Source organism: Marasmius oreades, chromosome 3 (genome assembly GCF_018924745.1).
Source record: "Marasmius oreades isolate 03SP1 chromosome 3, whole genome shotgun sequence".
In the NCBI taxonomy this organism is placed as follows: Eukaryota; Fungi; Basidiomycota; class Agaricomycetes; order Agaricales; family Marasmiaceae; genus Marasmius; species Marasmius oreades.
This window is the reverse complement of record NC_057325.1, coordinates 1,857,116-1,922,527: the sequence shown is the minus strand read 5'-3', so window position 1 is coordinate 1,922,527 and position 65,412 is coordinate 1,857,116. Positions and strand designations below refer to the sequence as shown.

General features: G+C 44.1%; 3 protein-coding genes across 3 annotated transcripts; all 3 read left to right on the top strand.

Annotated features, from left to right (window-relative positions):
* Positions 1–43,956: 43,956 nt before the first annotated feature.
* Positions 43,957–45,045, top strand: E1B28_005932 (uncharacterized protein; the record flags this gene model as incomplete). Its single annotated transcript, XM_043150535.1, has 1 exon — positions 43,957–45,045. The coding sequence occupies one exon, from the start codon at positions 43,957–43,959 to the stop codon at positions 45,043–45,045; it is 1,089 nt and encodes a 362-aa protein (XP_043011623.1).
* Positions 45,046–45,142: 97 nt separating this feature from the next.
* E1B28_005931 (uncharacterized protein) lies at positions 45,143–46,771 on the top strand (the record flags this gene model as incomplete). Its single annotated transcript, XM_043150534.1, has 2 exons — positions 45,143–45,308; positions 45,762–46,771. The coding sequence occupies 2 exons, from the start codon at positions 45,143–45,145 to the stop codon at positions 46,769–46,771; spliced, it is 1,176 nt and encodes a 391-aa protein (XP_043011622.1).
* A 3,469-nt stretch (positions 46,772–50,240) lies between these two features.
* On the top strand, positions 50,241–50,757 carry E1B28_005930 (uncharacterized protein; the record flags this gene model as incomplete). Its single annotated transcript, XM_043150533.1, has 2 exons — positions 50,241–50,409; positions 50,495–50,757. The coding sequence occupies 2 exons, from the start codon at positions 50,241–50,243 to the stop codon at positions 50,755–50,757; spliced, it is 432 nt and encodes a 143-aa protein (XP_043011621.1).
* Positions 50,758–65,412: the final 14,655 nt, after the last annotated feature.

The window sequence follows — 65,412 nt, the reverse complement described above, 5'->3', positions numbered from 1 at the left end:
GCAATTTTTGTCCGTAGGCGCCCTATATGGCTGCCCCGTGGCCGTAGAGTTGGATGCGATCTGGTTCGAAGGCCTAGATCCACCGCTACTCTGCCCTTGGCTTCCATTATGATACGCCATAGCTTGCATGTTTTTGTAGAAGTTAGGCTGACTGAAGTCAGGCATCTTCTTCGAAAGCTCAGAAACTGCACGCGCGAAGTCGTTCATTCGAGTATTCTGTGCGTCTACGGAGGCCAAAAGTTTCATTGTCAACTCATCAGAAGCTATTTCCTTCTTGTACGAAGACAATGGAGCTATCGTAGGCTCGATTTTTGCACGAGTGATCAAAGGGGTTCCTACGGGAGCCGCCGCTTTCACTCCTAGAGTATAGCTAACAGGATCTAAGCCCTGAGGTGCGTAGCAATCGCCTACTAACTCATTACTTATGGTCAAAGCCATATCCCTAACTTGGGAGAAAGCAAAAGGGTCTAGCTGGGAAGCCACCCACCCACTATCTACTTCTACGGGCTTTTCTGCCTGCAGGTTTCGAACGTAGTGAGGGTCCCGTAGCCTCTTTCTGATCTCTCGCCAGAATGTCGGGTCTAGACATTCCGCAAACTTCTGTACTTTCTCTCGATTTGACAAACTTCCTGCAAGTTTGTCTGCTTCAAACTCAAACTCCATATTAAACGAAGTAAGCTTTTGTAGCTGTTCTTCTCCTATACCAGAGAACCTAGCCTTCAACAGATCTAAATTCTCCAGTGCTCCTATTTCTAAATCCCTAATCGACGGGAACAAATCAAACATCTCTTTCTCAAAAGCGGCCCAACTATAGCCTCTCGTAGATGGCAAATGATGTGCCAGGAGTCGAGAGGTCTCGAACTCCATTTGAATCATTGCTAGAATGATAAAAGATTCATCTAACTTCCAGCCCTTGACTTTCCCATATTGTAGGATAGCCGCCATCCATTCCCGTAGATTTCCAGGATCTAGACGGTTGAATGTGGGGAGCCTTTGTTTCGACGTATCCTTGTCTAATTCTTTCAAAGCACCTTTAGAGAACTCCGTCCAGGACTTCTTTATCGGTCTTTCTTCATCTGGCACACCTGCCGCTACTGGGTCATTCGATATATGGGACATACTTGTTAACGGTCTTTCCAGAAATAAACTCGGGTTTAGTTCAAAAGAATAAAACTCTTCTTCCCGTAGGTCGAAGTCTGAATTGTATTCGGAGGGTAGAGATGATAACGGTGAAGAAAACGGTTCAATGTCTTCAGTTAAAATCTCTGGGGTTTCGTATGGGGTTTCTAACGCTTGGTTTCTAGGACCTTGCGTAGATCTCGTATCTCGGAAAGCTTCTCTCGGACTTCTGTCAAAAGAGAAACCGGGGTTTCTTAAATCGTTTGGGATAACTTGGGTAGCTTCTCTTCCTTGCGTAGAATTGCGCGTAGATCGAGAAGACTGACCAGCTCTCGGTACTTGAGCTGGGGTACTAGATGCTAAAGCCGTAAGACTATGTGTCTGTAAGACTTGTTTGCCAGCCGCTAGTGAAGTGCGAGTATTACGTCGCTGTGAACTAATCTTTCTGAGAGAAGTTCTTTTGGTTTTTGTTGTTTTTGTAGTTCTCGCCGTAGGGCTAAAACTACCGGAATTTCACAATATTTCGTTTGATACTGAATGTAATCTTATTTCCACCCCCTGCGGTGGTCACCAGATAATGGGCGAAGAATACCACTCAAGAGTCAACCTAATATCAGAGCTACGGGAGTAGCACCAACACCAAATCAACCCAAAAACTAGTAAACCTCCGTGTAAAGTCTATCAATAACTCTACACACCAGGAAAGATTGCAAGGGTGGACTGCTTGGCAAAGGTTACGCACAAGATCACAGTCCCAGTATCGTATGAAGTTCTTATGAAATCAATGTGTAACTGCAAGTGTAAAAACACCACAGCTACGGGATTCTAAGGTTTGTAGGGGCTCTGTTTATTGTCCAGTGGACTAAGTGGGACTATGAATTTCGTCTACGGTAAGACTAATTCGAACGATTGGAGACTATTGCCCTCGACGGACACGAAAACTAAGTCCTCGGCGGACACGAACGCTAAGACCCTCGACGGATCACGAAACAGTAATCAAGACCTCGGCGGCCTACGGACGGATAGTTCTCTAGTTTTGACCTCGACGGTCTCGTATAGTTCAAATCAAATCTTATCTTATCACTGCACAATGACAGGGCAAATCTCTCTCTATTGGTGTCAAGAGCAGTTACTCACGGGCAACCCACTCAGGACTTTCCTACGCACGGTAATGCGACTTAGTTGACTATGCTACAAGGTTCTTTTTGCACTTTAAAACAGTGCTACGGAGCGATATTTATCGTATTAAGAACTAGAGTGAGCCCGAATTGCTAGTTAAAGCTAGTGCCGCTAGTAGGATGTGCCGTCGGCGCAGCTAGACCAGTTAGAGAGAGCCGTAGATCGTGTCAGAAAACTGTACGACCGTTCGAAACCTGTAGAACACTATGAGCAGAGGACTTAAGCGGTAATTCACCGAGTTCTACTCTCTACATTCTACTATGCACTGGCATATCAAGGGATTGTACTATTAGAAGACTTGTAGTCTTCACAGAACCGTTCGTAGCAGAACTTAACAAAGTCAAAAGACCTTCATACTAGGAGTACCTACTTCTACGGGGGATTTAGTTGACAAGAAATCGGACATTGGACCACACAGACTAGGAGAAATTTGATATGACCGTAGATCGAGTCCCGATCTGAGGAAAAGACAAAAAGACATGATACAGATCCCAGATCACAGATAGAGTACCCAGGAACCAGGCAGGAATGAACAACGGATCTTGGAGTCCACACTGTTCATGTGCTATGGCGATTCGGAACTCTGGATCCATATGCTGGAACTACTTGGACACACAAAGTCCATATGATTTGATAACGTCGAAATGCAGGATAAGGTCCGTAGGCAGGAAATACCATATGGTACGCTATGTAGGTCCATTCTACATGCTGAAACAAGAATGAAGAACGGTCCAGATTGGTCCAAAACATATGATTCGAATACGGAAAAGCTCCGTAGACAAGATTCTGCACATGTAGCAGTCCCTAGCGATAAGACTCCGCATGGATTCGTAGCTACGGTGCATTATTTTTAGAGATGAAACAAGTAGAGATAGGATTACAAAGCTAGCGTAGAAGTAGTATAAAAGCAGCTCATGTATCCGTAGATAAAAAAGTACTACCCGTGCGTAGGAAAGTCCTGAGTGGGTTGCCCGTGAGTAACTGCTCTTGACACCAATAGAGAGATTTGCCCTGTCTTTGTGCAGTGATAAGATAAGATTTGATTTGAACTATACGAGACCGTCGAGGTCAAAACTAGAGAACTATCCGTCCGTAGGCCGCCGAGGTCTTGATTACTGTTTCGTGATCCGTCGAGGGTCTTAGCGTTCGTGTCCGCCGAGGACTTAGTTTTCGTGTCCGTCGAGGGCAATAGTCTCCAATCGTTCGAATTAGTCTTACCGTAGACGAAATTCATAGTCCCACTTAGTCCACTGGACAATAAACAGAGCCCCTACAAACCTTAGAATCCCGTAGCTGTGGTGTTTTTACACTTGCAGTTACACATTGATTTCATAAGAACTTCATACGATACTGAGACTGTGATCTTGTGCGTAACCTTTGCCAAGCAGTCCACCCTTGCAATCTTTCCTGGTGTGTAGAGTTATTGATAGACTTTACACGGAGGTTTACTAGTTTTTGGGTTGATTTGGTGTTGGTGCTACTCCCGTAGCTCTGATATTAGGTTGACTCTTGAGTGGTATTCTTCGCCCATTATCTGGTGACCACCGCAGGGGGTGGAAATAAGATTACATTCAGTATCAAACGAAATATTGTGAAATTCCGGTAGTTTTAGCCCTACGGCGAGAACTACAAAAACAACAAAAACCAAAAGAACTTCTCTCAGAAAGATTAGTTCACAGCGACGTAATACTCGCACTTCACTAGCGGCTGGCAAACAAGTCTTACAGACACATAGTCTTACGGCTTTAGCATCTAGTACCCCAGCTCAAGTACCGAGAGCTGGTCAGTCTTCTCGATCTACGCGCAATTCTACGCAAGGAAGAGAAGCTACCCAAGTTATCCCAAACGATTTAAGAAACCCCGGTTTCTCTTTGACAGAAGTCCGAGAGAAGCTTTCCGAGATACGAGATCTACGCAAGGTCCTAGAAACCAAGCGTTAGAAACCCCATACGAAACCCCAGAGATTTTAACTGAAGACATTGAACCGTTTTCTTCACCGTTATCATCTCTACCCTCCGAATACAATTCAGACTTCGACCTACGGGAAGAAGAGTTTTATTCTTTTGAACTAAACCCGAGTTTATTTCTTGAGAGACCGTTAACAAGTATGTCCCATATATCGAATGACCCAGTAGCGGCAGGTGTGCCAGATGAAGAAAGACCGATAAAGAAGTCCTGGACGGAGTTCTCTAAAGGTGCTTTGAAAGAATTAGACAAGGATACGTCGAAACGAAGGCTCCCCACATTCAACCGTCTAGATCCTGGAAATCTACGGGAATGGATGGCGGCTATCCTACAATATGGGAAAGTCAAGGGCTGGAAGTTAGATGAATCTTTTATCATTCTAGCAATGATTCAAATGGAGTTCGAGACCTCTCGACTCCTGGCACATCATTTGCCATCTACGAGAGGCTATAGTTGGGCCGCTTTTGAGAAAGAGATGTTTGATTCGTTCCCGTCGATTAGGGATTTAGAAATAGGAGCACTGGAGAATTTAGATCTGTTGAAGGCTAGGTTCTCTGGTATAGGAGAAGAACAGCTACAAAAGCTTACTTCGTTTAATATGGAGTTTGAGTTTGAAGCAGACAAACTTGCAGGAAGTTTGTCAAATCGAGAGAAAGTACAGAAGTTTGCGGAATGTCTAGACCCGACATTCTGGCGAGAGATCAGAAAGAGGCTACGGGACCCTCACTACGTTCGAAACCTGCAGGCAGAAAAGCCCGTAGAAGTAGATAGTGGGTGGGTGGCTTCCCAGCTAGACCCTTTTGCTTTCTCCCAAGTTAGGGATATGGCTTTGACCATAAGTAATGAGTTAGTAGGCGATTGCTACGCACCTCAGGGCTTAGATCCTGTTAGCTATACTCTAGGAGTGAAAGCGGCGGCTCCCGTAGGAACCCCTTTGATCACTCGTGCAAAAATCGAGCCTACGATAGCTCCATTGTCTTCGTACAAGAAGGAAATAGCTTCTGATGAGTTGACAATGAAACTTTTGGCCTCCGTAGACGCACAGAATACTCGAATGAACGACTTCGCGCGTGCAGTTTCTGAGCTTTCGAAGAAGATGCCTGACTTCAGTCAGCCTAACTTCTACAAAAACATGCAAGCTATGGCGTATCATAATGGAAGCCAAGGGCAGAGTAGCGGTGGATCTAGGCCTTCGAACCAGATCGCATCCAACTCTGCGGCGCGGGGCAGCCATATAGGGCGCCTACGGACAAAAATTGCATTATTTGTGATGAACCCGGGCATTTCTGGAGAGAATGCAGGCAAGCACAAGAGCTATCCCAGAAGAAGTGGATAGTTAAGAATGAACATACGAATAGATTGGAGATGTACGATGGGAATAACCTCCCACCGCCTGATCCAGTAAAGAAAGAGTCGCGAGCAGACAGAATTAGAGCTATCGCTAGAGAGAAGGGATGGCCAGGTGCTGAAAAGACCAGTTTCTTCTTACAAGGAGACTTGGATCTTGATGATGATCTCCCAGACCGTCAATCTGTGCCTACGATAGAAGTTTTGCTACAGAGAATTGCTGCTTTGGAGGTAGAGACTCGTCGCCAGTCGGGCGACAGCTCAAAAAACTAAAAGGTCCAATGATGGACTCCTCAGATAAGAGAGATAGATCTCGAGATACCCAGAGGAGACCGGAGGACCCCAAAAAAATAAAATTACCACCAAAACCCCAAGTAGTAATATCTACGCCGTCATTCTTAAGGAAACAACCGTATGTGATACCCCAGAGAAAGCCTTTCGAGGAAGAGGTCTCTGAAGAAGAAGATGAAGCAGAATCAGATGAAGAAGAACCTCCGTCGCAGGTCGATAGACGTCCTTCTACTCCGCCGCCTAGGGTATTCGATAAAATTCAACCCGTAGAACGTGTCCCACAACCAAGGGATTCTGTATTGCCCCGAAGCGTAATTCCTGAAGACAAGGGTGCTTCAAAATCTAAGAAGGTTCATTCCGAAAACGTGAAGAAAGCGTCTACGGAAAATCTTCAAAATGTTGAAACAAAAAGATATAAGCAACGGGTGATACAAGACCTAATTGACCAAATGATGGCCAATCCGGCTAGTGTCTGCTTGAACAAGCTCACGGCTTCAGAAGAGTTCCGAAAGGCATTGCTACGGCGAGTTAGGAATAAGCACGTTCGAACGAAGAACTATAAAGCGTTCCTTCAAACGTTAGACTATCCGATAAAAGACTCTACGGCGGCTGAGGAACCTTTTGATGAAGAAGCGGAGTTTGTGAAAGTAGATAATATTGAGACCGTAGATTCGTTCGAAACCTTAGAAGAGGAAGAAGACGGATTGGAAGCGGGATCAGTAGTTCACCGAGATGTTGTGGAAGTTTATTGCACCGAGTTAGATTCTGAAGAAAAACAGAAGGTCGTGATAGTAGCTGGATTGTCCGAGGGACTCAGATGTGTTTTTCCTGAGGTTAACGGTTCTACGGAAAGAGTAGAAGCGGTGATCGATGGTGGATCGCAAATAATCGCGATTGACGCATGGGTTGCTCAAGGATTAGGCTTGCAATGGGATCCGAATTCAGTGATTCACATGCAGTCTGCCAATGGACAGCTGAAACCAACACTGGGAGTGTGCAGAAATGTACCTTTCAAGTTTGGTGAAGTAACAGTATACTTGCAACTTCATGTGGTGGAGAAAGCTCCCTTTCAGATTCTCTTGGGTAGACCTTTCGATGTCCTAACGGAATCGAAAGTGCAAAACTTCAAGGATGGAGATCAGTGGGTTACGGTTTCATGCCCAAACAAAGGAATTCAAAGTGTCATCCCTACATACATGAGAGGGGAAGGCATTAAGATAAAACCTAAGCGGGAACCAACCCTACGGATGCAGAGTTCAGAGGAAGCACAGAAAGAAAGAGAACAACGAGGGACTGAATCTTCAAATTTTCAGTCCACCTTGATGAATTGATAGAGGATCAAGGAGAGGTGGCTCTACAAATATCCGTAGATGCTCACGGTGTTCCACGAATTGAAAAATATAAAAATTTGATAAATACAAAATTCTCTCCTACGGAGCTGGCTGGAGCCTTCATAGAAGCTTCAAATAGTGAAAGGACTACTAGTCAGTCTGATTCGAGAGTGATGAAAAATATTGATATAAACGAAAAAGACCAAAAACACACAGAAGATACAAAACACAAAAACAGTGCTTCTATTTCTCCTTGTGCTACGGACAGTTTTCTTTCTTTATATTCATCAGCACTAGTTTCGAATTCCCTAGATTCCATACACGGTGAATCTACGGAACGAGAACGGTTGCTTTGTACTACTAGAAGAGGTTCAACCCTCGAAGGCTTCAACAGCCAAAAATTGGCACATCGATCGGACTCTTCTCAACAAGATAAGATAGATGAGCTTAGTGAGGTCGCCGTAGACGGCAGAGCTTTACTTTTGAAGGCTCAAGATACCCATAGTCTATGTGAACTTGTTGATTCGCTTAGTACGAATTTCAAGGATCTCGCTGATGCGTCGAGAATTGAAGAAAATCCAGATAGATTGATACCCCCGTTGCTCCGACTACGAAGTTTTGTAGGGGGTGCGGTTGAAAATGAAAGTGCATTTGATACAATGCTATATGAAGCATCTGCGCTAGTAGATTATCACCAAAGGATGTACGAAAATCACTACCAAACCGACGAATGTATAGCCTTGGATTTGGATAGGTTAGCTAAGGATCCTGAGAAACGTGGAAAGACTTTGTTCAATGAACTAGCTTTTCATAAGGAAAGATGGTTGCAAGTCTACGGGACTATAGACAACTTTCCTAAGGACCTTTATACGGGCGAAACCCCGATAGATGAGATTCTATCGTCTACAGACTCTCTGAATGCCTACGTTATCGAACTTGATGCGTGTGTACAAGAGATGGGGCTTGCTCTACGCAACTTAGAAGGAAAGCTTTCGAGAGAAAGTCTTCCTACGAATTCATATAGCACATTCTTGAGTAGCTCGCAGTCTATAGAGCGTGAGAACTATGTCTCCCAGGGTGCTACGGCGCTTGGAAAACATACAGTTCAGTCGGTCTACGGAAAATATAAGCCAGTAGCACTTAAAGTCCGACCACAATTGGCTAAGATGCCAGAAGAATTCCGAGTTCTTAGGAATATTACTGGGGATCCGCTTGAAGGGATGCCAGTACTATCGCCGCACCCTCCTGAGTTCAGTCCAGGAGAACGGTATACAGAAGAACGTAAGGAAATCATAGAAAAGAATCATAATGAAGGCTTTCTATGGCCCGAAGAAATGAAGTTGGTACACCACCTGATGAAAATCCAAGAGAAAGGATTCGCTTGGAGTGCAGATGAAGGTGGAACATTTCGTACAGATTTCTTCCCGCCGATTAAGTTTCCAGTGTTGCCTCACAAGCCCTGGGTTGAGCGTAATATCCCTATTCCACCTGGGATTTACGAAGAAGTCTGCCAGATTTTGAAGGACAAAATCGCAGCAGGAGTGTACGAACCTACTACGTCGTCGTATCGATCGAAGTGGTTCATGGTACTAAAGAAAGATGGAAAGAGTCTACGGCTGGTTCATTCATTAGAACCATTGAATGCAGTCACGATTCAGCATTCTGGGATTCCACCTGGAACAGCTGAGATTGCTAGTAGCTTTTCCGGAAGAGCATGTATAGGAATGTTAGATATTTGGGTTGGATACGATGAAAGACTTATCGACGAGGAATCGAGAGACTTTACTACGTTCCAAACGCCCTTTGGTCCTTATAGATTAGTAAAACTACCTATGGGATGGACTAATTCAGTCCCTTTGTTTCATGAGGATGTAACGTACATTCTACGGGAAGAAATTCCTCATGTTACTAGACCATACATTGACGACGTACCTATACGAGGACCCAGTACTAGATATGAGTTGCCCGACGGAGGCTACGAGGTGATTCCTGAGAATCCAGGCATCCGTAGATTCGTTTGGGAGCATTTACAGAACGTGAATCGAATAGTTCAGCGGATGAAGTATGCAGGAGGTACCTTTTCAGGTCCGAAGGCTTTCATTTGTTGCGCTGAAGGAATGGTAGTAGGCCATAGAGTGTCCTACGACGGTGAAAAACCTGTAGAGAAGTTTGCAGAGATCATTCTCTCTTGGGATCCGAAAAACTTCAGAAACAAAACTGATATTTGATCATTTCTGGGGATTGCAGGACAGATGCGCATGTTCATTAAGGACTACGCTAAGAAGACAAGACCATTGAATAAGCTCACTGGAGCTTTTGTACCATTTGAAATGAACGAGGAAGCTTGTGAAGCTGTCCGAGAGGTTCAAGATGGAATCCGTGATGCACCCGCGCTACGGCCCATTGACTATAAGAATCCGACGGGTATCACTTTGGCCGTAGATTCGTCTTGGCACGGTGTAGGCTATTACTTGTACCAAGTAGACCCCGAAAATCCAAAAATGAAGTTCTACAATTACTTTGGGTCTATAACGTTCAATGAGAGAGAAGCTCGCTTCTCACAACCGAAAAGAGAACTCTACGGGTTACTTATGGCGCTACGAGCGTCGAAGTATCAAACTTTTGGATGTAGACCGTTGACCGTAGAAACGGACGCCAGCTATATCAAAGGAATGTTGAACAATCCGGATAGTGCTCCGAATGCTAGCATTAACCGATGGATTGAAGAGATCAGACTCTATCATTTTGAACTAGTTCATATTAAAGGACTTGTACATGGTCCAGATGGACTTTCGAGACCTCCTCCTGGTGGGATATCTACACCTAGACCAGAAGGATGGGAAGAATTCCTGGTCGACGACGATGGTCAGCCAGTAAAGTTTCGAATGGGAGATGGAATCGAGGATGAACCTTTTGACATTGATACGTTCAAGGATGATATAGATCCGCGGTCAGGTTATTTGGTTTCATTAGCTGAGAAAGAACCAAAGTTGGCTACATCTGTCTTTTGCTATTTAGAAGACTTACGGTCTGCCGTAGATGAAGCAAACTTTGTAGATAAGATAAGAAATTGGGCGCTACGGAAACCTCCAGACTATGTTTCAGCATTTTTGAAGCAAGTACCAGTGGTTCCGCCCGCCGTAGATGACAGTTGGAATGATTCTCATCCATATAAGCCTATACATGAATATACGAATGAGATTAAAAGGTTCGATGAGAAAGTTCCACAAATTGAAGAGTGGCTTCTAGATCCCGAAGCAGATTTTGTAAGCGAGTTATCTAAAAACAAAATGAACAGTTTCATTACATTGGGATCGAAATTCTTTCTAGACCCCGATGGGAGACTTTACAAATGGTCTACGGATGGTTCTACACAACATAGGTTGTATGTAGTTCCTGATAAGAGGATGTGGATGCTCGTAGCAAGTCACGATCATCTAGGACATAAAGGAATGTTTGCGACTAAGTCGATCATGGAGAAACGATTTTGGTGGCCGCATATGGATAAGGACATAGATTGGTTCGTCCGTAGCTGTCAAGAATGCCAGGATCGAAGGCTTGATCTTTTGAGAATACCACCAGTGGTTACTCACACACCGTCGCTGTTCCAAGTGATCCATGTAGATGTTTTAAGTATAACTCCCGCTAGCAACAGTTGTAAACTGATTGTTCACGGACGATGCGCACTATCGAGATGGTCCGAAGCAAGGGCTATTCAAAGTGATACAGCCAGAATACTCGCAGAGTGGTTCTTTGACGATATCATTAGTAGATGGGGTTGTCCCGAGGAGGTTGTTACGGATAATGCACCACAAATGATTGCTATGGCAAGGTGGCTTACGGACAAATACGGCGTCCGTAGCATTAAGATTTCACCGTACAATTCTCAAGCAAACGGAAAGATTGAGAGAGCACATTTCGATCTACGGAGTGCGCTTTCGAAGGCCGTAGCTGGAGACCTTGCGAAATGGTACTGGTTTTTGAAGCATATTTTGTGGGCGGATAGAGTAACAACTAGGAAAGACCTAGGTTGCTCCCCCTACTTCTTTGTTACCGGTGCAGAACCTATACTACCGCTTGATATTGTGGAATCTACGTGGCTAGTAAAGTTACCCAACAGGTTTCTATCACGAGAAGAGTTGATTGGATTTCGAGCGCAAGCTCTAGCTAAACATAGAACGCATGTAACAGCTATGCGAGATAGAATTACAGAAGAAAAGCGTAGATGCTTGATCAAGTACGAACGGGAATATATACATACTATAAAACCCTTAAACTTTGAACCCGGAGACTTGGTTCAAGTACGGAATACCACTATTGAGAAGAACTTGGATAGGAAAATGTTTCCTAGATACTTTGGGCCTTGCGTAGTCATTCGACGTACTAAAGGTGGCTCTTATATCTTAGCGGAAATGGATGGAACATTGCTACGGGGAAAATATGGAGCCTTTCGCATCCTACCTCATGCGGCGCGATACCACATTGACCTTCCTACGGAAATACAAGATTTAATTCAGCTATCTAAAGATGAGTTAGAAGCGATGGCTAACGAAGATGAACCAACTGAGTATGAACTTGGAGTGGACTACATCTTTGACAGGGCTCAAAACTTGAGGCTGAATGGTAATGCCTCAGCTACGGCAGAAAGTGATAATGAAATTGAGCTACCTAGCGAATCTGAGGATCCAATGGAAGATCCAGTAAGAGTTACTAGGTCTGCTAAGAAGAAAGTTAGATTTTCTCAGATCTGACTGAACATATGAAACCGAAAAATCCAGTTAGATTCTAATAAAATCTAACTAGTGCACAAGTATACGAAATGACAGTAATATGAAAAGAGCGGACACCGTTTATCGCTACAGCCAGCCATTGTTAAAAGAGTGATCTACGGAAAGATACACTACTGAATAGACTCCATAGGAGCACCTGCATCCGCCTCAGTAGGCTGGTTTGTAGACCTCTCCTGTACTGAAGTCGACGTAGCTGACTGTTCGACGGAAAGGGCGAGGCGGGAAAGGACTAGCTGATTTGCCTCGACGAGTTTTTCGTAGGCTGCCCGGTACGCTGCTCCTTGGTGAAGGATCGAAAAGGCCGATGCATTGACCTCCGTACGGAGGAGGGTCTGAATGGCGGCGAGGTCGGACGCAGATAGAGAGTCCATACCAAAATGGGCCGGCATGCTGGCTATGACCTTGAGTACAGAGAGATGCGTAGACTCTCTGCATTTCTTCTCCTCTGTCCAACAAGTTGTCATAAGTGATGCTACGGCCGCGAATAAAGAGAGGACGGTCCCAAGGAGGACACTCACCCTCGGACTCGGGTGTAAGGTCTACGCCTGCCTTATCGATGCGAGCCTTCTTAGCAGGCTTTGCTTCGATCTGCGGAAAGATTAGAAATGATTATATGATGCGAATAATGCGATCTACGGACCTCTTTCTTCTTGGAAATGCGAATTTTCATAGGGTCTTTACCTTTGGTGGCGTCCTTCATCTTGAAGTCGTCATTCTGGTAAAAGGATTGAGCCGTAGATAGGTTTAGATCGAACTGAAGGGCTTACTTTAGTGTTTGCTTCTTCAGTATCAGAGATTTCGATAGTAGCTTCGTTGCGAGAAGAGCTAGCTCCCTACGGCGAAGTCAATATCAAAAATTAGAAAGACTAATAAAATAAGAGCTTACATTCTTGCGCTTGATAGCAGATGCCTTGTTGCGCACAGCGCACATTTCGACGTAGAAGGATTTGGCCTTCGCGAAGTCGACGCTTTTATCGAGGGAGAATTGTTCGATGTCGGCGGTGACCATCTCGACGACGTTGCGATAAAGATCGAACGCAACATCGTCTTTGGCAGACTGGTAGCTTTGGAGCTTGGTCTGAACCTACGGCAGAAGCATTACAATGAAACGGAGATGAAAGAGCGGTGCTGAACGTACCACAACGTCGAGAAGCTGTTTGGTGAACAGCTCGGCGGACAGCTTGTTAGCGTAGGGACGCAACTGGCTGACTTGTTCAACAATCGGAGCAGCGCGTTCAACCCAGATTTTGGTGGGAACAAATTCGCTACGAGTGGACATGTTTAAATTGAGATGAGAATGTAAGAGTTGAGAATTGGTTACTACGAATGCTGGTAGAGCTGGGTAGTGAAGAACTGACTATCTACGGTCAACCTTTTATACCTTTTACGCTCTACTATCCAGCCGTAGATGACTTTCTCTACCTTATGGTCCTAAAGGACTCCCGGATCCAACATCTAGTCAACAGGAGTTGACTGCTCATTTGTTTGGGGGAGAGGTACCTTAGGTTCCTGAAAATTGGACCGTAGATTCAAGTTTTGTGATTTGGACACCTACATGAACATACGGTTGTACCTACGGATCCTGAAAAGATAATCATCGCTTAGAAAAACTTATAAGCGAGAACCTACATGAGAGATGCATAGCGATTAGAATGATAAAACAATGTGCTACGGATAGATTCATCTAACTCCGAGCATAGAGATAAGTGAGCTACGGCCGATGAGACTTTGACTTAACAATTAGAGTTTCAAGTTTGAGCTTATTTGATCTTAGTCCACACTGTTTTCAATTCAAACAAATTTTGATTGAAACTACAAGATATGAAATAAAAAATACAATAAGAGGAATTTAGGCGCCATAGCGCGTGCCAAAATACAAGATATGAGGGCTAGATGCCCAATACAAGAAAGTTCAAGAAGAGCTACAATAAAAGTAGACTATTGATACAAGACAAGAAAACAAGAAATGACTACCAAAACAGATGAAGTTCGAGAGATACACCAAGTCCAAATAGAAGAAAGATTACTTTCTAATAAATGAGTTAGTAACAAGTCTAGAAATACCTAAGAAATATTTCGACTTACCGTTTACGATACAATGGACGGCCGAATGCCTTTTCGTAGGCCAGTCGTTCCCGTGCCAGCTTTTCCATAACGGCCCGAGCTACGGGAGAAAGACCTTCAAGGTCAGAAGTGGAAATTTTCCAATCCTCTGCTTTTTCCTCGTTAGTCTCTTCCCCGTCGCTTGAATCCTCGGTACTCTAGAAAGAAATGATTAGAAGTGATCTACGAAGACGGTGGAGGACTTACAGCTTCCTCAGCCTCATCATCGATTAGGTCCTTAACAGTGACCTCCACGTCCTAGAAACGATATGAATAAACAATATGTTGTAAGATTGAGAGAGATTGACTTACGGATCTCAGAGCTGGAGGAACCTCAGCCTCCTCCTGGACTGTAGCAGACTCTGCTACGGCAGATGCAGCATTAGCAGAAGGAGATGAAGGGCCCGATGAAGACTCATCAGACTCTTCATCATCCCCCTCCTCTTCAGCCTCGCTAACCTTCTTGGAAATTCCAGAGGAAGCTACAGGGACTGGGGGATCAATAGAAGTAGAGGGCTAGAACAATGAGATCAGATACGAATTGGAAAGTCCCGTAGATAAGAGAAAGTGAAGCTTACAGCTGGAACATCCTCCTCGGCTTCACCAGCAACAAGAGCCGAGATGGGCCAACCAAGGGCTTCGGCGAGAGCGGTAACTTGAGAAGGAGACATGTGAAAGTCTTCATCGGTCTGAAGACCTTTGAAAACTTCCACAGGGTCCCTCCCAGCTATCCGTAGCATCCGCTGGCTTTCTTGAATGTTAGTCCACACAGAAAGGGCAGACTTGTATGCGGCCAGCTGCGCGATACGAAGGTCCTCGAACGCTTGTAGCTCATGGAGGAGCCGTAGAACGATCTTGGCCAACACTTAGAGACGGAGAATTAGAAAAGATTGACAGTTAAAAAGGACGAAACACGTACATTGGTTGTTGCTAGAAGCAACCTCGAGCTTTTTCAACCCCATCGTAGTATCGTCGGGATCGAAAAAGGTACATTTTTGCTTCCCAGCGAAGCAGCGAGCACATGAAGGGCGGTGACCAGTCCTTCCGCTAGGCACCCAAGTTGGCGTACAATCTTTGTAACCAAAGTGAGAGCAGCGACCGCACGGGGTAAAACGATTGAACTAAGTGGTTCAGTGTTGAATGACATGATAAACAAAAGAAGATGGACTTACAAAGGCTACGGAGCGGCCGGCTTTCAAAATAGACTCGAGGCTTAGCTTGGCCTCACCTAAATTGAATTGGAGATCCATGTCTAAGCTACGGTTTTAGCCAGAGAACGATGAGGATAAAGGACAAAGAACTCACTACGGGCCTCCCCGATCCAGGATTCGGGAAAGCGGTGAGCCGGAGCGGAGGAAGTCCACAGATCCTCTACAGACGCGGCAGGGAGCTTAGGAGTCACCTTTTCTCTGCCCTTTCCTTTCGAAACCTTTGAAGGGGATGGAGCAGAAGGAGGGTCCACCTCCATAGCTTCAGACTCGGAAGCTACGGGGACGGCACTCTTCTTTGCGCGAGATCGAGTTTTATAACGCTAGAACAGAATTCAGAAATTAGAAGATATAGACGATAAGAAACTTAGACTTACAGTTGGCAAAGAAGAGTCTTCGTCACCCGAAGACTCGACAAAAGCGACTCGGTGGACAAAAGCCTTGACTGGCTTTGACCTTTTGGAATGCGACGGCCCTGCCGTAGGCGATTCAGGAGCCTAAAATTTGTGAACAACATGACAAGATGATCCGAAAACAGTAGCTTACCTTGCGCTTCGACTGAATTCTCGATGGTCCAGCCCCTGCAGAAGAAGTCTCTACTTCCCTGGATGAACCAAGGGAACGAAGAGTATTGGTTACTAGGGTTGAACCCATAGTCACTTCTGCTTCTGCTGAACCTGAAGCTACAGCTGGCGAAAGGAGGCGAGAGTTGGGAGGGAGCTACGATCGAACTTTAAGCTTCCTCAGAGATAGAAAAAAGATGAGAACTTACCGTAGATCGAGGTTCTAACCTCGGAGCATTTGGAAGATACACCTCTGGAGGTGGTTGATCAAAAAAGAAAGTCTACGGATTCCGACGATTTAGAAGATTGTCGAGAAATCATGGAAGTAACTTACCCCACCGAACTGATCCAGAAGCGCTTCGGAGTCTTCGGGGGTATAGCGCCATTCATCGAATGGAACTACCCAGTCGTCTGCCAGCATCGAGAGCGAAGCCATCATACGAAGTGCCGGGGTAACCCAGCCCTGTCCGAGATACTGGAGCAGCTGTCGATGGGTGTCGTTCTACGGCAGGTTTAGAATGAAATAAGCTAGAAATGAATAAGTGGATACGCACCAAGAGGCTGCTATTCTTCTGAAACTCCCTCCGCATGCGGGGCACATCGATTGCATTGGCAATATATTGGATTTGAAGTCCCGCCGTCCAGTCGTGGATATGTCGGAGGTTTTCCTCCAGAACGTCGAGAATAGCGGGTGGAGGAGGAGAAGGTGCAGTTGGAACAGCCCTAGCCTTGCCCTTACTTTTGCTGGACTGTTTGGGAGGCATGGGAAAATGACCTACGGGGTTGTATTAGTACCCAACACCGTAAAAACATATAAGAAAAGAAACACACACGTTGAGGACGTTGAGTGTAGCGATGAAAGAGATTTGAGTGACGGCGGCGAAGAGCGACCGTAGAGTGGTGGGAGAAAGGAAGAAAGAATTTTTCTTCTAAGTTCAACTGCTGCGGTTTTTATAGCCAAATCCAACATATGAACCAGCACATGACCGTAGAACATCGCAGAATGTTGTAGAATATTCCAGATCTACGGAAATTAAAGCCTCGAGGCTGTTGAAATCATCTACGGAATGATGAGGCCATAATTAAGAAATGATGGAAGTAATTAACGACGGAACATTGCATCGTAGGAGTTCTAGCGTGGGAAAATCATTTTGATGTCGGAACATTTCCTTTTTGGGAACATTAGCGCTGGTCAGCGTAGAGCTCGAGCTCAAAATTTCTCTAAGTCAGAGACTTGACGGTTGTACATTAGAGTGTACACTGTAGATAAGATTAAGTAGATCTAGGGGCCATTTTGAAGGCTTTTAGTAGAACTACTAAATGAAAAAGCCGTAGATCAATTCAAACGATAGAAGATGATGTTGTACTCAGTCCGTAGATGGACTGGGGACAGTCCTCTTTTGTTTGGGGGAGATAATGCGACTTAGTTGACTATGCTACAAGGTTCTTTTTGCACTTTAAAACAGTGCTACGGAGTGATATTTATCGTATTAAGAACTAGAGTGAGCCCGAATTGCTAGTTAAAGCTAGTGCCGCTAGTAGAATGTGCCGTAGGCGCAGCTAGACCAGTTAGAGAGAGCCGTAGATCGTGTCAGAAAACTGTATGACCGTTCGAAACCTGTAGAACTCTATGAGCAGAGGACTTAAGCGGTGATTCACCGAGTTCTACTCTCTACATTCTACTATGCACTGGCATATCAAGGGATTGTACTATTAGAAGACTTGTAGTCTTCACAGAACCGTTTGTAGCAGAACTTAACAAAGTCAAAAGACCTTCATACTAGGAGTACCTACTTCTACGGGGGATTTAGTTGACAAGAAATCGGACATTGGACCACACAGACTAGGAGAAATTTGATATGACCGTAGATCGAGTCCCGATCTGAGGAAAAGACAAAAAGACATGATACAGATCCCAGATCACAGATAGAGTACCTAGGAACCAGGCAGGAATGAACAACGGATCTCGGAGTCCACGCTGTTCATGTGCTATGGCGATTCGGAACTCTGGATCCATATGCTGGAACTACTTGGACACACAAAGTCCATATGATTTGATAACGTCGAAATGCAGGATAAGGTCCGTAGGCAGGAAATACCATATGGTACGCCTATGTAGGTCCATTCTACATGCTGAAACAAGAATGAAGAACGGTCCAGATTGGTCCAAAACATATGATTCGAATACAGAAAAGCTCCGTAGACAAGATTCTGCACATGTAGCAGTCCCTAGCGATAAGACTCCGCATGGATTCGTAGCTATGGTGCATTATTTTTAGAGATAGAACAAGTAGAGATAGGATTACAAAGCTAGCGTAGAAGTAGTATAAAAGCAGCTCATGTATCCGTAGATAAAAAAAGTACTACCCGTGCGTAGGAAAGTCCTGAGTGGGTTGCCCGTGAGTAACTGCTCTTGACACCAATAGAGAGAGATTTGCCCTGTCATTGTGCAGTGATAAGATAAGATTTGATTTGAACTATACGAGACCGTCGAGGTCAAAACTAGAGAACTATCCGTCCGTAGGCCGCCGAGGTCTTGATTACTGTTTCGTGATCCGTCGAGGGTCTTAGCGTTCGTGTCCGCCGAGGACTTAGTTTTCGTGTCCGTCGAGGGCAATAGTCTCCAATCGTTCGAATTAGTCTTACCGTAGACAAAATTCATAGTCCCACTTAGTCCACTGGACAATAAACAGAGCCCCTACAAACCCTAGAGTCCCCGTAGCTGTGGTGTTTTACACTTGCAGTTACACATTGATTTCATAAGAACTTCATATGATATTGAGACTGTGATCTTGTGCGTAACCTTTGCCAAGCAGTCCACCCTTGCAATCTTTCCTGGTGTGTAGAGTTATTGATAGACTTTACACGGAGGTTTACTAGTTTTTGGGTTGATTTGGTGTTGGTGCTACTCCCGTAGCTCTGATATTAGGTTGACTCTTGAGTTGTATACTTCGCCCATTACCGTGCCAAGACGAGTCTACGGCTAAAGTGATACCAGTCAGATTCTTATAGTCGATGGGCCGTAGCGCGGGTGCATCATGGATTCCATCTTGAACCTCTCGGACAGCTTCACAAGCTTCCTCGTTCATTTCAAATGGTACAAAAGCTCCAGTGAGCTTATTCAATGGTCTTGTCTTCTTAGCATAGTCCTTAATGAACATGCACATTTGTCCTGCAATCCCCAGAAATGATCAAATATCAGTTTTGCTTCTGAAGTTTTTCAGATCCCAAGAGAGAATGATCTCTGCAAACTTCTCTACGGGTTTTTCACCGTCGTAGGACACTCTATGACCTACTACCATTCCTTCAGCGCAACAAATGAAAGCCTTTGGACCTGAAAAGGTACCTCCTGCATACTTCATCCTCTGAACTATTTGATTCACGTTCTGTAGATGCTCCCAAACGAATCTACGGATGCCTGGATTCTCAGGGATCACCTTGTAGCCTCCGTCAGGCAACTCATATCTAGTACTAGGTCCTCGTATAGGTACGTCGTCAATTTACGGTCTAGTAACATGAGGAATTTCTTCCCGTAGGATGTACGTTACATCTTCATGAAACAAAGGGACCGAATTAGTCCATCCCATAGGTAGTTTTACTAATCTATAAGGACCAAAGGGCGTTTGGAACGTAGTAAAGTCTCTCGATTCCTCGTCGATAAGCCTTTCATCATATCCAACCCAAATATCTAACATTCCTATACATGCTCTTCCGGAAAAGCTACTAGCAATCTCAGCTGTTCCAGGTGGAATTCCAGAATGCTGAATCGTGACTGCATTCAATGGTTCTAATGAATGAACCAGCCGTAGACTCTTTCCATCTTTCTTTAGTACCATGAACCACTTCGATCGATACGACGACGTAGTAGGTTCGTACACTCCTGCTGCGATTTTGTCCTTCAAAATCTGGCAGACTTCTTCGTAATCCCAGGTGGAATAGGGATATTATGCTCAACCCAGGGCTTGTGAGGCAACACTGGAAACTTAATCGGCGGGAAGAAATCTGTACGAAATGTTCCACCTTCATCTGCACTCCAAGCGAATCCTTTCTCTTGGATTTTCATCAGATGGTGTACTAACTTCATTTCTTCGGGCTATAGAAAGCCTTCATTATGATTCTTTTCTATGATTTCCTTACGTTCTTCTGTGTACCGTTCTCCTGGACTAAATTCAGGAGGGTGCAGCGATAGTACTGGCATCCCTTCAAGTGGATCCCCAGTAATATTCCTAAGAACTTGGAATTCTTCTGGCATCTTAGCCAATTGTGGTCGGACTTTAAGCGCTACTGGCTTATATTTTCCGTAGACTGACTGAACTGTATGTTTTCCAAGCGCCGTAGCACCCTGGGAAAAATAGTTCTCACGCTCTATAGACTGCGAGCTACTCAAGAATGTGCTATATGAATTCGTAGGAAGACTCTCTCTCGAAAGCTTTCGTTCTAAGTTGCATAGAGCAAGCCCCATCTCTTGTACACACGCATCAAGTTCGATAACGTAGGCATTCAGAGAGTCCGTAGACGATAGAATCTCATCTATCGGGGTTTCGCCCATATAAAGGTCCTTAGGAAAGTTGTCTATAGTCCCGTAGACTTGCAACCATCTTTCCTTATGAAAAGCTAGTTCATTGAACAAAGTCTTTCCTCGTTTCTCGGGATCCTTAGCTAACCTATCCAAATCCAAAGCTATACATTCGTTGGTTTGGTAGTGATTTTCGTACATCCTCTGATGATAGTCTACTAGCGTAGATGCTTCATTTAGCATTGTATCAAATGCATTTTCATTTTCAACTGCACCCCCTACAAAACTTCGTAGTCGGAGCAACGGGGGTATCAATCTATTTGGATTTTCTTCGATTTTCGACGCATCAGCGAGATCCTTGAAATTCGTACTAAGCGAATCAACAAGTTCACATAGACTATGGGTATCTTGAGCCTTCAAGAGTAAAGCTCTGCCGTCTACGGCAATCTCACTAAGCTCATCTATCTTATCTTGTTGAGAAGGGTCCAATCGATGTGCTAATTTTTGGCTGTTGAAGCCTTTGAGGGTTGAACCTCTTCTAGTAGTACAAAGCAACCGTTCTCGTTCCGTAGATTCACCGTGTATGGAATCTAGGGAATTCGAAACTAGTGCTGATGAATATAAAGAAAGAAAACTGTCCGTAGCACAAGGAGAAATAGAAGCACTGTTTTTGTGTTTTGTATCTTCTGTGTGTTTTTGGTCTTTTTCGTTTATATCAATGTTTTTCATCACTCTCAAATCAGACTGACTAGTAGTCCTTTCACTATTTGAAGCTTCTATGAAGGCTCCAGCCAGCTCCGTAGGAGAGAATTTTGTATTTATCAAATTTTTATATTTTTCAATTTGTGGAACACCGTGAGCATCTACAGATATTTGTAGAGCCACCTCTCCTTGATCCTCTATCAATTCATCAAGGTGGACTGAAAATTTGAAGATTCAGTCCCTCGTTGTTCTCTTTCTTTCTGCGCTTCCTCTGAACTCTGCGTCCGTAGGGTTGGTTCCCGCTTAGGTTTTATCTTAATGCCTTCCCCTCTCATGTATGTAGGGATGACACTTTGAATTCCTTTGTTTGGGCATGAAACCATAACCCACTGGTCTCCATCCTTGAAGTTTTGCACCTTCGATTCCGTTAGGACATCGAAAGGTCTACCCAAGAGAATCTGAAAGGGAGCTTTCTCCACTACATGAAGCTGCAAGTATACTGTTACTTCACCAAACTTGAAAGGTACATTTCTGCATACTCCCAGTGTTGGTTTCAGTTGTCCATTGGCAGACTGCATGTGAATTACTGAATTCGGATCCCATTGCAAGCCCAATCCTTGAGCAACCCATGCGTCAATCGCGATTATTTGCGATCCACCATTGATCACCGCTTCTACTCTTTCCGTAGAACCGTTAACCTCAGGAAAAACACATCTGAGTCCCTCGGACAATCCAGCTACTATCACGACCTTCTGTTTTTCTTCAGAATCTAACTTGGTGCAATAAACTTCCACAACATCTCGGTGAACTACTGAACCCACTTCCAATCTGTCTTCTTCTTCTTCCAAGGTTTCGAACAAATCTACGGTCTCAATATTATCTACTTTCACAAACTCCGCTTCTTCATCAAAAGGTTCCTCAGCCGCCGTAGAGTCTTTTATCGGATAGTCTAACGTTTGAAGGAACGCTTTATAGTTCTTCGTTCGAACGTGCTTATTCCTAACTCGCCGTAGCAATGCCTTTCGGAACTCTTCTGAAGCTGTGAGCTTGTTCAAGCAAACACTAGCCAGATTGGCCATGATTTGGTCAATTAGGTCTTGAATCACCTGTTGCTTATATCTTTTTGTTTCAACATTTTGAAGATTTTCCGTAGACGCTTTCTTCACGTTTTCGGAATGAACCTTCTTAGATTTTGAAGTACCCTTGTCTTCAGGAATTACGCTTCGGGGCAATACAGAATCCCTTGGTTGTGGGACACGTTCTACGGGCTGAATTTTATCAAATACCCTCGGTGGCGGAGTAGAAGGACGTCTATCGACCTGCGACGGAGGTTCTTCTTCATCCGATTCTGCTTCTTCTTCAGAGACCTCTTCTTCAAAAGGCTTTCTCTGGGGTATCACATACAGTTGTTTTCTCAAGAACGACGGCGTAGATATCACTACTTGGGGTTTTGGTGGTAATTTGATTTTTTTGGGGTCCTCCAGTCTCCTCTGGGTATCTCAAGATCTATCTCTCTTATCTGAGGAGTCCATCATTGGACCTTTTAGTTTTTTGAGCTGTCGCCCGACTGGCGACGAGTCTCTACCTCCAAAGCAGCAATTCTCTGTAACAAAACTTCTATCGTAGGCACTGATTGACGGTCTGATAGATCATCATCAAGGTCCAAGTCTCCTTGTAAGACGAAACTTGTCTTTTCAGCACCTGGCCATCCCTTCTCTCTAGCGATAGCTCTAATTCTGTCTGATCGCGATTCTTTCTTCACTGGATCAGGTGGTGGGAGGTTATTCCCATCGTACATCTCCAGTCTATTCGTATGTTCATTCTTAACTATCCACTTCTTCTGGGATAGCTCTTGTGCTTGCCTGCATTCTCTCCAGAAATGCCCAGGTTCATCACAAATAATGCAATTTTTGTCCGTAGACACCCTATATGGCTGCCCCGTGGCCGTAGAGTTGGATGTAATCTGGTTTGAAACCCTAGATCCACCACTACTCTGCCCTTGGCTTCCATTATGATACACCATAGCTTGCATGTTTTTGTAGAAGTTAGGCTGACTGAAGTCAGGCATCTTCTTGGAAAGCTCAGACACTGCCTGCGCAAAGTTGTTCATTCGAGTATTCTGTGCGTCTACAGAAGCCAAAAGTTTCATTGTCAACTTGTCAGAAGCTATTTCCTTCTTATACGAAGACAATGGAGCTATCGTAGGCTCGATTTTTGCACGAGTGATCAAGGGGGTTCCTATGGGAGCCGCTGCTTTCACTCCTAGAGTATAGCTAACAGGATCTAAGCCCTGAGGTAGGTAGCAATCACCTACTAACTCATTACTTATGGTCAAAGCCATATCCCTAACTTGGGAGAAAGCAAAAGGGTCTAACTGGGAAGCCACCCACCCACTATCTACTTCTACGGTAATGGGCGAAGAATACCACTCAAGAGTCAACCTAATATCAGAGCTACGGGAGTAGCACCAACACCAAATCAACCCAAAAACTAGTAAACCTCCGTGTAAAGTCTATCAATAACTCTACACACCAGGAAAGATTGCAAGGGTGGACTGCTTGGCAAAGGTTACGCACAAGATCACAGTCTCAGTATCGTATGAAGTTCTTATGAAATCAATGTGTAACTGGAAGTGTAAAAACACCACAGCTACGGGGACTCTAGGGTTTGTAGGGGCTCTGTTTATTGTCCAGTGGACTAAGTGGGACTATGAATTTTGTCTACGGTAAGACTAATTCGAACGATTGGAGACTATTGCCCTCGACGGACACGAAAACTAAGTCCTCGGCGGACACGAACGCTAAGACCCTCGACGGATCACGAAACAGTAATCAAGACCTCGGCGGCCTACGGACGGATAGTTCTCTAGTTTTTGACCTCGACAGTCTCGTATAGTTCAAATCAAATCTTATTGTATCACTGCACAAAGACAGGGCAAATCTCTCTATTGGTGTCAAGAGCAGTTACTCACGGGCAACCCACTCAGGACTTTCCTATGCACGGGTAGTACTTTTTTATCTACGGATACATGAGCTGCTTTTATACTACTTCTACGCTAGCTTTGTAATCCTATCTCTACTTGTTCTATCTCTAAAAATAATGCACCGTAGCTACGAATCCATGCGGAGTCTTATCGCTAAGGACTGCTACATGTGCAGAATCTTGTCTACGGAGCTTTTCCATATTCGAATCATATGTTTTGGACCAATCTGGACCGTTCTTCATTCTTGTTTCAGCATGTAGAATGGACCTACATAGGCGTACCATATGGTATTTCCTGCCTACGGACCTTATCCTGCATTTCGACGTTATCAAATCATATGGACTTTGTGTGTCCAAGTAGTTCCAGCATATGGATCCAGAGTTCCGAATCGCCATAGCACATGAACAGTGTGGACTCCGAGATCCGTTGTTCATTCCTGCCTGGTTCCTAGGTACTCTATCTGTGATCTGGGATCTGTATCATGTCTTTTTGTCTTTTCCTCAGATCGGGACTCGATCTACGGTCATATCAAATTTCTCCTAGTCTGTGTGGTCCAATGTCCGATTTCTTGTCAACTAAATCCCCCGTAGAAGTAGGTACTCCTAGTATGAAGGTCTTTTGACTTTGTTAAGTTCTGCTACGAACGGTTCTGTGAAGACTACAAGTCTTCTAATAGTACAATCCCTTGATATGCCAGTGCATAGTAGAATGTAGAGAGTAGAACTCGGTGAATTACCGCTTAAGTCCTCTGCTCATAGTGTTCTACAGGTTTCGAACGGTCATACAGTTTTCTGACACGATCTACGGCTCTCTCTAACTGGTCTAGCTGCGCCGACGGCACATCCTACTAGCGGCACTAGCTTTAACTAGCAATTCGGGCTCACTCTAGTTCTTAATACGATAAATATCGCTCCGTAGCACTGTTTTAAAGTGCAAAAAGAACCTTGTAGCATAGTCAACTAAGTCGCATTATCTCCCCCAAACAAAAGAGGACTGTCCCCAGTCCATCTACGGACTGAGCACAACATCATCTTCTATCGTTCGAATTGATCTACGGCTTTTTCATTTAGTAGTTCTACTAAAAGCCTTCAAAATGGCCCGTAAATCTACTTAATCTTATCTACGGTATACACTCTAGTGTACAACCGTCAAGTCTCTGACTTAGAGAAATTTTGAGCTCGAGCTCTATGCTGACCAGCGCTAATGTTCCCAAAAAGGAAATGTTCCGACATCAAAATGATTTTCCCACGCCAGAACTCCTACGATGCAATGTTCCGTCGTTAATTACTTCCATCATTTCTTAATTATAGCCTCATCATTCCGTAGATGATTTCAACAGCCTCGAGGCTTTAATTTCCGTAGATCTGGAATATTCTACAACATTCTGCGATGTTCTACGGTCATGTGCTGGTTCATATGTTGGATTTGTCTATAAAAACCGCAGCAGTTGGACTTAGCAGAAATTTTCATTCCTCCCTTCTCCCACCTGCTCTACGGTCGCTCTTCCCCGCCGTTCCTCATATTCTTTTTGTCACCACTCTCCTCGTTCTCGAGGTGTGTGTAGACAATCTACGGAGGCTTCAGAGTCTGCTCCGAGGCCCGTAGATTGTTTCTTTTCTTATGTGTTTCTTTTCTTATGTGTTTCTACAGTGTCACGTACTAACACGACGCCGTAGATCCTATTGAATGCCTTCCAAGCAAGACAAAGGCAAAGGAAAGGCCCCAGTATCGCAACCTTATGTCCCATCACCCATAATTCTCGATGCTTTGGAGGCCAACCTCCAATATCTTCATACTTGGATCAGCAGCCTCAACAATCGCCTGATCGCAAGAGTGACTGAGGAACCGCAATTGTTTGCGGAATTTCGTAAGAATAGCTCTTTTCTGGTATGTCTTTCTTGATCTTTAATTCTTTTGGGGCCAACTAATCTCGCCGTAGAACGATCTCTACCTACAAATCGTGCGTTTTCGTGACGAGTCGTGGATCTCCCCTGCCTTGCAAATTATGGCTACACTGTCTTTTCTTGCCGACGACTGGAAAGTACCGGGAGATGAGTGGATGTATGGGGAATCCGAATTCACCAATCTACTCGCCACTCTCGGTGTACGCGCCTCTTTCCAACTGCCTTTTTCTTACTTATCGTTTTCATAGCGGTTTGATTTTGATTCCGAGCCCCCGGAACTCTATCTTCCGAACGCTCCCCGATCAACTCTTCCGTCTACGGTAAGTTCTTCTATTCATCTCTCTTTCTTGGACGCTCAGCTTTCACTGTAGCTTCCCTTACTCTCACTTCCGGACCCCCCTGTGGTAGCTACGCGCTCCCAGGATGTTGTCATGGGTTCACCCCTGACAGAGGATCGTTTACCAGCTATCGGTTCACCCGTAGCTGGTCCTTCTTCTCTCCCGGTTGCTGGTCCCTCAAAGCCAGTTCAAAAATGAAAGGTACGTTTTTGCGGAATTGTCTCATTTCTTTTTTTTTCTTCATCGTGTTCTAGGCTCTAAGTTCGCCTACGGCTGGCCCTTCGCGATCAAAGAAGGTCAAAGCTGCCCGAACCTTTGTCAAGAAAGTCGCTTTTGCCGAGACTTCCGATGATGCGGGGTCTCCCCCTCCTATCGTACGTTCCTTTCTACTTCATCTATTTCCGTAGGTCTGATCTCTCACTAGCGCTATCAGACCCGGTCTCGAGCTCACAAGCGTTCCACCACCCTCACTTCCGATCCCGAGGTCATGGCGGTCGATACTCTTACGGAATCAACACCCAGACAAGTTTTCAGGGGTGAAGGCAAGAAGAAGACGGCTGAAAAGCAAATTCCCCCGTCCGTAGATGAACTGTGGACATCTTCGGCGCCCACCTATGTCTTTCCTGAGTCTTGGATCGGGGAAGCTCGAAGTAAGTGCCTCTTTTCTACTCATATCATTTATTCTTACACCATAGATTAGACATGGACCTTAAATTCGACCTTGGGGAGGCTAAATTGAGCCTCGAATCGATTCTGAAAGCTGGCCGGTCTGTAACATTTGTAAGTTACTGTTTCTTTCTCTTATAAGTTCATTTCTGACTGATTCTGATCAGTTTGATCGCCTAACTCCCTGTGGTCGATGCACCTACTTCGGCTACGCAGATTGCAAACCGATCTGGGCTGCCAGTGGCAAGGCTGGGCATAGACCGACTTGTGCACGTTGCTTCGCAGGGAAGCAGAAGTGCTCTTTCTTTGATCCCGACAACTCGCGTTCTGGGCTCAAGAAACTCGAAGCAGCCTCAAGCAACAACCTTCGCAAGTTCTTCTTGTTCAATTTCTTTTCTTTTTATTTAATTTCCTTTACCAGTTCTGGCCAAGATCGCGCTACGGCTTGATCGCGAACTTCGGTCTTACGAGCAGATCCAACTGGCCCAGAAGACCACTTACAACGCAGCTAAGTTGGTCTGGTCTAACATCCAGGAAAGTCAGAGGGCGCTACGGGCGGCTGGTAGGGATCCCGTCGAAGTTTTCAAAGGTCTTGGTGATGATGAGGACTTTAAAATGACCCCTTCCCAAGTCAAAGCCCTTGGTGACGCTCTTGGTTGGTCACTTTCAGGTTCTGCCATAGAAACAGTCACTGAAAGTGCTCCCGCTTCCGTTCCTTTGGTAAGCTTCGTTTCATTTCATATTTACGGGGATCTGTCTGATTCATTTCTGGTTTCCATTTTCTAGCCTTCTACTTCCATCGATCCACCCGTTCCCACAACTTCTGGAGCTTCCAAGAAGGTTAGCGCAGATGAAGAGGAAGAAGAAGAGGGTGAATCTGATGGTGATTCATCGGACTCTTCTTCTGCAGAGGCTTCTTCATCTGTAGCCAAGTCCAGTACGGTTCAGGACGCTGAGGGCGCTGAAGATCCTCAAGTACAAGAACCCGTAAGTCAATCTTTTAATCATGTTCTATCTTTTAATCATATTATTTCTAGGAAGTAGCGATTACGGCTCACGACTTGATCGACGATGAGGCCGAGGAAGCGGTAAGTCTCTTACTATCTTTCCGTAGACTGGTTCTAATCATTTCTATCTAGAGTTCCGAAGATTCAAGCGATGGGGAAGAGACTAACGAGGAAGAAACAGCGGATTGGCAACTTTCCCCTTCTGACCTCGAAGATCTTTCTCCCGTAGCTCGGGCCGTTATGGAAAAGTTGGCACGGGAACGACTAGCCTACGAAAAGGCCTTTGGTCGTCCGCTGTTTCGTAAACGGTAAGTTGAATCCCTTGTCTTAAAAGTTGATACTAACTCTTCATTAGAGCATAGTCTTTCTTCTTTTGGACTTGGTGTATCTCAGCGAACTCGAACTTCATCTATTTTTTTTTTTTTCATTTCTTGTTGTCCTGTTTTGTATCAATAGCTCACAGTTACTGTAGCTTCTCTTGATTCTTGTACTGGGCTTCTAGCCCTCTTATCTTGTATTTTGGTACGCGCTACGGCGCCTAAATTCCCTTTTTGTATTTCTAATTTCATATCTTGTAGTAAATCAAAACTTGTTTGATTTGTACCACGCGTGAACTGAGTTCCAATGAGTTTGACTTAACTCAACTGTTTAAGTTAGGGTATTGACAGGCGTGCCCATCTATCTCTATGCTCGGAGTTAGATGAATCTATCCGTAGCACATTGTTCAATCATTCCTATCGCTATGCATCTCTCGTGTAGGTTCTCGCTTATAAGTTTTTTCTAAGCGATGATTATCTTTTCAGGATCCGTAGGTACACCCGTATGTTCATGTAGGTGTTCAAATCGCAAAACTTGAATCTACGGTCAAATTTTCAGGAACCTAAGGTACCTCTCCCCCAAACAAATGAGCAGTCAACTCCTGTTGACTAGATGTTGGATCCGGGAGTCCTTTAGGACCATAAGGTAGAGAAAGTTATCTACGGCTGGATAGTAGAGTGCAAAAGGTATAAAAGGTTGACCATAGGTAGTCAATTCTTCACTACCCAGCTATACCAGCATTCGTAGTAACCAATTCTCAACTCTTACATTCTTATCTTTAAAATGTCCACTCGTAGCGAATTCGTTCCTACTAAAATCTGGGTCGAATGCGCTGCTCCGATCGTTGAACAAGTCAGCCAGTTGCGTCCCTACGCTAACAAGCTGTCCGCCGAGCTGTTCACCAAACAGCTTCTCGACGTTGTGGTACGTTCAGCACCGCTCTTTCATCTCTGTTTCATTGTAATGCTTCTGCCGTAGGTTCAGACCAAGCTCCAAAGCTACCAGTCTGCCAAAGACGATGTCGCATTCGATCTTTATTGCAACGTCGTCGAGATGGTCACCGCCGACATCGAGCAGTTCTCCCTCGATAAGAGCATTAACTTTGCAAAGGCCAAATCCTTCTACGTCGAGATGTGCGCTGTGCGCAACAAGGCATCTGCTATCAAGCGCAAGAATGTAAGCTCTTATTTCATTAATCTTTCTAATTTTCAATATTGACTTCGCCGTAGGGAGCTAGCTCTTCTCGCAACGAAGCTACTATCGAAATCTCTGATACTGAAGAAGCAAACAATAAAGTAAGCCTTCCAGTTTGTTCTAAACCTATCTACGGCTCAACCTTTTTACCAGAATGACGACTTCAAGATGAAGGACGCCACCAAAGGTAAAGACCCTATGAAAATTCGCATTTCCAAGAAGAAAGAGGTCCGTAGATCGCATTATTCGTTTCATATAAATCATTTCTAATCTTTCCGTAGATCGAAGCAAAGCCTGCTAAGAAGGCTCGTATCGATAAGGCAGGCGTAGACCTTACGCCCGAATCCGAGGGTGAGTGTCCACCTTGGGACCGTCCTCTCTTCATTCGTGGCCGTAGCATCACTTTTGACAACTTGTTGGACAGAGGAGAAGAAATGCAGAGAGTCTACGCATCTCTCTGTACTCAAGGTCATAGCCAGCATGCCGGCCCATTTTGGTATGGACTCCCTTTCTGCGTCCGACCTCGCCGCCATTCAGACCCTCCTCCGTACGGAGGTCAATGCATCGGCCTTTTCGATCCTTCACCAAGGAGCAGCGTACCGGGCAGCCTACGAAAAACTCGTCGAGGCAAATCAGCTAGTCCTTTCCCGCCTCGCCCTTTCCGTCGAACAGTCAGCTACGTCGACTTCAGCACAGGAGAGGTCTACAAACCAGCCTACTGAGGCGGATGCAGGTGCTCCTATGGAGTCTATTCAGTAGTGTATCTTTCCATAGACCACTCTTTTAACAATGGCTGGCTGTAGCGATAAACGGTGTCCGCTCCTTTCATATTACTGTCATTTCGTATACTTGTGCACCAGTTAGATTTTATTAGAATCTAACTGGATTTTTCAGTTTCATATGTTCAGTCAGATCTGAGAGAATCTAACTTTCTTCTTAGCAGACCTAGTAACTCTTATTGGATCTTCCATTGGATCCTCAGATTCGCTAGGTAGCTCAATTTCATTATCATTTTCTGCCGTAGCTGAGGCATTACCATTCAGCCTCAGGTTTTGAGCCCTGTCAAAGATGTAATCCACTCCAAGTTCGTACTCAGTTGGTTCATCTTCATTAGCCATGGCTTCTAACTCATCTTTAGATAGCTGAATTAAATCTTTTATTTCCGTAGGAAGGTCAATGTGGTATCGCGCTGCGTGAGGTAGGATGCGAAAGGCTCCATATTTTCCCCGTAGCAATGTCCCATCCATTTCCGCTAAGATATAAGAGCCACCTTTAGTTCGTCGAATGACTACGCAAGGCCCAAAGTATCTAGGGAACATTTTCCTATCCAAGTTCTTTTCAATAGCGGTATTCCGTACTTGAACCAAGTCTCCGGGTTCAAAGTTTAAGATAGTATGTATATATTCCCGTTCGTACTTGATCAAGCGTCTACGCTTTTCTTCTGTAATTCTATCTCGCATAGCTGTTACATGCGTTCTGTGTTTAGCCAGAGCTTGCGCTCGAAAGCCAATTAACTCTTCTCGTGATAGAAACCTATTGGGTAGTTTCACTAGCCACGTAGATTCCACAATATCAAGCGGTAGTATAGGTTCTGCACCGGTAACAAAGAAGTAGGGGGAGCAACCTAGGTCTTTCCTAGTTGTTACTCTATCCGCCCACAAAATATGCTTCAAAAACCAGTACCATTTCGCAAGGTCTCCAGCTACGGCTTTCGAAAGCGCGCTCCGTAGATCGAAATGCGCTCTCTCAATCTTTCCGTTTGCTTGAGAATTGTACGGTGAAATCTTAATGCTACAGACACCGTATTTGTCCGTAAGCCACCTTGCCATAGCAATCATTTGTGGTGCATTATCCGTAACAACCTCCTCGGGACAACCCCATCTACTAATGATATCGTCAAAGAACCACTCTGCGAGTATTCTGGCTGTATCACTTTGAATAGCCCTTGCTTCGGACCATCTCGATAGTGCGCATCGTCCGTGAACAATCAGTTTACAACTGTTGCTAGCGGGAGTCATACTTAAAACATCTACATGGATCACTTGGAACAGCGACGGTGTGTGAGTAACCACTGGTGGTATTCTCAAAAGATCAAGCCTTCGATCCTGGCATTCTTGACAGCTACGGACAAACCAATCTATGTCCTTGTCCATATGCGGCCACCAAAATCGTTTCTCCATGATCGACTTAGTCGCAAACATTCCTTTATGTCCTAGATGATCGTGACTTGCTACGAGCATCCACATCCTCTTATCAGGAACTACATACAACCTATGTTGTGTAGAACCATCCGTAGACCATTTGTAAAGTCTCCCATCGGGGTCTAGAAAGAATTTCGATCCCAATGTAATGAAACTGTTCATTTCGTTTTTAGATAACTCGCTTACAAAATCTGCTTCGGGATCTAGAAGCCACTCTTCAATTTGTGGAACTTTCTCATCGAACCTTTTAATCTCATTCGTATATTCATGTATAGGCTTATATGGATGAGAATCATTCCAACTGTCATCTACGGCGGGCGGAACCACTGGTACTTGCTTCAAAAATGCTGAAACATAGTCTGGAGGTTTCCGTAGCGCCCAATTTCTTATCTTATCTACAAAGTTTGCTTCATCTACAGCAGACCGTAAGTCTTCTAAATAGCAAAAGACAGATGTAGCCAACTTTGGTTCTTTCTCAGCTAATGAAACCAAATAACCTGACCGCGGATCTATATCATCCTTGAACGTATCAATGTCAAAAGGTTCATCCTCGATTCCATCTCCCATTCGAAACTTTACTGGCTGACCATCGTCGTCGACCAGGAATTCTTCCCATCCTTCTGGTCTAGGCGTAGATATCCCACCAGGAGGAGGTCTCGAAAGTCCATCTGGACCATGTACAAGTCCTTTAATATGAACTAGTTCAAAATGATAGAGTCTGATCTCTTCAATCCACCGGTTAATGCTAGCATTCGGAGCACTATCCGGATTGTTCAACATTCCTTTAATGTAGCTGGCATCCGTTTCTACGGTCAACGGTCTACATCCAAAAGTTTGATACTTCGACGCTCGTAGCGCCATAAGTAACCCGTAGAGCTCTCTTTTAGGTTGTGAGAAGCGAGCTTCTCTCTCATTGAACGTTATAGACCCAAAGTAATTGTAGAACTTCATTTTTGGATTTTCGGGGTCTACTTGGTACAAGTAATAGCCTACACCGTGCCAAGACGAATCTACGGCCAAAGTGATACCCGTCGGATTCTTATAGTCAATGGGCCGTAGCGCGGGTGCATCACGGATTCCATCTTGAACCTCTCGGACAGCTTCACAAGCATCCTTGTTCATTTCAAATGGTACAAAAGCTCCAGTGAGCTTATTCAATGGTCTTGTCTTCTTAGCGTAGTCCTTAATGAACATGCGCATCTGTCCTGCAATCCCCAGAAATGATCGAATATCAGTTTTGTTTCTGAAGTTTTTTGGATCCCAAGAGAGAATGATCTCTGCAAACTTCTCTACAGGTTTTTCACCGTCGTAGGACACTCTATGACCTACTACCATTCCTTCAGCGCAACAAATGAAAGCCTTTGGACCTGAAAAGGTACCTCCCGCATACTTCATTCGCTGAACTATTCGATTCACGTTCTGTAAATGCTCCCAAACGAATCTACGGATGCCTGGATTCTCAGGGATCACCTCGTAGCCGCCATCAGGTAACTCATATCTAGTACTAGGTCCTCGTATAGGTACGTCGTCAATGTATGGTCTAGTAACATGAGGAATTTCTTCCCGTAGGATGTATGTTACATCCTCATGAAACAAAGGGACTGAATTAGTCCATCCCATAGGTAGTTTCACTAATCTATAGGGGCCAAAGGGTGTTTGGAACGTAGTAAAGTCTCTCGATTCCTCGTCGATAAGCCTTTCATCGTAGCCAACCCAAATGTCTAACATTCCTATACATGCTCTTCCGGAAAAGCTACTAGCAATCTCAGCTGTTCCAGGTGGAATTCCAGAATGCTGAATCGTGACTGCATTCAATGGTTCTAACGAATGAACCAGCCGTAGACTCTTTCCATCTTTCTTTAGTACCATGAACCACTTCGATCGATACGACGACGTAGTAGGTTCGTACACTCCTGCTGCGATTTTGTCCTTCAAAATCTGGCAGACTTCTTCGTAAATCCCAGGTGGAATAGGGATATTATGCTCAACCCAGGGCTTGTGAGGCAACACTGGAAACTTAATCGGCGGGAAGAAATCTGTACGAAATGTTCCACCTTCATCTGCACTCCAAGCGAATCCTTTCTCTTGGATTTTCATCAGATGGTGTACCAATTTCATTTCTTCGGGCCATAGGAAGCCTTCATTATGATTCTTTTCTATGATTTCCTTACGTTCTTCTGTATACCGTTCTCCTGGACTGAACTCAGGAGGGTGCGGCGATAGTACTGGCATCCCTTCAAGCGGATCCCCAGTAATATTCCTAAGAACTCGGAATTCTTCTGGCATCTTAGCCAATTGTGGTCGGACTTTAAGTGCTACTGGCTTATATTTTCCGTAGACCGACTGAACTGTATGTTTTCCAAGCGCCGTAGCACCCTGGGAGACATAGTTCTCACGCTCTATAGACTGCGAGCTACTCAAGAATGTGCTATATGAATTCGTAGGAAGACTTTCTCTCGAAAGCTTTCCTTCTAAGTTGCGTAGAGCAAGCCCCATCTCTTGTACACACGCATCAAGTTCGATAACGTAGGCATTCAGAGAGTCCGTAGACGATAGAATCTCATCTATCGGGGTTTCGCCCGTATAAAGGTCCTTAGGAAAGTTGTCTATAGTCCCGTAGACTTGCAACCATCTTTCCTTATGAAAAGCTAGTTCATTGAACAAAGTCTTTCCTCGTTTCTCGGGATCCTTAGCTAACCTATCCAAATCCAAGGCTATACATTCGTCGGTTTGGTAGTGATTTTCGTACATCCTTTGGTGATAATCTACTAGCGCAGATGCTTCATATAGCATTGTATCAAATGCACTTTCATTTTCAACCGCACCCCCTACAAAACTTCGTAGTCGGAGCAACGGGGGTATCAATCTATCTGGATTTTCTTCAATTCTCGACGCATCAGCGAGATCCTTGAAATTCGTACTAAGCGAATCAACAAGTTCACATAGACTATGGGTATCTTGAGCCTTCAAAAGTAAAGCTCTGCTGTCTACGGCGACCTCACTAAGCTCATCTATCTTATCTTGTTGAGAAGAGTCCGATCGATGTGCCAATTTTTGGCTGTTGAAGCCTTCGAGGGTTGAACCTCTTCTAGTAGTACAAAGCAACCGTTCTCGTTCCGTAGATTCACCGTGTATGGAATCTAGGGAATTCGAAACTAGTGCTGATGAATATAAAGAAAGAAAACTGTCCGTAGCACAAGGAGAAATAGAAGCACTGTTTTTGTGTTTTGTATCTTCTGTGTGTTTTTGGTCTTTTTCGTTTATATCAATGTTTTTCATCACTCTCGAATCAGACTGACTAGTAGTCCTTTCACTATTTGAAGCTTCTATGAAGGCTCCAGCCAGCTCCGTAGGAGAGAATTTTGTATTTATCAAATTTTTATATTTTTCAATTCGTGGAACACCGTGAGCATCTACGGATATTTGTAGAGCCACCTCTCCTTGATCCTCTATCAATTCATCAAGGTGGACTGAAAATTTGAAGATTCAGTCCCTCGTTGTTCTCTTTCTTTCTGCGCTTCCTCTGAACTCTGCGTCCGTAGGGTTGGTTCCCGCTTAGGTTTTATCTTAATGCCTTCCCCTCTCATGTATGTAGGGATGACACTTTGAATTCCTTTGTTTGGGCATGAAACCGTAACCCACTGATCTCCATCCTTGAAGTTTTGCACTTTCGATTCCGTTAGGACATCGAAAGGTCTACCCAAGAGAATCTGAAAGGGAGCTTTCTCCACCACATGAAGTTGCAAGTATACTGTTACTTCACCAAACTTGAAAGGTACATTTCTGCACACTCCCAGTGTTGGTTTCAGCTGTCCATTGGCAGACTGCATGTGAATCACTGAATTCGGATCCCATTGCAAGCCTAATCCTTGAGCAACCCATGCGTCAATCGCGATTATTTGCGATCCACCATCGATCACCGCTTCTACTCTTTCCGTAGAACCGTTAACCTCAGGAAAAACACATCTGAGTCCCTCGGACAATCCAGCTACTATCACGACCTTCTGTTTTTCTTCAGAATCTAACTCGGTGCGATAAACTTCCACAACATCTCGGTGAACTACTGATCCCGCTTCCAATCCGTCTTCTTCCTCTTCCAAGGTTTCGAACGAATCTACGGTCTCAATATTATCTACTTTCACAAACTCCGCTTCTTCATCAAAAGGTTCCTCAGCCGCCGTAGAGTCTTTTATCGGATAGTCTAACGTTTGAAGGAACGCTTTATAGTTCTTCGTTCGAACGTGCTTATTCCTAACTCGCCGTAGCAATGCCTTTCGGAACTCTTCTGAAGCCGTGAGCTTGTTCAAGCAGACACTAGCCGGATTGGCCATCATTTGGTCAATTAGGTCTTGTATCACCCGTTGCTTATATCTTTTTGTTTCAACATTTTGAAGATTTTCCGTAGACGCTTTCTTCACGTTTTCGGAATGAACCTTCTTAGATTTTGAAGCACCCTTGTCTTCAGGAATTACGCTTCGGGGCAATACAGAATCCCTTGGTTGTGGGACACGTTCTACGGGCTGAATTTTATCGAATACCCTTGGTGGCGGAGTAGAAGGACATCTATCGACCTGCGACGGAGGTTCTTCTTCATCTGATTCTGCTTCATCTTCTTCTTCAGAGACCTCTTCCTCGAAAGGCTTTCTCTGGGGTATCACATACGGTTGTTTCCTTAAGAACGACGGCGTAGATATCACTACTTGGGGTTTTGGTGGTAATTTTATTTTTTTGGGGTCCTCCGGTCTCCTCTGGGTATCTCGAGATCTATCTTTCTTATCTGAGGAGTCCATCATTGGACCTTTTAGTTTTTTGAGCTGTCGCCCGACTGGCGACGAGTCTCTACCTCCAAAGCAGCAATTCTCTGTAACAAAACTTCTATCGTAGGCACAGATTGACGGTCTGGGAGATCATCATCAAGATCCAAGTCTCCCTGTAAGAAGAAACTGGTCTTTTCAGCACCTGGTCATCCCTTCTCTATAGCGATAGCTCTAATTCTGTCTGCTCGCGACTCTTTCTTTACTGGATCAGGCGGTGGGAGGTTATTCCCATCGTACATCTCCAATCTATTCGTATGTTCATTCTTAACTATCCACTTCTTCTGGGATAGCTCTTGTGCTTGCCTGCATTCTCTCCAAAAATGCCCGGGTTCATCACAAATAATGCAATTTTTGTCCATAGGCGCCCTATATGGCTGCCCTGCGGCCGTAGAGTTGGATGTAATCTGGTTTGAAGGCCTAGATCCACCGCTACTCTGCCCTTGGCTTCCATTATGATACGCCATAGCTTGCATGTTTTTGTAGAAGTTAGGCTGACTGAAGTCAGGCATCTTCTTCGAAAGTTCAGAAACTGCACGTGCGAAGTCGTTCATTCGAGTATTCTGTGCGTCTACGGAGGCCAAAAGTTTCATTGTCAACTCGTCAGAAGCTATTTCCTTCTTGTACGAAGACAATGGAGCTATCGTAGGCTCGATTTTTGCACGAGTGATCAAAGGGGTTCCTACAGGAGCCGCCGCTTTCACTCCTAGAGTATAGCTAACAGGATCTAAGCCCTGAGGTGCATAGCAATCGCCTACTAACTCATTACTTATGGTCAAAGCCATATCCCTAACTTGGGAGAAAGCAAAAGGGTCTAGCTGGGAAGCCACCCACCCACTATCTACTTCTACGGGCTTTTCTGCCTGCAGGTTTCGAACGTAGTGAGGGTCCCGTAGCCTCTTTCTGATCTCTCGCCAGAATGTCGGGTCTAGACATTCCGCAAACTTCTGTACTTTCTCTCGATTCGACAAACTTCCTGCAAGTTTGTCTGCTTCAAATTCAAACTCCATATTAAACGAAGTAAGCTTTTGTAGCTGCTCTTCTCCTATACCAGAGAACCTAGCCTTCAACAGATCTAAATTCTCCAGTGCTCCTATTTCTAAATCCCTAATCGACGGGAACGAATCAAACATCTCTTTCTCAAAGGCGGCCCAACTATAGACTCTCGTAGATGGTAAATGATGTGCCAGGAGTCGAGAGGTCTCGAACTGCATTTGAATCATTGCTAGAATGATAAAAGATTCATCTAACTTCCAGCCCTTGACTTTCCCATATTGTAGGATAGCCGCCATCCATTCCCGTAGATTTCCAGGATCTAGACGGTTGAATGTGGGGAGCCTTCGTTTCGACGTATCTTTATCCAATTCTTTCAAACCACCTTTAGAGAACTCCGTCCAGGACTTCTTTATCGGTCTTTCTTCATCTGGCACACCTGCTGCTACTGGGTCATTCGATATATGGGACATACTCGTTAACGGTCTCTCAAGAAATAAACTCGGGTTTAGTTCAAAAGAATAAAACTCTTCTTCCCGTAGGTCGAAGTCTGAATTGTATTCGGAGGGTAGAGATGATAACGGTGAAGAAAACGGTTCAATGTCTTCAGTTAAAATCTCTGGGGTTTCGTATGGGGTTTCTAACGCTTGGTTTCTAGGACCTTGCGTAGATCTCGTATCTCGGAAAGCTTCTCTCGGACTTCTGTCAAAAGAGAAACCGGGGTTTCTTAAATCGTTTGGGATAACTTAGGTAGTCTCGCTTCCTTGCGTAGAATTGCGCGTAGATCGAGAAGACTGACCAGCTCTCGGTACTTGAGCTGGGGTACTAGATGCTAAAGCCGTAAGACTATGTGTCTGTAAGACTTGTTTGCCAGCCGCTAGTGAAGTGCGAGTATTACGTCGCTGTGAACTAATCTTTCTGAGAGAAGTTCTTTTGGTTTTTGTTGTTTTTGTAGTTCTCGCCGTAGGGCTAAAACTACCGGAATTTCACAATATTTCGTTTGATACTGAATGTAATCTTATTTCCACCCCCTGCGGTGGTCACCAGATAATGGGCGAAGAATACCACTCAAGAGTCAACCTAATATCAGAGCTACGGGAGTAGCACCAACAACAAATCAACCCAAAAACTAGTAAACCTCCGTGTAAAGTCTATCAATAACTCTACACACCAGGAAAGATTGCAAGGGTGGACTGCTTGGCAAAGGTTACACACAAGATCACAGTCTCAGTATCGTATGAAGTTCTTATGAAATCAATGTGTAACTGGAAGTGTAAAAACACCACAGCTACGGGAATTCTAGGGTTTGTAGGGGCTCTGTTTATTGTCCAGTGGACTAAGTGGGACTATGAATTTCGTCTACGGTAAGACTAATTCGAACGATTGGAGACTATTGCCCTCGACGGACACGAAAACTAAGTCCTCGGCGGACATGAACGCTAAGACCCTTGACAGATCACGAAACAGTAATCAAGACCTCGGCAGCCTACGGACGGATAGTTCTCTAGTTTTTGACCTCGACGGTCTCGTATAGTTCAAATCAAATCTTATCGTTTCACTGCACAAAGACAGGGCAAATCTCTCTATTGGTGTCAAGAGCAGTTACTCACGGGCAACCCACTCAGGACTTTCCTACGCACGGGTAGTACTTTTTTATCTACGGATACATGAGCTGCTTTTATACTACTTCTACGCTAGCTTTGTAATCCTATCTCTACTTGTTCTATCTCTAAAAATAATGCACCATAGCTACGAATCCATGCGGAGTCTTATCGCTAAGGACTGCTACATGTGCAGAATCTTGTCTACGGAGCTTTTCCATATTCGAATCATATGTTTTGGACCAATCTGGACCGTTCTTCATTCTTGTTTCAGCATGTAGAATGGACCTACATAGGCGTACCATATGGTATTTCCTGCCTACGGACCTTATCCTGCATTTCGACGTTATCAAATCATATGGACTTTGTGTGTCCAAGTAGTTCCAGCATATGGATCCAGAGTTCCGAATCGCCATAGCACATGAACAGCGTGGACTCCGAGATCCGTTGTTCATTCCTGCCTGGTTCCTAGGTACTCTATCTGTGATCCGGGATCTGTATCATGTCTTTTTGTCTTTTCCTCAGATCGGGACTCGATCTACGGTCATATCAAATTTCTCCTAGTCTGTGTGGTCCAATGTCCGATTTCTTGTCAACTAAATCCCCCGTAGAAGTAGGTACTCCTAGTATGAAGGTCTTTTGACTCCATTAAGTTCTGCTACGAACGGTTCCGTGAAGACTACAAGTCCTCTAATAGTACAATCCCTTGATATGCCAGTGCATAGCAGAATGTAGAGAGTAGAACTTGGTGAATTACTGCTTAAGTCCTCTGCTCATAGTGTTCTACAGGTTTCAAACGGTCATACAGTTTTCTGACACGATCTATAGCTCTCTCTAACTGGTCTAGCTGCGCCTACGGCACATCCTACTAGCGGCACTAGCTTTAACTAGCAATTCAGGCTCACTCTAGTTCTTAATACGATAAATATCGCTCCATAGCACTGTTTAAAGTGCAAAAAGAACCGTGTAGCATAGTCAACTAAGTCGCATTATCAGATCAAGTCAAGGCTCTTGGTGAGGTACTCAGCTGGCCAATCACAGGCCATTCAGATCCAGAGCCCACTCTTCTCCAATCTACAGTTCATATCTTCTTTATTTCTTATAAATTGTTTCTTATTGTTTCTTCAAGGACCCTACGCCTCCAGTGCCTGAAGATGTTTCGGTCCCCGTCGCTGCTCCTGAGCCAGAGCTTGAAGTTGCTGCAGAGGATGCAGAGGAAGAGAATCAGTGAGCTTCCTCCCACCCTTCAGAAGGACCAGTAAGTCTTCTCTTCTATTCATATTATTTCAACTTCTTACAACTGTTAGGCCAAGCCTACGGTTGCCATGCTCATCGATGATGAAGCAGATGAAGCGGTATGTTCCTCTCTATTTTCTGTAGACTGAATCTAACCACCTTTCTCTGGAGTACTGACCATGACTCAAGCGCCGATGAAGAGGAGATCGAGGTCCCCACTGCTCTTAGCAAACGCAGACTGAAGTGAAAGCTCTTCTGGGCTAAGCACCACAAGAGGGCTAAGCTCAGAAAAAGGGCAACTTGGTAAGTCATTGTACCACTCTCGTTTGTTTCTTATCATTAACCGTTCCTTAGAATAAGGACTTCTATGGGTTTGATTTTTGTTTCAAGAAGAGACTATTTCTGCCTCATTATCATTTCTTGTTTGTATCAATAGCTTACATATATTGTAGCTCTTCTTGAACTTCTTGTACTGGGCTTATAGCCCCTCATATCTTGTATCTGGGTATGCACTACGGCGCTTAACTTCCTCTTTTTGTATTTTTATTTCATATCTTGTAGTAAAATCAAAACTTGTTTGATTTTTATACTGTGTGGCTAAGTTCAAATAAGTCCAACTTGAAACTCTAATTGTTAAGTTAAAGTCTTGTTGGCCATAGCTCATGTATCTCTATGCTCGGAGTTAGATGCATCTATCTGTAGCACATTGTTCAATCATTCTTATTGCTATGCATCTCTCGCTTATAAGTTTTTCTAAGCAATGATTATCTTTTCAGGATCTGTAAGGATATTATTAGGTACACCAGTATGTTTGTGTAGGTGTCCAAATCGCAAAACTTGAATCTACGGTCAAATTTTCAGGTACCTCAGGTACCTCCCCCCCAAACAAATGAGCAGTCAACTCCTTTTGACTAGATGTTGGATCCAGGACTCCTTTGGGACCATAAGGTAGAGGTCGTCTATGGCTGGACAGTAGAGCGCAAAAAGGTATAAAAGGTTGACTGTAGATAGCCAATTCTTCACTACCCAGCTCAACCAGCCTTAGTAGTAACCAGTTCTCAATTTATACATTCTCATATCATCTAAAACATGTCCACTCGTAGTGAATTTGAATTTGTTCCCACTAAAATATGGGTTGAACGCGCTGCTTCAATTGTCGAACAGGTCAGACAGTTGCATACCTATGCCAACAAGCTATCCACTGAGCTGTTCACCAAACAGCTTCTTGACATTGTGGTACGTTCAGCACCACTCTTTTACCTCTGTTTCATACTAATGCTTCTGCCGTAGGTTCAAACTAAACTCCAAAGCTTCCAGTCTGCCAAAGACGACGTTGCGTTTGATCTTTATCGTAACGTCGTTGAGATGGTCACCACTGACATCGAGCAGTTCTCCCTTGATAAGAGCATTGACTTTGCAAAGGCCAAGTCCTTCTACGTCGAGATGTGCGCTGTGCACAACAAGGCTACTACTATCAAGCGCAAGAATGTAAGCTCTTATTGTATTATTTGTTCTAAATGTTGATATTGACTTCGCTGTAGGGAGCTAGCTCTTCTTGCAATGAAGCTACTATTGAAATCTCTGACACTGAGGAAGCAAACACTAAAGTAAGCCCTCCAGTTCATTCTAAAGCTATCTACGGCTCAATCCTTTTACGAGAATGACAATGTCAAGATGTTGGGCCTAGTTCAGACTTACCCGTAGCTTACACGTGACTATCATATCATTGTCCTATTCGACGCATCCTCCTCAGCCTTTTCCTTCATCACGGTCTGCTGAGGAGGTACGTATTTCTCACATATCGTTCTTTACCATTACTTACAGTACATCTATAGTACTCACATCCTGTGTGTATTATCATAGGTGGTTATATAGCCTTTTCCTTCATCACAGTCTGCTGAGGAGTACTCACATCCTGTGTGTGTTATCATAGGGATCTCGTTAATGGGCGCTGGGAATGATATATCAACCTCTATCCTAAAGAACAAACCAACCTACCAGTGCTATGTGTAGCACTGACAAATCAATCAATCCTCAACAATATAGCTATCCCAGTTGTGAAGAGTCTATCACCACTCAACACCCCAGAAGAATTGCAAGGGTGGAAATGCTTGTCAAAGGGTACACTTCTTATCTCAAAAAGGGTAATACTAAAGACTAGGGAAAGCTAGCTCTTAGTTACAGCTATCTGTGCTATGCACTTGAACAGCTAGGGGTTTTTGTATTAGGGTTGCTTTGGGTCCAGTGGACTTAGAAAGGAGAGTGGAAAGCTAGGGGTCCTCTGTGGACTATGAAACTCAATACGAAGACTGTTCTCTGAATAACTCTGAAGGTCTCTGAACTGTTCTCTGAATTGCTCGCTCTTATCCAATCTCTTATCCAATCACTGATTTAACAGGGCAAATCTAATCTCTATTTGGAGACTACGCACAGGCAGTTGCTCCGAAACTTTCCTACACACTGGCAGTACTTGCTTGCCTTAATTACAGATACAGGCCTGGTATATATACAATTTCTACACTAGCTTACAAATTGTCTTCGGGCTCGGCTGCCCATGCTGGGTTCTTGCAGGTGATGCTATCTAGCTGCATTCTCGCTCGCTAATACCGCTAGCATATGCCTCTAACTTCGCTAGCTCTTTCCGCCAGGCATCTGCACATGGTCTGGAAGAGTCTAGCTCTTAACGTCACTGGTCTCTATTCATCGGTTAGTCTCTTAGCGAGAACTCGTATGGTTCGGCACATGGAATCCGATCCTCAATCTATCTGAGAGCGCTATTCTCTCCGACCTGTCCGAAGACAGTCTCTCTCTGATGCTTGCACATGTTTGGACACCTCTCCGATCGCTCGCACCTGACTTCACCTTGTCCTTGGTCTTGGGCGTGTGTTTTACTTCTTTCTGTAGCATCCGCTTGGCCCGTATGAACCGCTAGCACTCAACACTTCGGCGTGCCTTTCTCTAAGTCTGTCTTCATTTGAGAGTGTTCGCTCTCTCTTTTTTAGGAGTCTGTTTAAGACTTCATCCCTCTTAGCTACGAGTCCAGTACTGAAGCATAAGCCTCAACCTAATATCCCTTAATCGCTTTGTGCATAATAGAGTACAGAGAGTGGTCTTTCTGAATAGCGACCGCTTGCGTAGTGTCTTACAGTTTTCAGGCTAGCGCTACGGGATGCTCTCTAGCTGTTTCTCAGCTGTACTAGTGTACTCTGCTAACGGCCATAAGCTTTAACTAGCAGCTTGGGCTCACTCTAGTTCTCATACGATATCTATATCGTTCCAAAGCACTTAATATATGTGCTAAAATGGACATAATGTAGCGTAGATGTCAAAAGTCGCATTATCGTCTCATCAGGTTATGGGCCTATCCTTTTCAGGTTTCTAGGATTAATACACAAGACCGGTTCTCCACACTTGGCTTGCGTGTTCCCAATCCTTACATTTCGAATTCCACCTGATCATATCATAATATCCCACGGGTCCATTTTCGACAGACAAGATTTCCCACGATCTCGTTAATTTCACCGATTTTGCCGATAACTCCTTGTTCTGTTGTCGACAACACCATTTTACATCCTGGATGAGTCCAGATGTCTTTGGATCGCCAGAATCAACCGCCTCCTCAACCACAGCACAGTTCATCTTCGTTACCTACTGGTCCTTCGATTAATCTTTTTAATTCAAATAACACTCCCAATATTCCTTATCAACTTTCTTCTAATGTTCCTTATCAACCTGTTTATTCTCCTGTCTCTCCTACATATGGAGTAATTCCACAATCGGCTCCTCCTCTTAGACTGAATCGCTTTACAATTCCTCGTTCTTCTTCTTCTCAATTCAACTTATTGGCTAATGGCCAAAACCTTCCAATGCAGAATACTTTTGTTACTCCTTCTCATGCTTTGTTGAATTATGGTGCTGCTCTCTGGGAACTTCAATCTGCTACTAGTGGCAATCTGTCGAAAGATGCGGGTTTGTCTTCAACAACACAGATCCCTTTTTCAATTTCTACCAACAGAATTGCACCCACAAATAGCACACCCATCATTGAACGAACTGTACTACCATCGGTAGATGGTAACATAGATAATGGGGGTGTGATGTCTTCATCGTCATCTCGGGTACATGTTCCTACTCGTTTTGATGATCCTGACAGCAGTACAAATGGTCTTCTAGAACCTACAGATGTTCCAGATGAACATCACCGAGATTCTCCTCCTCATATGTCTCAATCTTCTCAAACTCGTTCTCATAATCCAAACTCGTCGTTATATGTCACTCGCTCTGAAATCACTGAACTCACAGAAACTTTACATTCACTTATAGTTATGGTACAACATCAACAACATCCGTCTAATGAACATCAGCACGATGTGACACAGTCATTGCATAACTCATTGCATGCTGATGTTCGTGCACCATATCCAGACATGACACTGTCATTATACAACTCGCCTGGAATGGGGATGGGTTTATTTCCTCCTCCTTATCAAACACAACCGATTCCACAGACTTCTTTTGTTCATTCTTATTCTCAAAATTTCAATTTGGACTCTACTACTTTACAGAATTCGCAATCATTACTTCAAGCTTATATTTCTCATCCCCCATCTACTGCTCCTACTACCACTACTATACCTATCCTTCAGGGACGTTCAAATTTTTGCACAATGGTCTGAGGCAGGGACTGGTATGATCCAGAATCTTGGCCTAAACTCATGGATATGTGGACCACCTCCGAACAACACGTCATTCTTCAATCCTGATACCATTCCCATGTTTCCACCAATGCTTTCACCAATTTCGTCTATACAAGATTATCAGCTGTGGATGATCTTCTGGGCTCGGGACGGTGTTGCTTCGCATATTCTCATGTCACGATTAGCACAAACCGTTGCTGTTACTCTACCTCCTGCATTTGACCCTACATCAGGACAACGTCGTACCGCTTGAGACATTTTATCTCTCCTACGACAATGATATGGTATTGGTGATTATTCCCATGCAACTCTTGTCAAAGAAACACTTTGGAACAAGACACCCAAAAGCACGGAACACATATTGGAGTTTGTAACAGAATGGAAAGCAGATCTCAATGCTCTTCATCAGGTCTCTTATCCTATCAACTGGCCAGAAGCGATTAATCGTTTCCTTGCAATGTTGCCAAATGACATTTTATGGAAGAGTATCTGTAACATGGGGATAATGGCAATGTCTGAGGACCCACACACTCTAGATCGTTCCTCATAGGATTATTTTGCAGACCTGGTTTTACAAACAGATTCAAATCGGATAGTACGCCACAAAATCTGTACAGCTGCTTACTCCATGAATGGAAACCATCACTCACGTCAATCTGTCAACCCTCGAGGAGGTGAAACTTTGAATCAATGAGATTCTACTCCAACGGCATCGTCTAGAACCACTTCTCAAACCACTTCTCGAAATGATCAACCATCGAACTCTTCCACTACCATTCGACCTCAGGTGAACCTTGCCACATCTCATTCATTGTCGAATTCTGCCACATTACTGGATCCAGATCCTCTACACAACTCTGAAGATGATGACAATCATGTAACCGTCAATACTGCTGAAATGAATGAAGAATCATTTGACGATTATCTACTTGAACCACCGGATGTTCCTCCAGGATGGTTATCATCGCTTATCACTGAGTCCCCAGTTGTTTTCTCTGCGTTGGTTAGGGAATATCAGGGAATTTTGGATTCGGGCAGTTCTAAACATTTGTTCAACGACAAACAACTGTTCTGGAACTTCGACTTGAGTACCTTTTTGTCTATTGGAACACCAAACTGTGGCAAACTATCAACGCATGGAAGAGGAACAATAAAAATTCGACTAAACGATGTTCATTTCCCTGAGAAGACGTTCATTATTACATTGGAAGATGCACATTATGCACTGGAATGTCCCATAAATCTATTTTCCTTTGGAACATTTCTGGAATGTGGCATGCAAATGTACTATGATGGGAATGAAGGCCGAGTCTACATGAAACGACCCTCACCACGAATGTTTGCTATAAAAATCATGCATCATTTGTTGTTCATTAAATGCGAATTCATTTTACCACCATCTACCGAAATCTCTGAACCACCGCCTTCGTTATCGTACTTCACCCATCCTATTCCTGCGGAAGACATTCTTATTGCAGCTCCAATATTTGACAAATGGATTCATGATTTTGAACTAGGTCATGATCGTCTTGTTCATGCAGGGCAGAAGATTGTCAAACAGGTTCTGAGCGCAAATGTGGAAAGGGATTTGAGAATTTTTCCTCCAGTATTCCTCAGACTGGGGTATGTTGTGATAGTTGTATTGAAGGGAAGATGCCGCAACAACCATATTTTTCATCTGAACATCGAGCTTCTACACCTTTAGAACTCATTCATACAGATAAGTCACAGTGTGCAGCTAGGTCATGTTTTATGTGCTCTCTTGAACCGTGCAAGCTGTGTGTCGATTGATGTCCGGGGGCAGATCCTATAAGCCAAACAAGTGCACAGCTCCGGACTAGAGATCCAAAATTGACCAAGTCCACCAAAGCAGGTTGTCCCCTTACATTACCCCCCCTTTTAGCATGTGGCGGCCTCGACGCACTCGCCAATTACTTGCCTGATCAGCTGCAGAGGGCATTGGAATAGTCCTGAATTGAATAGAGTCAAACACTGCTCTGATGACCTTTCTAGGTGCTCCTGGGTTCCTTTGGTAGAATTTCTCCAGAAGTTCATCAGCATTGTCAAGGTCATCATACCGTACCTAGTCATCCTCAGAGACATTGTAGCCTTTCCATCGCACCTTATACCACAATCTGTTCCATCTGTACTGTGCTTCTAGGATTTCATCAACAACATGGTGTTCTTGGCCATCAACAATAACAGGAGGGGGAGGTGGAGTAGGAGCACGATTGGGAATGGGGTCAGGAATGAAAGGAGTGAGCTTGACAATGGGAAATACAGGATGCAATCGACGCATAGAGTTGGGCAATTTGAGCTTGTAGGCACCATGACCAACTCGACAGTCAACAGTGAAAGGACCAAGTCGTTGATGTGCAAGCTTGGATGAAGGCTGATCAGTCTGGATGTCAGAGGCATCTAACTAACCATACCTGATCTCCTGCACTAAGTTCTGGAGCAGGAGTATGATGACGATTGTAGTATTGAGTGTATTCCTCCTTGGCCTTGTTCAGTGCAGACTTGGCTTCATCCAGTCCAGCTTGCATGCAATCCTTGAACTGATTGACACTCTCCAGACGAGATGGGGGTTGGTTAGGCTCAAATCCCATGCGAGGATTCATTCCAGTGTCAAGCATGAATGGAGTGGTCTGGATGGATGAATGGATGTGATTGTTGTATGCAAACTCACCCAAGGGCAACAGATCATCCCAGTCATTCTGACGATGACTGACAAAGAGCCTAAGATACTGTTCAAGCTCTTGGTTCACTCGTTCAGTTTGACCATCTGTCTGAGGGTGGAAAGCAGTGGATGTAGCCAACTTGATCCCAAGCAAGCAATAGAGTTCACGCATGAATTCAGCCACAAATTGAGTACCTCTGTCAGAGACAACAACTTGTGGTGTTCCATGGTGTTTCCACACTTCCTCAAGATATAAGTGTGCAGCACCTTCAGCAGTAACTGTGGTATGTGTAGGAAGGAAGTGTGCACGTTTACCAAGTGTATCCACCACATTCATGATTGCATCAAACCCATGAGCCTCTGGCAACTCCACAATAAAGTCAACAGACACTGTATGCCAGCGCCCAGGGGGAGTGTCTAGGGGATGAAGTTCACCAAGTGGTTTCCGACGTTGTAGCTTGGTCCTAATGCAAGGTTGACAGGTGCAAGTGTACTGACCAATATATCTCGACATCTGTGGCCACCAGTAGTTCCTTGCAACCAGCTCCAACGTCTTCCACCTACCTCGATGTCCTGCCACTCGAGTATCATGGTATTGTGAAACAATTCTTCGGCGAAGGTCTTTGTCTTTGGGGACATAGATCTTGCCTCTGAATGATAACAAACCATCAGTCAAAGACCACTCTGCAGTGCAGACACATTGGTGACTCCTATCCTTGCGCAACTCCTCAGCAGCTTTAGCAACAGGTTCCTCCAGGTCCCCATTGAGGCTGTTGCGAATATCACGCAAGAGGTCTCACTCCTCACCCTCTACCTTGACCGCTTCCAGGACTCGAAGCTGAAACAGCTTAGGTTACAACAACACAATGTTCTCATTGTCATTGGTTCCCTTGCCATGATCAGCACGCCTAGACAATGCATCTGGCTTGCCCATAGAACGACCAGGTCTGTGGTGGAGAGTGAAGTCAAAGTGGGAGAGATACAATGACCAGCGCACCTGCCGATGATTCAGCTTCTGCGACTTGTGGAAATGCTCCAAACTAGAGATTCAAAATTGACCAAGTCCATCAAAGCAGGATGTCCCCTTACACCTGCCTTATCCATACGAGCCTTCTTGGCAGGCTTTGCTTCGATCTATAGAAGAATTAAAGAATTATATGAACTGAATAGAACGATCTACGGACCTCTTTCTTCTTGGAAATACGAATTTTCATGGGATCTTTACCTTGGGTGGCATCCTTCATCTTGACGTCGTCATTCTGGTGAAAGGATCAGTCTGTAGATGACAGTAGAAGATACTATAGGGCTTACTTTACTGTTGGCTTCCTCAGTATCGGAAATTTCGATAGTAACTTCGTTGCGAGAAGAGCTAGCTCCCTATGGCAAAGTCAATATCAACATTTAGAACAAATAATACAATAAGAGCTTACATTCTTGCACTTGATAGTAGTAGCCTTGTTGTGCACAGCGCACATCTCGACGTAGAAGGACTTGGCCTTTGCAAAGTCAATGCTCTTATCAAGGGAGAACTGCTCGATGTCAGTGGTGACCATCTCAACGACGTTACGATAAAGATCCAATGCAACGTTGTCTGTTGGCATAGGTATGCAACTGTCTGACCTGTTTGACAATTGAAGCAGCGCGTTCAACCCATATTTTAGTGGGAACAAATTCAAATTCACTACGAGTGGACATGTTTTAGATGATATGAGAATGTATAAATTGAGAACTGGTTACTACTAAGGCTGGTTGAGCTGGGTAGTGAAGAATTGGCTATCTACAGTCAACCTTTTATACCTTTTTGCGCTCTACTGTCCAGCCATAGACGACCTCTACCTTATGGTCCCAAAGGAGTCCTGGATCCAACATCTAGTCAAAAGGAGTTGACTGCTCATTTGTTTGGGGGGGAGGTACCTGAGGTACCTGAAAATTTGACCGTAGATTCAAGTTTTGCGATTTGGACACCTACACAAACATACTGGTGTACCTAATAATACCCCTATGGATCCTGAAAAGATAATCATTGCTTAGAAAAGTGTATAAGCGAGAAGCTATGCAAGCGATGCATAGCAATAAGAATGATTGAACAATGTGCTATGGATAGATTCATCTAACTCCGAGCATAGAGATACATGAGTTATTACCAACGAGACTTTAACTTAACAAGTTGAGTTTGTATACAAATCAAACAAATTTTGATGGAAATAAAAGATATGACTTAGAAATACAAAAAGAAGAATTTAAGGGCTGTAGCGCATACCAAGATACAAGGTATGAGAGCTAAAAGCCCAGAACAAGAATCAAGAAAGCTACAATAAAAGTAGAGCTATTGATACATACAAAAGATAAGAAATGACCATAAAAGATGAAGTCCAAAAGGCAGATAGGCTACGCTCTATTAAGAATTAATAACAAGTTCTAAGATAGAAATATTAGACTTACTGTTTACGATACATTGGATGGCCAAATGCCTTTTCATAAGCTGGTCTTTCTCATGCCAGTTTTTCCAAAACGGCCCGAGCGACAGGAGAAAGACCTTCAAGGTCATCCAAAGAGAAAGAATTCCCATCTTCTTCTTTGTCCTTGCTTCAAAGAGTGCCTCACTGTGCTTGATGATGATACTCTTGCTCGTAATGAGCTTCGTACCACCTCTTACTATCAGGGTAACCAGTCGTTAGTTAGATCAGTACATTGACTCCTTTGATTCTCTTGTCAAGCGCTCTGCTTACACTGATCCCCTTACCATAGTCAACTACTTTCGTGCTGGTTTGAAGCGCAGCATTGGCTCTTGTGTTGCCACCAGTAAGCATCGTCCCTCTGATGATGACCTTGATGGTTGGAAGGCCAAGGCCAAGGCTTACGATGAGAATGATCATGAGTCCAATGCATTCTACCACCAATCATTGCTTCCTGCCCCAGTACGTACTGGTGGTGTCTCCCATTCTGGTCCATATTTCCCTAAGTATAAGGGCAACCCTGCTAGAGGTGGAAGAATGATCACACAGGTCTAGCAGAGGGGAATCCAAAGTATATTAGGCAGCCATAGCTAAAACATATCCAAAATGCGCACCTAGCAGAGGGGAATCCAAAGAGAAAAGACTAAGGAATCCCTCTGACCAAGCACTACTATATCTAGCTAGTCACATGTCCATGTCCATATATATCCAGTACAGTCCATGAAGGGAAAGAGAAAGAAGTGAATGTAAAGTGGGAACGATAAATGCTATAGACGTAAAGATGGGGGTATATACCTTTCAAATGTGCGCAATGATACTGTAAAGACCGTTTGTTGATACCATACGAACTGCAGGTGCAATAAAGGAAAGAAATCTAAAATGCGTAACTCGGTGAGATAAGAACATGGAAAGTCAAGGGGATGTAACAAGGCGTATCTGTGTGGGATCCATAGTCACAGTGTGCAGCTAGGTCATGTTTTATGTGCTCTCTTGAACCGTGCAAGCTGTGTGTCGATTGATGTCTGGGGGCAGATCCTATAAGCCAAACAAGTGCACAGCTCCAAACTAGAGATCCAAAATTGACCAAGTCCACCAAAGCAGGCTGTCCCCTTACACTAAGCCTCTGTCTGCTCCCCCTGCTCCCAAACCTTTTCCCATGGGTGTCCCTATGGACATTGATGCAAGCAAAGCTTGTGCTGCATCGCAATGTGGTTCTGCTTGCTATCGGTGTGGTAGCCTTGACCATTTTACCAAGCAGTGTCCTGCTCGCTTTGACATTCGCTACATGTTGCAGGAGGATGCCATGGACTTCTACCAACAGCAGGCCTTGGATAAGGATACTGCACAGCTGTCCCAGTCATCTGAGCATGTTGTTGGAGCAGAGAAGAAGGAGGATTTTTGACTTTTAGGCAGGTGAACTCTGGTATGCCCCTGTCTACTTCTAATCGCTATGCTTGTCTCTATCTACACCATCCAATACACGAGGATGATTCAGAACCACTGTCTGAACCTGAGACTGCTAGCAAAGTCATATCATCCCCTACTTCTTCTTCTCTCTCCTCTTCCATTCCTTCCACTCCCCCCACTCTTTCCTGCCTTCCTAAGCGTCATCGCTGGGAACGGCACCTCCCAGAGTTCTTTAAAATTGCTGCTACCCCTAGCAAGAACTCCCTTGAGATTCCACTAGAGCTCCAGGCTACTGATTCAGGTGTGTTGAGGGTCACATCTGGATTGGTGGATTCTGGTGCAACTGGTGATTTCATTGATCGGGAGTACGCCTCTGCCAATGGCTTTGTGCCTAGGCCTCTCTCTCACCCTATCCCTGTCTACAATGTTGACGGCTCCCTGAATGAGAATGGTTCTATTTGGGAGATGGTTGATGTTGTACTCAGGTACAAGGGCCACACTGAACGTACTCTCCTTTCTGTCACCTCTCCGGGCAAGCAGAATGTTATTCTAGGCCATTCTTGGCTTAGGAGACATAACCCAGAGATTGACTGGTCTGCAGGGCAGGTCAAGATGAGCCGCTGTCCGCGTGTTTGTAGGACTTGCAGAGATGAGTCTCGACATGATGCTCGCATCCGTCGTACTCAGTCAAAGCAAAAGCGCAAACATGCATCTCAGCCCTTGCCTGCCTTTGTAGAGGAAGTTGATGACGAGGATGATGATGTTCAGTGTTCACCATTGGATGTTGACTCAGTTTCTGGATCTGATTCAGAGACTGTGGTTGAGGAAGGTGATCGCATTTTTGCATGCAACCTTCATCCAGTTCCCTCCTCCCATTCCGTTTCAGCTACTGGCACTGTTTCTCAATGTTTAGCTGAAGCTCATTCAAAGCATCATCAGACAGAGACTTCTCTTTGTGATGTTTTGCCTGCATCTTTCTGGGACTTTGAGGATGTGTTCTCAAAGGAGTCTTTTGATCATCTCCCAGAGTCACATCCTTGGGACCATGCAATTGAGCTTGTGCCAGATGCTAAACCAACCACCTGTAAGGTTTATCCCCTTGCACCAGTTGAACAGGAGCAATTGGATCGCTTTCTTCAAGAAGTGCTCTCCACTGGTTGTGTCCGCCCTTCAAAGTCCCCTATGGCTTCACCAGTCTTCTTTGTCAAGAAGAAGGATGGTAAACTCCACTTTGTGCAGGATTATCGCATGCTCAACTCTATCACTGTGAAGAATTGTTACCCACTTCCTTTGATTGATGAGCTGATCAACAAGCTCTCTGGAGCGCGGTACTTCACTAAGCTGGGAATGGAAAGCGGCTTTTCGTACCAACTGCGGTCTGTTTGAACCCCTGGTGATGTATTTTGGTCTCACCAACTCCCCTGCCACTTTCCAGACTATGATGAATGACATCTTGCATGATTTGATTATGGAAGGTGTTGTTTGTGGCTACCTCGATGATATCCTTATATTCACCAAGACAAAGGAAGAACATGAACATGTTCTTTGTAGAGTTTTGGAGCGTCTTTGTCAACACAAGCTTTATCTGCGTGCAGAGAAGTGCGAGTTTATGAAAGAGCGCATTGAATATCTGGGTGTCATCATCTCTCACAACTGTGTTGAGATGGATCCAGTGAAGGTGGCTGGTGTTGCTGACTGGCCTGAGCCAACAGACTTGAAAGAGGTGCAAGCTTTCCTGGGCTTCACCAACTTCTATCATCGGTTCATTGAGAACTTCTCTCACCATGATCAACGATTGATTGTTTCAGTAGACATGCTCTAGTGTGCCCTGGCAGTGGGGCAAGGATGAACAGGATGCTTTTGACACTGTGGAGCATTCAATCAATTCAACTCCTTTTTTGATTCTCCCAGTTCCAGACAGGCCATACAGAGTTGAAGCTGACAGTTCTGACTTTGCCACTGGTGCTGTTCTCTCTCAGCAGTCTGACAAGGATGGGAAGTGGCATCCTATTGCATTCTACTCCAAGAGTCTGAATGCAGTGGAACACAACTATGAGATCCATGACAAGGAGATGCTTGCTGTGATCAGGGCACTTGAGGCCTGGCACCATTTCCTTGAAAGGGCTTCAAATCCCTTTGAGATCTGGACTGACCACAACAACCTGGAGTATTTCTGCAAATCACAGAAGCTGAATTTGTGGAGTTGCCAGAGGCTCATGCGTTTGATGCAATCATGAATGTGGTGGATAACATTTGGTAAACGTGCACACTTCCTTCCTACACATACCACAGTTACTGCTGAAGGTGCTGCACACTTATATCTTGAGGAAGTGTGGAAACACCATGGAACACCACAAGTTGTTGTCTCTGACAGAGGTACTCAATTTGTGGCTGAATTCATGCGTGAACTCTATTGCTTGCTTGGGATCAAGTTGGCTACATCCACTGCTTTCCACCCTCAGACAGATGGTCAAACTGAATGAGTGAACCAAGAGCTTGAACAGTACCTTAGGCTCTTTGTCAGTCATCGTCATAATGACTGGGATGATCTGTTGCCCTTGGGTGAGTTTGCATACAACAATCACATCCATTCATCCATCCAGACCACTCCATTCATGCTTGACACTGGAATGAATCCTCGCATGGGATTTGAGCCTAACCAACCCCCATCTCGTCTGGAGAGTGTCAATCAGTTCAAGGATTGCATGCAAGCTGGACTGGATGAAGCCAAGTCTGCACTGAACAAGGCCAAGGAGGAATACACTCAATACTACAATCGTCGTCGTACTCCTGCTCCAGAACTCAGTGCAGGTGACCAGGTATAGTTAGATGCCCCTGACATCCAGACTGATCGGCCTTCATCCAAGCTTGCACATCAACGACTTGGTCCTTTCACTGTTGACTGTCGAGTTGGTCATGGTGCCTACAAGCTCAAATTGCCCAACTCTATGCATCGATTGCATCCTGTATTTCCGATTGTCAAGCTCACTCCTTTCATTCCTGACCCCATTCCCAATCGTGCTCCTACTCCACCTCCCCCTCCTGTTATTGTTGATGGCCAAGAACACCATGTTGTTGATGAAATCCTAGAAGCACAGTACAGATGGAACAGATTGTGGTATAAGGTGCGATGGAAAGGCTACAATGTCTCTGAGGATGACTGGGTACGGTATGATGACCTTGACAATGCTGATGAACTTCTGGAGGAATTCTACCAAAGGAACCCAGGAGCACCTAGAAAGGTCATCAGAGCAGTGTTTGACTCTATTCAATTCAGGACTATTCCAATGCCCTCTGCAGCTGATCAGGCAAGTAATTGGCGAGTGCGTCGAGGCCGCCACATGCTAAAAGGGGGGGTAATGTAAGGGGACAACCTGCTTTGGTGGACTTGGTCAATTTTGGATCTCTAGTCCGGAGCTGTGCACTTGTTTGGCTTATAGGATCTGCCCCCGGACATCAATCGACACACAGCTTGCACGGTTCAAGAGAGCACATAAAACATGACCTAGCTGCACACTGTGACTATGGATCCCACACAGATACGCCTTGTTACATCCCCTTGACTTTCCATGTTCTTATCTCACCGAGTTACGCATTTTAGATTTCTTTCCTTTATTGCACCTGCAGTTCGTATGGTATCAACAAACGGTCTTTACAGTATCATTGCGCACATTTGAAAGGTATATACCCCCATTTTTACGTCTATAGCATTTATCGTTCCCACTTTACATTCACTTCTTTCTCTTTCCCTTCATGGACTGTACTGGATATATATGGACATGGACATGTGACTAGCTAGATATAGTAGTGCTTGGTCAGAGGGATTCCTTAGTCTTTTCTCTTTGGATTCCCCTCTGCTAGGTGCGCATTTTGGATATGTTTTAGCTATGGCTGCCTAATATACTTTGGATTCCCCTCTGCTAGACCTGTGTGATCATTCTTCCACCTCTAGCAGGGTTGCCCTTATACGAACATGCTTTACGCAGCGGCTTGGATTTCGATGAAGATCAAGTTTGACGTTTCGAGTTGCGCATGTCAACCATAGGAGCAAGATACTGAATAATGATGAGTGTCAAAGTTATAATTACTGAACCTGCTTTCAAAACATACCTCAGAACTATATATCACTTGATGGTCCTGAAGATGAATTGCCCTGCCACATCTGTATCTCCAGTGGTACCACAAAAAGCTGATCAATTCGTTCCTTTGTTCAACTATTGCGGATAGTAATGTCCATTTGCAAACATGGACAGTCTCCCGTGCACCAAGTGTGTCTGTGGCCTATCCAATGTTGTTGTTAGCTTTCGCTACGTAGGTTCTGTACTGGATTTCTGACCTTGTATCTCGCTATTATACTTTTTAATGCTCACTTGATTGATTTGCATGTGTGCATTGACTATTAGACATTATAACTACTGTAATTACTGTAAAACGAGGTGTTGAGGGACATACCTTCAGTGACATGGACATGGTTTGTTGTTGAGCTAGAAAAATTTACATCATCAAGTCTGCCACAGGATCCAAGCTGTGGTTCCCACAATATTGCTCTGCCTGAAAAAATTGTCCAGCTTGGGCAGAGCAATATTGTGGGAACCACAGCTTGGATCCTGTGGCAGACTTGATGATGTAAATTTTTCTAGCTCAACAACAAACCATGTCCATGTCACTGAAGGTATGTCCCTCAACACCTCGTTTTACAGTAATTACAGTAGTTAGTATGTAGAATGAAAGTGAAAATGGTTTCCCCTTGCTGTTTTTCGTCGTAATGTTGATGCTATTTGAATTTGAGTGCAGAAAGAAACCAAAAAAACGAAGGGTAAACCCTTGTCTTGCTGTTTCACATTGTTTTGCGTCCTTGTTCTACTCAGAAGAGATGCAAGTGTACTAATAAATATAAATTTTTACTACAACTAGCTATAGGTTACAAAAGTCGCTTGAAGTTAAGCAACAGCGGTTCAACACGACTAACTGACGATGGTGAGATCTTTGATCCAAGTAGGCAGTACACCTACTTACCAAAATACATGTTAGGTCTCTGCTCTTCGTTTCCTCGACTGACAAGCGGCAGTAGACAGCTCTGAGGAGGAGAATGAGCATCAAGAGTGCAGTATGTTGATGCTTTGCTCATCTTTTTTGTGCCTAATTTGCATTTGAATCCCGTAGATGATGGATTTATCGATGATGAGATGGAAGAGGACATTCCAGTAGTAGCTGAAACACCTCTTCAACTTGCCAAGATGCACAAGCTGCACTCTATTACCCCTTACCTGAACCAACTTGCAATGAAATACACCAATCAACACACCGCCTCTACTTCCTCAACTTCACCCTCTGCTTCAACTCACCCTATCCTTTCTTTTCTCAAATGTTGAGCTCAGGATGACCGCTTGACTGAGGATATCTTTGCATCGCCTCTTTCTGCCGTTTGACAAAAACTAAACCCTGTCACTTGACAATCCCCTCCACGTCTGGAAAAGGTGATCCAAGTCGATCCGATGCATCATATCCTAATAGGCAACTTGTTGAAATTCAGATCACCCTGCTCAAACTCGCCTTCTTTTCCAATTTCCAACACACCCACAGACAAAGGCAAGGACAGACGTCGAGATGCTTGGGCTGCATGGGCGTCCACTGTCGCTGAGTTGCTGAAGTGAGCCAAGGCTCGTAAAGCTTGGCAGCTATGGGCTAGCTGCCATTTGGAATCAGCTCCAGACGCCTGCATTCAACGACAACTACTTCCACAGGGTCAATGGGTGAAGGTTTTACGTGGAAAGTACCAAAACGATGAAGGCATGATATGGTGTCTTGATGTGAGCGACAAAGAAGAGATGGGCTATTGGGTATTTGTAGTCCCTTGTATTCCCCCTCCTCATCTCGTTCATGAAATTACACTTTGTTTGAATCGTACGGCCATCAAGGCTGCAGGCAAACTGCGACGATATCCTCAGCAAATTTTCCATTTTGAAGACTATGAAATCGAGCCTCCAGCTTCAGATTTTGAAGAGAAGGTCCTTGGAGATCTAATGTACAGCCACCTGTTGAGCTATGGCTTGCTGTTGAAGTTCTTCCCACTCAGGTCCATTATTCCAATTCACACAATTTCCAACTATACTGTAGTAGCGTTTTGCGAACATCTGTAAGCATCACAATTCCCATTCCCTGTCCCCCAGCTGTAGCAGTTCGAAGATGGAGACGAAGTTGAGGTGGCAGAAGATGACCCCAAGGAGGGGAAGAACACACAACAGAGAACCAATTTGCCTCAGTGTAAAACAAAGAAAAAGGGTACTGTCACCATCGCTTCCGATGGGCAATAAGTTGTACACTACATGGGAGGCAACTATGGCTTGTATGTCGTAGATGTTAGATCCTTGACAAAGGTCATCATCTTAGGTGATCATATTACCGTTCTGACAGGTCAACATGCTGGAAAAACTGGCCTTGTAGTTGAAGAACACTACAATTCCTTGGTTGTATCCGAGAATTCAACCCGAAAGGGCATGGTGAGTTCATTTACTGACTTCGGTACTGCAATAATGAATTTAAAAGAAATACTTACATAGAATTTTGTGGTACATAAGAACTCTGTTCATCGTGAGCAAGAACCTACTCATGTCGCCGCGATCTCTTGGAAGGACTTCAAAGTCGTCATTTTTAGAGGGCCATATAGTCCAGCAGTTGGAATTGTGAAAGACATGAAGCGTTCGAGAATTGGAGATTTGCTGGTTCTTTCCTTATTTCTCCCAGACATTGGTGAATCGGCAGAGTTGCTTGATCACAATGTAAAGACTTTGCCAAAGGGTATGTACTTTTCACTTTCCCCAAGTATGATGTGTTTACATGATCGTAATGTACAGAACACGTCAGCATCTTTGGGATATCTTTCCTCTTTCTACAGCTTATCGACACTATAAAGTTGACTGTAAGTTACGGAAGATGCAGACAGGACCTGTACCATGGCTTGGGTTGAAGATTCGGGTTGTACATGGTCACTTCAAAGGAATGGGTGTTGTTAAAGATGTCAACTGGGTTTCTGAACTGGCCATCAAGTAAGGTCTTCAGTTAGATGTTGAGTTTGACGTGGTGACGGTAATGGCACTAAAAACTACTACTAGGTGCAGCAAAACACACTCCAAGCACAAAGTGTGCAAAACCAAACCCAACACTAGCAATTAGCGTAGTTGATTTGTGGAGGTCAGTATCAATGGACGCTCTCAGCAAGGTTCACTGAGAACTCTAAGATAAGACTTCAAAGGTGGGGCTTTATATGGTTCAAACAAATTTCAATCCTGTGTTCACAAGTCAAAATGACAAAGGCTTTCTACGAAGTTCACTACTTCAAGGAGGTGTTCCAATCTTTCCAAGTTCAAATAGAACTATCAAATTCAATTCAAATTCAAGTCAAAGCGACTCTACAAGTTCAAAGTTTCCCAAGTACCAAAGTGGCAACAAATTCAAATCAAATTCAAAGTTCAAATCTAATCTTTTCCAAATACAAACACCAACTTCAAAGAAGTGGGGCAAAGTATGAGCCAGAGTCCCCTAGTGAAAGCACTTAGGCTTCTGTCATAGGTTACTGGGGAAAATACTGCTGCTACCACCCTTCCTTATATACACTTTTTCGAATAAATAATAATCAAAAGTCGAAGATATGGTAAAAAGTCGAAAATCTAGAGAAATCCCTTTCAGAGATACCAAAGTACCCTTAATCAGGTATAGTACATGTCAATTAGATATAAAACTGTCCAGAATATAGTATTCCTTATTTCTTTTCCTCATATTTTCTTTATTCCTGTTCCAAGTCGGATATCTTTGACATTTGCATGTGGATACATCCTGACCCCTTTTTGTTTCCAAGGCTATCGATAATGGGCGAAGTATACCACTCAAGAGTCAACCTAATATCAGAGCTATGGAAGTAGCACCAACACCAAATCAACCCAAAAACTAGTAAACCTCCGTGTAAAGTCTATCAATAACTCTACACACCAGGAAAGATTGCAAGGGTGGACTGCTTGGCAAAGGTTACGCACAAGATCACAGTCTCAATATCGTATGAAGGTCTTATGAAATCAATGTGCAACTGTAAGTGTAAAACACCACAGCTACAGGAATTCTAGGGTTTGTAGGGGCTCTGTTTATTGTCCAGTGGACTAAGTGGGGCTATGGATTTCGTCTATGGTAAGACTAATTCAAACGATTGGAGACTATTGTCCTTGACGGACACGAATGCTAAGACCCTTGACAGATCACAAAACAGTAATCAAGACCTCGGCAGCCTACAAACGGATAGTTCTCAAGTTTTGACCTCGACGGTCTCGTATGTTCAAATCAAATCTTATTGTTTCACTGCACAAAGACAAGGCAAATCTCTCTATTGGGTGTCAAGAGCAGTTACTCACGGGCAACCCACTCAGGACTTTCCTATGCACAGGTAGTACTTACTTTATCTACAGATACATGAGCTGCTTTTATACTACCTCTATGCTAGCTTTGTAATCCTATCTCTACTTGTTTCATCTCTAAAAATAATGCACCATAGCTACGAATCCATGCGAAATCTTATTGCTAGAGACCGTTACATGTGCAGAATCTCGTCTACGGAGCTTTCCGTATTTGAATCATATGTTTTGGACCAATCTGGACCGTTCTTCATTCTTGTTTCAGCATGTAGAATGGACCTACATAGGCGTACCACCTGCATTTCGACGTTATCAAATCATATGGACTTTGTGTGTCCAAGTAGTTCCAGCATATGGATCCAGAGTTCTGAACTGCCGTAGCACATGAACAGCGCAGACTCCGAGATCCGTTGTTCATTCCTACTTGGTTCCTAGATACTCTATCTGTGATCTGGGATCAGTATCATGTCTTTTTGTCTTTTCCTCAATTTCTCCTAGTCTGCGTGGTCCTATGTCTGATTTCTTGTCAACTAAATCCCCTGTAGAAGTAGGTACTCCTAGTACGAAGGTCTTTTGATTTTGTTAAGTTCTGCTACGAACGGTTCTGTGAAGACTACAAGTCCTCTAATAGTACAATCCCTTGATATGCCAGTGCATAGTAGAATGTAGAGAGTAGAACTTGGTGAATTACCACCTAAGTCCTCTGCTCATAGTGTTCTACAGGTTTCGAACGGCCATACAGTTTTCTGACACGATCTATGGCTCTCTCTAACTGGTCTAGCTGCGCCTACGGCACATTCTACTAGCGGCACTAGCTTTAACTAGCAATTTGGGCTCACTCTAGTTCTTAATATGATAAATATCGCTCCGTAGCACTGTTTAAAGTGCAAAAAGAACCGTGTAGTATAGTCAACTAAGTCGCATTAGCGAGTCCCCATGTGCTCCCTTGTTCTCTCTTGTTCTATTCAATCTGGAATAGTCCAAAACTGTTCAATCTACATTCCAGGGATCGTTTCTATAGTTCTTTCCTGGTAGAATATCCTTTCTGACTGGACATCGACGACATCCGCCCCTTTTCTTGTTTCCAGCTGTAAGTTACAGCCACCGGCATCATTTCCATTCCTTAAGTCCGAAGTGGACTTTAGATAGTTACATCTGTCCGATTGTTACTTCCAGATGTACTTCTAGGAGTAGTTTCCGTCTTTTCAACCAATATCAAAGAAATCAATAAATTGATAGTAAAATCAAGTGTCCCCATGTTTGCTACAAGTATTTGCGAGTGAGACAAGGCCTATGCAAATGAATGAAGGTTTTTTAAAGGCTGCTTCATCGGTTCCTACAGGTTTTGGAATGTTGAAGACTCTCGTCTATAAGGTAATTCATACTTTTTGTACTTTGGATAACCCACAAATAGACCCGTGCTTTGACTAGCAGCTTGGGCTTGCTCTAATCCTCATATTATGTTCCCATTTTGATTATACTATATTAAAAAAATGTTAAAAATGTGTTCATTTAGGTACTAGTAGAGTTTATCCGCGATATCTTCCCCTAACAAAAGAAAGAACTGTCCTCAGTCCATAGTATCTTTGTCTGGAGTCAATCCGCAATCTCTACGACCTGTTTTGCAATATTCTTTGGTTGATTAGACCTCCTCGAAGTCCAAAATGTAAGGGGACAACCTGCTTTGGTGGACTTGGTCAATTTTGGATCTCTAGTTCGGAGCTGTGCACTTGTTTGTCTTATAGGATCTGCCCCCAGACATCAATCAACACACAGCTTGCACGGTTCAAGAGAGCACATAAAACATGACCTAGCTGCACCCTGTGACTATGGATCCCACACAGATACGCCTTGTTACATCCCCTTGACTTTCCATGTTCTTATCTCACCGAGTTACGCATTTTAGATTTCTTTCCTTTATTGCACCTGCAGTTCGTATGGTATCAACAAACGGTCTTTACAGTATCATTGCGCACATTCGAAAGGTATATACTCCCATTTTCACGTCTATCGCATTTATCGTTCCCACTTTACATTCACTTCTTTCTCTTTCCCTTCATGCACTGTACTGGTTATATATGGACATGGACATGTGACTAGCTAGATATAGTAGTGCTTGGTCAGAGGGATTCCTTAGTCTTTTCTCTTTGGATTCCCCTCTGCTAGGTGCGCATTTTGGATATGTTTTAGCTATGGCTGCCTAATATACTTTGGATTCCCCTCTGCTAGACCTGTGTGATCATTCTTCCACCTCTAGCAGGGTTGCCCTTATAGCTACAAACAGTTCTGTGAAGACTACAAGTCTTCTAATAGTACAATCCCTTGATATGCCAGTGCATAGTAGAATGTAGAGAGTAGAACTTGGTGAATTACCGCTTAAGTCCCCTGCTCATAGTGTTCTACAGGTTTCGAATGGTCATACAGTTTTCTGACACAATCTACGGCTCTCTCTAACTGGTCTAGCTGCGCCTACGGCACATTCTACTAGTGGCACTAGCTTTAACTAGCAATTCGGGCTCACTCTAGTTCTTAATACGATAAATATCACTCCGTAGCACTGTTTAAAGTGCAAAAAGAACCTTGTAGCATAGTCAACTAAGTCGCATTATCGCCCAGTCCCGGATGATGTCCATCCTAGACCAGGACTCCAACTTCAGCAGAATCCAACTGCATGGGAACCATGACACCTTGCATCGATTGCATTTCTTGCTTTTTGTCGTAGAGCACTCGCACTTGACTTTTGTGGAGGCGCAGGCGAAGCAAGGGAGCATCAATTCCTGTTTAAGGTGAATCAGTACCAGAAAAAGAAAGAAAAAATAAACTTACCAAAGAAAGTGTCCAGCCGCTCTCAAGAACATCTCGAAGCGAGAAGGCTTCTGCCTCAAGAAAGTTGAAGCGAAGCGGGACATCTAAGATAAGAATTAAGAATGAAAGTTTAGAAGGATAAAGAATAGACTTACTATCAGCATCAAGACCTTGTGGATGCTTTTGGGTTTGCAAATGCTGAACAGTAATGTCTTAGAAAAGTTAGAGAAAGGTCTTACGATGTCAAATTGACGATTGGAAAACCATTTTGAGGGTTTAGGAGCGTAAGGGGATGGAGATCTGGGCCTGGCCTTGCCCTTCCCCTTGTCCTTTCAAACCTCGATGACTTTAGCGGAAGCGGAGGTCTTCGAGGGTTCTTGCTTGATCTTCACAATGGTTCTGGTTGAACTGCACATAGTGCGAGGGCTGGGGGACAGAGTCGATGAACCAGCAGCCGGTGGGATGTTGACCTTCTTGATCTTCGACGAGTCAGAAGGAGGGATCTAATCGGGTGTTAGCAAAGAAAAAGAAAATAGAACTAAGGACTTACCAGAGAGCATGCTGGCTTAGGCAGAGACTTAGGGAGCGGATGTTGGGAGATGACAACCTCCAGTCGCTTTTTCAAAGGCGGAGGAGGACCTTTCTTTGAAAGTCTGGTAAGTGGCTACAATAATATTGTAAGTCGAAAGAAAATATGAAAACAATAAAGAACTTACTTCAGAGGGAGGAGAAGGTTCATGTCCTCTTCGGACTCAATTTCATCTTCCTCTTCCTCAGAGGAGACTACTTCCTTGGATCTCTTCGAAGTTTGCTGCAGAGTGATTGAGAAGAAGTCTAAAAGCAAAATAAAGGCTTACCTTGTGCATAGCAGTCTGTTTGGAACATTTAGCTGGGGGATTGTTGAAACGAACAGTTTACCCTAGAACCACTGCACTCAACAAGTGAGGTTTTAAGTCTTACGCAGCGAGCAGAACGAACTGACACAACACAAAGGGGAGATTGAAAAGCAAAATGGATGCTAAAAGAACTTACAGACAGGCAAGGCTTATTAGTACTTAGTAGTACTAATAAAAGGACTTTAAAATATGGAGACTGGTAAGAGACTGAAAGTACAAGAATATAATAATATTCAAGGACTTTGAAGGAAGCTAGTGAAGCTTGGGATACTAATAGCAGGAGCAAGAGCACTTAAGGCACACAGGAAAGCTGAGGATAGCAAGTAGAAAAACTACAATTGCAGAGAGAGAGGGGGAAAAAGTACAACAAGGTACAAAAGATACAAAATAATAAGGCTAATGAGTGGGGACAACATGAACGGCCTTTTATACAGAAAGTAATAGGTTTCTATGGAATATTCTATATAACTATGGCTGTGAATAGTACTGCAACAACTGTATAAAGGGCTATGTACTTACTGCTAGAGGCTATGTACAGAGCATAATTATAAGGGCAACCCTGCTAGAGGTGGAAGAATGATCACACAGGTCTAGCAGAGGGGAATCCAAAGTATATTAGGCAGCCATAGCTAAAACATATCCAAAATGCGCACCTAGCAGAGGGGAATCCAAAGAGAAAAGACTAAGGAATCCCTCTGACCAAGCACTACTATATCTAGCTAGTCACATGTCCATGTCCATATATAACCAGTACAGTGCATGAAGGGAAAGAGAAAGAAGTGAATGTAAAGTGGGAACGATAAATGCGATAGACGTGAAAATGGGAGTATATACCTTTCGAATGTGCGCAATGATACTGTAAAGACCGTTTGTTGATACCATACGAACTGCAGGTGCAATAAAGGAAAGAAATCTAAAATGCGTAACTCGGTGAGATAAGAACATGGAAAGTCAAGGGGATGTAACAAGGCGTATCTGTGTGGGATCCATAGTCACAGGGTGCAGCTAGGTCATGTTTTATGTGCTCTCTTGAACCGTGCAAGCTGTGTGTTGATTGATGTCCGGGGGCAGATCCTATAAGCCAAACAAGTGCACAGCTCCGAACTAGAGATCCAAAATTGACCAAGTCCACCAAAGCAGGTTGTCCCCTTACACCACTGGACAATAAACAGAGCCCCTACAAACCTTAGAATCCCTGTAGCTGTGAATTAGTCTTACTGTAGACGAAATTCACAGCCCCACTTAGTCCACTGGACAATAAACAGAGCCCCTACAAGCCTTAGAATCCCCGTAGCTGTGGTGTTTTACACTTGCAGTTACACATTGATTTTATAAGACCTTCATACGATATTGAGACTGTGATCTTGTGCGTAACCTTTGCCAAGCAGTCCACCCTTGCAATCTTTCCTGGTGTGTAGAGTTATTGATAGACTTTACACAGAGGTTTACTAGTTTTTGGGTTGATTTGGTGTTGGTGCTACTCCCATAGCTCTGATATTAGGTTGACTCTTGAGTGGTATACTTCGCCCATTATCTGGTGACCACCGCAGGGGGGTGGAAATAAGATTACATTCAGTATCAAAAGAAATATTGTGAAATTCCGGTAGTTTTAGCCCTACGGCGAGAACTGCAAAAACAACCAAAACCAAAAGAACTTCTCTCAGAAAGATTAGTTCACGGCAACGTAATACTCGCACTTCACT